This window comes from Orcinus orca, chromosome 6, assembly GCF_937001465.1.
Source record: "Orcinus orca chromosome 6, mOrcOrc1.1, whole genome shotgun sequence".
NCBI classification, from domain to species: Eukaryota; Metazoa; Chordata; class Mammalia; order Artiodactyla; family Delphinidae; genus Orcinus; species Orcinus orca.
The window spans coordinates 18,456,243-18,528,331 of record NC_064564.1 but is presented as its reverse complement, the minus strand read 5'-3'; the positions used below and the strand labels follow the sequence as shown (position 1 = coordinate 18,528,331).

At 36.7% G+C, this 72,089-nt stretch overlaps 1 pseudogene; it reads left to right on the top strand.

The window, feature by feature from the left end:
* The first annotated feature begins 52,126 nt into the window (after positions 1 to 52,126).
* On the top strand, positions 52,127 to 60,475 carry LOC101273270 (tyrosine--tRNA ligase, mitochondrial-like; annotated as a pseudogene).
* The last annotated feature ends 11,614 nt before the right edge of the window (positions 60,476 to 72,089 follow it).

Here is a 72,089-nt window from a genome sequence, read left to right as displayed (position 1 = left end):
AGGCTTCAGTGAGAAGAAAAAGGATATAAGTCAGAAACTTTGATGTACATAAAGAAATGAAGAACATCAGAGAAAGAATAGGTGAAAGTAAATTAAAACTTATAATATTTTTATTCTTAACTAATCTTAAATATAACTCTATTTAAATCAATAATAGCAAAAGTATTGGGTGATGACAGCACATGGATAAATTAAATGGATAAGAGCAATACCAAAAAATATGAGAGAAAGGCATTAGGAATACAGCTGGTGGTCCATATCTGTGAGTTCCATATGTATGGATTCAATGAACCACAGATTAAAATTTTTTTTAAAAAAGTTCTGGAAAGTTCAAAAATCAAAACTTGAATTTGCCACATGCTAGTAACTATTTACATATAATTTACATTGAATTTACAAGTATTTACATAGCATTTACATTGTATTAGGTATTATAAGTAATCTGGAGATGATTTGAAGTATATGGGAGGATATGCATAGGTTATATTCGAATACTATGTAATTTTATATAAGAACCTTGAGAATCCATGGATTTTCATATCTGTGGGGCATCCTGCAACCAAGCCTGCATGGATACTAAGAGATGACTGTACTGTTATAAAATACATGCATTTCAGATAAAATGCTATAGTGTTATTTGAAGGTGGACTTCAATTAGCTTAAAAATATTGCAAGCTCTAGGACAACTATTTTTTAAACGAGAGGAGATAAAATGAAACTATATTAAAGGCTCAATTAAAATTGGAGAAGCCAAAAAAGGAAAAAAATAAACAGAACAAACACATTGAATAAAAAATATTGCAAACATGGTGGTTAATCTAACTATTTCAATAATCACTTTAAATACGGTCAAAGTTAAACACATCAATCAAAATAGAGATTAACAGAATGGATTAAAAAGAAAAAAACAAAGTCTGACTACTTTGTCTACAGGAAATCCACCTTAAGTATAAAAATTCTGATAGGTTAAAAGTAAAGAAGTGGAAAAGATATATCTTGCTAACATTAATCAAAAGAAAACTGAAGTAGTTACAGTAATTTTAGACAAAGTAGAGTTTAGAGCAAGGAAAATTATCACTGATAAAAAGGACATTACATAATGGTAAAGGGGTCGATTTTTCAATAAAACAATTCTCCAAGAATCCTGAAGTTGTATGTATCTAACAATAGAGCACCAAAATACATGACTTAAAAACAGAAAGAAGAAATAGATAAATACACTGTTATAGATGGAGACTTTAACACCTGATTCCCATTAGTAATTAATAGATCAAGCAGGCAGAAAATCAGTAAGGCTATAATTGACCTGAACAGCACTATCAATCAACTTATCTAACAGCCAAACTGGCTGTTAGTTTTTGAATACTCCACTCAATAACTACAGAATAGACATTCTTTTCAAGCTCACATAGAACATTTACCAAGACAGAACACATGTTGGATCACAAAATACACTTTAACAAATGTAAAACAATATATATTATACAAATTATGTTTGCAGATAGTAATGGATTTAAAATAAAAATCAATAACAGAAAAATAGCTAGAAAATCCCCAGATGTTTGTAAAGTAAACAACATATTTCTACATAACACATAGGCTGAAAAGGAAGTCACAAGATAAATTTTAAAATGTTCTGAATTAAATGAAATGGAAATACATCTTATCAAACTTTGTGGGATGCAATAAAAGCTATAATTAGGGAAAGTGTAGAGCACTAAATGCATATATTCAAAAAGAAGAAATATTTAAAATCAATAATCTAGCTTCCACCTCAGGAAACTAGATGTTTAAAAAAACAATTTAAGTATAAGCAAGGAGAGGAAAAGAAGTTTAGGTAAGGGAAACAAAAACAAAAATAAACAAATGGGACTACAACAAACTAAAAAGCTTTTGCACAGCAAAGGAAACTTTCAACAAAATGGAAAGGCAGTGTACTGAATGAGAGAAGATATTTGCAAATGGTATATCCAATAAGGGTTTAATACCCAAAATATTCAGAGAACTCATACAACTCAACATCAATCAATCAATCAATCAATCAATCAATGGCAGAGGGACTACATAGATATTTTTTGAAAGAAGACATACGGGGGTCAACAGGCATATGAAAAGATGCTCAACACTGATCATCAGGGAAATTCAAATCAAAACCATGAGATCACTTCACACCTGTCAGAAGGGATATTATCAAAAAGAAAAGAAACAACAAGTGTTGATGAGGATATGGAGAAAAGGGGCCCTTATGCACTGTCAATGGAAATGTAAATTGTACAGCTGCTATGTAGAACAGTATAAAAGTTTTTCAAAAAATTAAAGATAGAACTACCATACAATCCAGCAATTTCATGTCTGGGTATTTTTCCAAAGAAAAAAACACTAACTCAAAAAGATATATGCACCCCCCTATATTCAATGCAGTATTTACAATAGCAAAGATGTGGAAGAACGCTGATAGATGAACAGATAAAGAATATGTGATATATATATATATATATATATATATACACACACACACATACACAGACACATGCATATACATGTGTCTGTACATATATATACAAATACACATTAAAATGCTACTCAGATATAAAAAATAATGAAATCTTGACATTTGCATCAATATGGATGGATCTAGAAGATATTATGCTAAATGAAATAAGTCATAGAGAGATACATATTGTATGATATGTATGTACATATTGTATGATTTTACTTATATGTACAATCTAAAAAACAAAACAAATGAACAAACACATCAAAATAGAAACAGAGTCATAGATACAGAGAACAAATTGGTGATTTCCAGAGAGGCGAGGAGTGGGAAGATGAGTTAACTAGGTAAGGAAAATTAAGAGGTACAAACTTCCATTAATAAAATAAATAAGCTACAGTGATATAATGTACAGCATATATAATATAGTCAATAATACTGTAATAACTTTGTTTATGATATATGGTAACTAGGTTTACAGTGGTGATTTTATAATGTGTACAAATATTGAATAACTGTATTGTACACATGAAATTGACATAATATTCTAAGTTACACATCAATAAATAAAGTAAATAAATAAATACAGTTAAGTGCATCCACAGGTAGTATTGATTTAAAGAGTCATTTTCTAAGTGAACCATGGATTTGTTCTCTCCAGACATTCCTTCTGGAAACATGCTAAAGGAAAAAGTGATGAGATGCCAAAAGTGATGATTTATACATTTTACATTATCAATTATATGTTTGGCATTAACTCTATCAGAAGAGAATACACTCAGGTTTGGTTTACTGCCTTCAATATTGATGGCCTATAAAATTATATTGAAAAATCAATGTGTTAAAGTGTGTAGGTGACTGTCAGGAAAATGGAGAAGCCACTATCATTTACAATTGCTTTTACATTCTAATTCTAAATCCATTGTCACAATATGTCTATGCTTATAGAAAGACTTTTTCTGTCAATCTTTGGATAAGACACCTCTCCGCACTCAGATATCTTTTTTTTTTTTTTAATGAAGAGCTAATTTTGACAGAGAAAAGTTATTAGATCTGGATCCATAAGAAAGTCATTTTCTTGATCTTTAGAAGTGCATAATCATTGAAGAAATTACTAGCGTTCAAGCTAAAATTTGTAGAAATGCTTCCTGGCCTTGAGTGAACAGAGTATAATATTGCTTGAGATTTTTGCTATTCCTCCTTGGAACAGAGCTTGATTCAGAAATATCTTGTGTTAAGAAGATTCTGGTTGCCTGATGAAGGCTGTAATCTAACTGAATCCTGTCTCTAAAACAGTGATTTTCTGAAGAGCCCATCCATGCACAGTACTGACGAGTTTCCTAAAAGACACAGAGATTACAGAACAGGTTGCAAGATTATTCTGTGCTATTTTCTAATGAGTCATTGACTTGTGAAAGAACTTGGTTTGAGGTTTACTTTCTTATAATTTAGTAGGGAGAATGTGACAGAAGAGACCTAAACTCTTTACCCAGCTCAACATTCCCCAAAATAGCATACATAACCATATTGGCTTAGGTCAGTTAGCAATCTACTCTAAATCAAGGTTAAAAAAAAAGAAAAATGATAGCCAGTGCTCTAGGGCAGCTCAAGTCTTCCCCAATCTCACTCCCACCTACTCCTGTTGGACAAGAAGACCACTGACATAGTGCAGCTTTCTGGATAAAAGTTGAACATGTAATAGAGATGAAGCATTTGTTATAGAATACTCTCACTTCCTTGAAGCACCACTTCTTGACTCTTGCATTTGTGCTCTTTTCTGGAGGCTGTGTCAGAATCTTTCTTTTTATTTGGATAATTTAAAGTTTCTGACTATGTGGTTGACATGGAAAGAGTGGCCATGACTTCTTTTGCTTTGTTGGGGAAGGTACTGTCCACTGTCTCTTAGAGTCAGGAATGGAGGGTGAAGCACGAAGAACCTACTGACACCAATTACTGATAACTTTCTTGGGCATGGGAGGGGTGGGGCATGGGGCAGTAAAAGACGGAGAAGGCTAGAGAATTAAGGTAGAGACAGAGAGAAAAGTTCCCTGTGTGTCATGCTAAGGATTCTGGACATGATGCTTTGGGAAATGAGGACAAAGTGGTGGGAGTCACAAGAGAGACCACTGCAAGTTTTAAGTCAGGAAGTGCAGAAACATATTTGCATTTAAGGAAGTACTCTGGAGGATGTAAAGACCCAGAGACAACTAAGGAGATCATTTCTTAGCCCAGGCAAGAGAATAAGAGGAATGAAAGTGTGGAGAAGGACACTAGCAGGGAGATGGAGGGGAAGATGGGCTATATTCAAGGCACTTTTAAGAAATAAAGGATTGGGTCCCATGTCTCCAATGTACTTTTTCACTTTCATATTTTAACACATATTCAAAGCATCTAAAAATAAAATATTTTTCCTAGAAAAATATTTTCCATTTGTGACTGGAGTCATCACTCATAGGAGCATCATCTGGTCACTCAGAGGAAAAAAAGAACTATAATCTTTTTTTCAGTTGAAGTATACTTGATTTACAATGCCATGTAATTTCTGCTTTACAGCAAAGTGACTCAGTTATACACATATATTCTTTTCCATTATGGTTTATCCCAGGAGACTGAATATAATTCCCTGTGCCATACAGTAGGATCTTGTTGCTTATCCATTCTATATGTAATCACTTGCATCAGCTAACCCCAAACTCCCAATCCATCCCTCTCCCTACCCCCCTACCCCTTGGCAATCACAAGTCTGTTCTCTATGTCTGTGAGTCTGTTTCTGTTTTGTAGATAGGTTCTTTTGGGCCATATTTTAGATTCCACAGATAAGTGATATCATATGGCATTTGTCTTTCTCCTGACTTACTTCACTTAGTATAATAATCTCTAGTTGTGTCCATGTTGCTGCAAATGTCATTATTTCATAAAAGAACTATAATCTGAGTCCACAGTGTCCTTTGTTCTTTCTCCTTTATTAGTTGCCCAGAAACTCAAATTCATATTTTCCTTGTTCTTTCCAAGAAGCATACCTTTTTGCCCAAGCCATCTTTAACCAGTGGAGTCAACTGAGACAACTTTTCAACTGGTTTTCTTGCCCCTTCTCACTTTTTTCTCTCCCTTTTTATTCTCTGCTTTCAAACTAATCTATGACACTACTTTTTTTCCCCTAAACCTCCATTGTTATCGACTTGCAATGGGTTCCAGTGACCAAGAGAATAAAGTTAAAATGCTTGCTATTCAAAAAACTTTACAGTTGGTTCCCACCTTATCAATCCTACTTCATCGTCCAAACTCTCTAACAGATATCCCACTTTTTATTCATTCAACAAACAATCTGAACACCTATGTCTCAAGCACTATTTAAGTTATAGGCAGCAGCCATGTTTAAAAAATGGTAAAAATAATTGAACTTTTTTCAAAGCATGGTGGGAAGCCATCAGCAGTTTGGGGGGGGTATTTTTAGTTTTTAAAATTTTATTTAATTGTATTTTAAAATAAAGACTGACACAACCTGCTTCTGCTTTGAATCTTTAAAGGGTCACTCTGGACACGGTATGGAAAATGGATTCTCAGGAAGCCACAGAGAGGCAGGGCGGCTATTATATTACGTGGGAGAAATTATTATGACTTGGACTAACATGATAGCAGTGGAGATTGAGAGAAGTCAGCAGATTCTGGCTATATTAAGAGTAGAATTTACAGGGCCTGGCTGGTGGGTGACAAAACAGGAAAAACAGAAAGATATTAATCAGTAAGGACTTCGGAGTCGGACATCATTATACGACCCTGTAAAAACTCTAACTTTTCTGAGACTAAAATTCTCTGTTTAATAAGGATAACAATATTTGTTTAGACCATACAAAATTGCCCATTTTGACCATTAGTTTAAAAAAAAAATTTATATAGTTCATATAAAAAACATTTATATCTAATAGCAAACACAGAATAACTGTAAGGACTAAATGGAATAATGTGTACAAAGACAGCAGCTTAACACTCTACCTTAGTAGATGCTAATTTCCATTTCCCCCTTTTTTTTTTCCTACCTTCTACTTCAGGATCCAAATAAAAAATCTTTTTACTGTAGTCTTCTTGGAATAACTGGTACACATTGATCTCCTTACTCTCAGAACTCTTATTTAAAAACCAGACTGCTCGACCTACTAGAGAATGGACTTGAGGATACGGGGAGGGGGAAGGGTAAGCTGGGACAAAGTGAGACAGTGGCATGGACATATATACACTACCAAACGTAAAATAGATAGCTAGTGGGAAGCAGCCGCATAGCACAGGGAGATCAGCTCGATGCTTTGTGACCACCTAGAGGGGTGGGATAGGGAGGGTGGGAGGCAGGGAGACGCAAGAGGGAAGAGATATGGGGACATATGTATAATTGATTCACTATGTTATAAAGCAGAAACTAACACACCATTATAAAGCAATTATACTCCAATAAAGATATTAAAAAAAAAAAAAAACACTAGACTGCTCTAGTTTAACAATCCTAAAATCTGCCTTGTTTACAAGAGTCCAGATAGGCCATTTTTACCACAAAGGCACTAATATGAACATTAGTCTACTTAGAGAAAAATGAAAGTTAGCAAGAATATGAAACTAGATGTAAATTAGATCACTATGATTATGCCATATTTCTTCCTGACTCACAAAAACAAGCAGAGAATATTTCATTATTTCAATGATACTGGGAGTGCTATTCATCACATATGTGGTACAGTTAACCAAGGCTAAGACGTTCCAAATATCTTGATTTAGGGGAAAACCAAGGCATCATCAATAGGAAGCCAGTTTTCTGAACTATCTAACATTTTATGAGATTTTACTGAATTGTTTTATGATAAGTGAGAATAGTCAAGTACGGTGGATAAAAATATTCAGCCTAGTTTCCCCCAAATCTTATAGTTTCCACAAGTACATATGAAATAAATATATGGAACATGGATTTTCAACATTATTTTTTAAAATATTAGGATGTTCCAAGATTAGGATGACCAGTCTACCAATTTGCCCAGGACTGAATGGGTTCGTGGAGTGTGGGACTTTTAGTTTTAAAACCAGGGGAAAAAAAAAAAAATATATATATATATATATATATATATATATATAAAGAAATTCATATTTCCTACTAATTATAGGATTCATTTTTTTCTTTTTTAACCATTTTTTTAAATTGAAGTATAGTTAGTTTACAATGTTGTGTTAGCTTCAGGTGTACAGAAAAGTGATAAATATACATATATATATATTTCAGATTCGTTTCCATTATAGGTTATTACAAGACATTGAATATAGTTCCTTGTGCTATACAGTAGGTCCTTGTTGTTTATCTATTTTATACATAGTAGTGTGTATATGTTAATCACAAACTCCTAATTTCCCACCCTATCCCCAATATTCCTTCTGGTGACCATAAGTTTGTTTTCTATGTCTGTGACTCTATTTCTATTTTGTATATACATTCATTTATATCATTTTTTTAGATTCCACATATAAGTGATACTGTATGATATTTGTCTTTCTCTGTCTGACTTACTTCACTTAATATGATAATCTCTAAGTCCATCCGTGTTGCTGAAAATGGCATTACTTCATTCTTTTTTAATGGCTGAGTAATATTCCATTGTGTAGATATACTGCATCTTCTTTATCCATTCATCAGTCAATGGACACTTAGGTTGTTTCCATGTCTTGGCTGTTGTAAATAGTGCTGCAGTGAACATCGGGGTGCATATATCTTTTCAAATTAGAGTTTTCTCTGGATATATGACCAGGAGTGGGATTGTAGGATCATATGGTAAATATATATAATTAATCTATATAGTGTATAGTGACTGCACCAATTTACATTCCCACCAACACTGTAGGAGGGTTATTTTTTCTCCACACCCTCTCCAGCATTTATTATTTGTAGACTATTTCATGATGGCCATTCTGACTAGTATGATGTGATACCTTATTGCAGATTTGATTTGCATTTCTCTAATAATTAGTGATACTGAGCATTTTTTCATATGTTGGCCATCTGTATGTCTTATTTGGAGAAATGTCTATTTAGGTCTTCTGCACTTTTTTTCTTTTTTTTTTTTTGTGGTACGCAGGCCTCTCACTGTTGTGGCCTCTCCGGTTGTGGAGCACAAGCTCCAGACACACAGGCTCAGCGGCCATGGCTCATGGGCCCAGCCACTCCGCGGCACGTGGGATCCTCCCGGACCAGAGCACGAACCCGTGTCCCCTGCATCGGCAGGCGGACTCTCAACCACTGAGCCACCAGGGAATCCCTTCTGCACATTTTTGATTGGGTTATTCACTTTTTTTATATTAAGCTATATGAGCTGTTTCTGTATTTTGGAAATTAATCCGTTGTTGGTAGCATCATTTGCAAATGTTTGCTCCCAGTCTGCAGGTTGTCTTTTCGTTTTGTTTATGGTTTCCTTTGCTGTGCAAAAGCTTTTAAGTTTAATTAGGTCCCATTTGTTTATTTTTGTTTTTATTTCCATTATTCTAGGAGACAGATCCAATAAAAATATCACTGCAATTTATGTCAAAAAGTGTTCTCCTATGTTTTCTTCTAGGAGTTTTATAGTATCCGATCTTCCATTTAGGTCTTTAATATATTTTGAGTTTATTTTTGTATATGGTGTTAGAGAATGTTCTAATTTCATTCTTTTACATGTAGCTAGCTGTCCAGTTTCCCCAGCACCACTTATTGAAGAGACTGTCTTTTCTCCATTTTATATTCTTGCCTCCTTTGTTGTAGAATACTTGACCATAAGTGTATGGGTAGAATTCACTCTTCAGTTGTAATCTATTTGTATCAGAATCAAGAATTTCAAAATCTCTCTACTGAACATGTTGGCAGAATCATCTTTCTAGATTGAAAAAAAAGACATACAACTAGAAACCTTGATTTGGAAAAGGTGCTTCAGTGCTAAGAACTGCTAAACATTTAAGTTTAGTAAGTTCAATACTTGCTTATTTCCAGCTTAAAAATATTCATTCTCTTGTGATGTATAAAACTCACAGTGGGGGAGTCATACTGCTGAATCCTGCCGATTTAGATGTACCAATGTTGGGATTATATCTCAAAATAGAAAGAGAAAACTGGGTATGGTACAATTTACATACCAATAGCAGTGATATTATTCCTACTCTCAACACCAAAGGTATAAAAGGTTTACATTGCATACAAATGTTTTGGCATTGGTTGTTTTTAAAACTCCTTTAACTGATATATTTGACAAAATAAATGTGTTATTATGTTTCTTAGATTATGACAGGACACCCAAAACTAAACTGTACTCTCTGATGAACTGAAGGCATGGAAAGACAGAAAGTTCTCTATTTCTTCTTTTAGCAGGCAGGGCAATCACATATACACAATAAAAAATTCTACAAGAGTAATTTAGTTTGTGTCTTTCTCACTTTCAGAGAACAAATGGTAGAATGGATTTACTTTAAACTATCACCACTGTGGTTTTAAAAAAGCATGTGGGGTTGGAAAAAATCAATGAATAAATAAATTAATAAACATAGTATAATCTTCTATTAGATTCAGACTTAGCTTCATTTAAGAAAATGGTACAGATGAACTGGTTTGCAGGGCAGAAATTGAGACACAGATATAGAGAACAAACCTATGGACACCAAGAGGGGACAGCGGTGGGGGGGGGGTGGGATGAACTGGGAGATTGGGATTGACATATATACAGTAATATGTATAAAATAGATAACTAATAAGAACCTGCTGTATAAAAAATAATAAAATTCAAAAAAAAGAAAATATTAACAATAATTATTTATACTTGCTGAATATGATCCTGTAGACAACATTCTTCTCTACAAGTCACTAATGGAAAAAAACTATCCACATAATGATTATCTGAAATATATTTAATAGCTCACCCAATTTAAGCATAATACATTTGTAGATGCTCTCTGAAAAGGATGATATAATGAACAGTACAGAGTTAGAATAATTTGTCATTAGTGACTTTGTTTTTTATTATTAAATATAGAGAAATGTATTGGTATGATAAATCAAGGCATAAGTTACAAAAATATTTTAAAGAAATGTAATTGTGCATATATTTTGAATAATACTCAAAGGTTATGTTTTACTGTTAGAATTATATAGCTTGAGAGACATAAAAAAATTCCTCAAAATAAATTTAAATATCTTGGCTTACAAATTACATTTAAATTTGACCCGGCAGTATGATAAACGTTTATACTTTTCCGAATATAGAATGGATTGGTGAACAGCTTTAGGTGACGTTTTATGAACATACGTATGTAATTCTATTAATTTAGTCACTCACTGGTTCTTGAATGCTTCTGCACATATCTGCTACTGCTGATCTTAAGAAGGTCCACCACAGTACATCCTTCCAGTATGCGCTTGCAAAAGTGCTTGCCTCAGTTGCCCGCTACTGTGCAAGCAGCTTCTGACTGCAAGCACTGCAGTGATGAGCTTTATAGCAAGCTCTGACCTTTGGCAGGTGTTAGCAGAGTGCTACAATAACTCATAAACTTTCCTGTAATTTTAAACAAGAGAGCAAACAACAACAAACCACAAAAAAACAGAAATCCTGTTTGGTTTTTTTTCCTGTTTCACTATAAAATATGCCCTCTTCACCCTACCTCTAACAAAGTACAGCACCCTGGCACTACTTACTATCTCACAATCCCTCAAGCATCGATGCCCAAACATATGGAAAAGTAGAAGTGCATGCCATGTTCAGGAAAGGGCAAGACATTCGTGAATTGTGTGATTAGAGTGAGGAATGTTCTTAGGAAAAGTTCTTAGCAAGTAAGTGGACACAAGGCAGTAAACACAAGCTGCAGCTAGAGTGTAAAGAATACAGTTGTGAATTTTTTTGTTCCAGTTCTGTGAAAAATGTCCATGGTAGTTTGACAGGGATTGCACTGAATCTGTAGATTGCTTTGGGTAGTAGAGTCATTTTCACAATGTTGATTCTTCCAATCAAAGAACATGGTATAGCTCTCCAGCTATTTGTATCACCTTTAATTTCTTTCATCAGTGTCTAACAATTTTCTGCATACAGGTCATTTGTCTCCTTAGGTAGGGTTATTCCTAGATATTTTATTATTTTTGTTGCAATTTTGTTGCAAATTCGTACGGAAACACAAAAGACCCCGAATAGCCAAAGCAATCTTGAGAACGAAAAATGGAGCTGGAGGAATCAGGCTCCCTGACTTCAGACTATACTACAAAGCTACAGTAATCAAGACAGTATGGTACTGGCACAAAAACAGAAAGATAGATCAATAGAACAGGATAGAAAGCCCAGAGATAAAGCCACGCACATATGGTCACCTTATCTTTGATAAAGGAGGCAGGAATGTACAGTGGAGAAAGGACAGCCTCTTCAGTAAGTGGTGCTGGGAAAACTGGACACGTACATGTAAAAGTATGAGATTAGATCACTCCCTAACACCATACACAAAAATAAGCTCAAAATGGATTAAAGACCTAAATGTAAGGCCAGAAACTATCAAACTCTTAGAGGAAAACATAGGCAGAACACTCTATGACATAAATCACAGCAAGATCCTTTTTGACCCACCTCCTAGAGAAATGGAAATAAAAACAAAAATAAACAAATGGGACCTAATGAAACTTCAAAACTTTTGCACAGCAAAGGAAACCATAAACAAGACCAAAAGACAACCCTCAGAATGGGAGAAAATATTTGCAAATGAAGCAACTGACAAAGGATTAATTTCCAAAATTTACAAGCAGCTCATGCAGCTCAATAACAAAAAAACAAACAACCCAATCCAAAAATGGGCAGAAGACCTAAATAGACATTTCTCCAAAGAAGATATACAGACTGCCAACAAACACATGAAAGAATGCTCAACATCATTAACCATTAGAGAAATGCAAATCAAAACTACAATGAGATATCATCTCACACCAGTCAGAATGGTCATCATCAAAAAATCTAGAAACAATAAATGCTGGAGAGGGTGTGGAGAAAAGGGAACACTCTTGCACTGCTGGTGGGAATGTGAATTGGTACAGCCACTATGGAGAACAGTATGGAGGTTCTTTAAAAAACTACAAATAGAACTACCATATGACCCAGCAAGCCCACTACTGGGCACATACCCTGAGAAAACCATAATTCAAAAAGAGTCATGTACCAAAATGTTCATTGCAGCTCTATTTACAATAGCTCGGAGATGGAAACAACCTAAGTGTCCATCATCGGATGAATGGATAAAGAAGATGTGGCACATATATACAATGGAATATTACTCAGCCATAAAAAGAAACGAAATTGAGCTATTTGTAATGAGGTGGATAGAGTCTGTCATACAGAGTGAAGTAAGTCAGAAAGAGAAAGACAAATACTGTATGCTAACACATATATACGGAATTTAAGAAAAAAAGATGTCATGAAGAACCTAGGGTTAAGACAGGAATAAAGACACAGACCTACTAGAGAATGGACTTGAGGATATGGGGAAGGGGAAGGGTAAGCTGTGACAAAGCGAGAGAGAGGCATGGACATATATACACTACCAAACGTAAGGTAGATAGCTAGTGGGAAGCAGCCGCATAGCACAGGGAGATCAGCTCGGTGCTTTGTGACCGCCAGGAGGGGTGGGATAGGGAGGGTGGGAGGGAGGGAGACGCAAGTGGGAAGAGATATGGGAACATATGTATATGTATAACTGATTCACTTTGTTATAAAGCAGAAACTAACACACCGTTGTAAAGCAATTATACTCCAACAAAGATGTTAAAAAAAAAAAGAATACAGTTGCTAGACTAATGCATTTGGACTTTATTTTATAATATATGCAGTAGATTGGGAGATTTTAAGCAGACAAGTAACTTGATCAGATTTGTATTTTGTATATTTATAAAGATCACTCTCATGGCAGAGTAATCTGTAGGTATATACACCTTTAGGACAATTTTTGCAATAATCAAGTGAAGGTTTATAAAGGTCTGTGCTAAAGCAATGGCCTTGGAAAAAATGGAGATGCGGATGAATCAGGAACTATTAAGGAGGTAGAAGTCAGAGGATTTGGTCATTGACTGGGATACTGGAAGAGGATGTGCTATAGAGTCAGGCAGACATGGGTGGAAATTCTGGTTCTACCACTAACTACCTGTGAGTAACTTGGACACTTAAATTCGGTGGCTCAGTTCCCTCATTTGTGAAATAGAGAAAATAACAATGATTTTCATAACGCTGTTATGACGACAAAATAAAATAACCCATTCAAAAACAAACTGCAGTGTCAAGTACAGAATTAAAAATCCATAAATTTAGCTTCATACGGCATGGGTAAAAACGTAAGGATGACTCTGAAGTTCCTGACTCAGCATTCCGTTAGGAATATCACAGAGGAGACTAACACCCTGGGCTTGATGAGAAACTATGATTCAATGAGTGGAAGAAAATATAATTCCTATGACACAGATAAAAAATAATTTACAGAGCACAGTTCTTACTGCCTTTAGGATCAGTTAACTGCAGCAGAATCTCCGGTTGCTGATCTCACTCCAGGCGACCTGTCCTGTTCCCTTTGATTAATTGATCCTTGCAGAATTCTAGGAGACAGCATTTGACTCTGCAGCTTTACGGGCAACCCCTTATTTTAGTACAGGCTGATCACTTTAGGCTCCATTTCCAGCCTCAGGTCATGCCCTTGTCAGAGCATCCCAGCTGCTTCAAAGCAGGAGGCGCTTGGCTCTCCATTAAATACATCATATGAAGCCCCAGTAACCACGGCAACAATCCTCGGAAGACACAGCCCCATCACCATGCTGACCTTTTGACCATCCATAGTGAAAACCATAATTCCTGTTTAAATGTTTTAAATTGGACACTCATATGGTCTGCTTTTAGTCAAGGGAAAATACCACGTGCCCATGTTGACAGCTGCCTAATATCAATCAAACCAAGATGCCAATGATAAAATGCTGGTCTAACATAATTTGGGGCAAAACATAATCAGTCCTTTATCTCTAATGGGCAGCCAACATTCTTCAATTTGTGTATTATTGTGAAGTTTGAGATGTCTGCTTACTATTTTAAAATATTTTCTGCATGAAGAAACCATTTTCTGTGTTTCTCTAGGAGTTTGGGAGCAAAGAAAATTTAAGAGTGTTATAATTAAAATGAAACCTAATGGATCTTCTAGTTCTCTGCCTAACTTTAAAAAGAATGAAACTGAAGCACAAAAATAAGATAAAATGGATTGTCCAAAAAGCAAGGCTTGAGGGGTCACTGAGACTTTAAATCTCTCTCTTGATTCCCCTAGAAGCTTTTTTCTACTGCATTCTGCTCCTTGCTGGGTAACAGAACAGTGGCAAAACTGATTATGCTGTCAGTTTTACAACTAGGCTTTGATATATTAAAGATCAACAGCAACAAAATAGCACCATTGTCATGGGAAGAACAGTGTTTAAAATCAGACAGACTTTAACTCAAATCCAGCTTCTGCCACTATCTTGGAGTCAGTATACAATCTTTTTACTTTTCAGTTTCCTCATATACAAAAGGCGACAATAGTTATCTGCTTACAGGGTTAATATGAGAATTAATTAAAGCCGTTTACCTAAAATATCTGGCATTAAGACAAATACACAATAAATGTTCATTTCTCTCTTTCTTAGATTCTATATTCAAATTATATAAATAAATGAACAGCATATTTCTAAAGTTAATATGGACAAATAGAGCACGAGGATGGGTTCACTTCAATATTTTTCTTCCCTTCAGAAAATAAAAAGGTGATATCATTATATATATATAGGTTGCATAAAGAAGCTAAAAGATTATTGAAACAGGCCTTTTAGTTCACTGAGTGAATAGCATTCATCATCCTTTGAGCATGAGATAATCAAAGCTCACTGAGAACCTTGACATGCAGGAAGCTGACCCAACAATGGCTATGAATGGACAAGTCAGATGGCTCACAGGGGAATCAATGAGGTGAATGAAAGTAGAAAATAATTTATTTTCCTTGGAAACAACTTTTTCCAACAAGAAAGTGCTTCTAAGGAACATATTTCTCACATGCAAAGGAGAACAACATTCACAACTCAAAATTGCAAGTTAAGGAAAAAAGACAAATATCAACAAGACCAAAAACCAAGATAAAGATACACCTTCATACCAGTGTCAAGATGAAATCCTAATTATTAATCAACAGGACAGGTCAAATCAGATTTAGAAAAAAATCCTACTTAGGGCTGATTTTAAACCAATATTTCTTCATAAAATAAAGACATAATGAAAAATAGTAATAAGTAAGAGGGCACCCGCTATCCTTCCCCCACTAACTGTCTCCATACTCAGGGCACCAACAAATGCAGGTTAACAAGGCATATTACCATGGCCATCACCTGCCCTTCCCTACAACCTTCATTCTTTCAGTCATTCCAACATCTCACCATTCTTATTAGAGGTATGTTCTATAAGAAGAAAGGAGACATGTAGAAGAGTCAACAGTATATTCTTTCATATATTTTTGGGGTTTCTACTGTGAGCAGTGGTATATTTGTAAATATTTAACCATCAACTCTCCAAAAATACAGTCTGGATATATGTGTACAAATATCGGTTTTTATATAAATGTAACTGATTCAAAGGTGCAAGGCGGCAATTTACAAATAAAAATAAAATATGCAATATTCTTTACTGTAGATTCTAAATTACCAATTAATTATCACAGAATACATTTCCTTGATTTTTGCTGAACTTTCATATCCATAGTCAACCTACAGTTGCAATTGGCAAATGGGTGTTGTGACATCAAGGTTGGGAATGGTTTGTCTGAGTTAACAAAGAAGAGAAAAATGACACAGTGAAGACATATGTCAGAACTTCATTCATTAATGACATGAGCAACATTTTTTGCTGAATCAGTTAATAATTTCCAAATATTAGAGGAATAGTTCCTCCGATTCTGGTCTTATTGACACTGAAGTGGCTACAGACAATAAGTTTAACATTTTCTGCATTCTTAACATTTTCTTCATCATTTTTCTAAGTCTAGACAATCAACAAAACAATAAATGGTAATAGTTTCTTCCCATGATGCGAATACTCCCACCATGACTGATTTTAAATGCACCTACGTATATCACTGAATGCAGAGTAGAGAAGAGATGCATGCTGGCACACCATTATATAGCATTTCAACCTTGCAGATACAATATTCATACATAATCTCAAGAGCAAAGGATATAGGAAACTGTAGTAAAATAATTAGGAAGTAATGGAAAGTGAGTTTTTACTGCCTCTGTTTTTTATTATAAGTTATTTAATTGAAAGTTTATATAATTTAATTTTAACAATAGTTCTATTTAACAACTGGCTCATAAAATTCCTGAAAATTTAATAACCTGCACTTGCAGACCAGAACGAGCTGGCTCTGGGACAGCACTGAATGTACAAAACACTGTGTTCCATGCTGGCATGGCCACTGTTTATCTGAAACAAACATTCTTGTAAGAAAGACAAATATTATAAGAATTATATTATTTATTATTTAATTATACCACATTCATTCATTCATGATAAATATTTATTGACCTTCTTATATACCAGACAGAAGTAAAAATATAAGGTACAATGGGAGTATGGCAATGTGTTCCTAAAGAAATAGCATTTTCTGAGAGATGAGTAGGGAGTTACACTGGAGAAAGTAGGATTTAGACAGGTTAGAAGGAGTGTGTTCTAAGAGAAAAAACAGCTGTACAAAATCTCTAAGATGAGAGAAAGTATGATATATTAGGGAATTTGAAAGAATGTTTCTGGTGCACAGTGAATGAAGAGGAATATAGCATAAAATATTGGTAAGAAACTACATCACATAGAACATTTTAGGAAGGGTATCCATACACCCTGGTTTGCCTCAGATTTTCCCATTTTACTCTTACTGCCCTAATTATTGGTATAATTATAAGTAGCACCCCTCTTTCACTTTCAAATGTGTACTACTTTAGGTAACAAATTATACAGCCATCCTATCTATAAACCATGTTAGGGACTTCAGTATTTATCATAAAAGATTTAAGCAAGGAAATCTAGAAGGATTTTAGCCACATCTGTATGTATTAAAGAGTGGCTACTGTGTGTAGAGAGCATTAGAAAGTGCAAGAATCAACAGGAAAATCCATTTTGGAGGCTTTTACAGTAACCCAGTGAGAGGCCACGGGAGCACAGATAGGGCTTGTGGCAAGGATTTGAGAGCACTTAATCTGAGACATAATGAATAGGCAAGATTTGGTGATTCATGGAGCAGAGAGGAAGAAAGAGAAGGAGATGTTAAAAGTATTCTTGAATTCTGGTCTATGCAGCTAATTGACTGGCTGCGCCATTCACTGAAATGGGGAATACCAGAGGAAGACCATGTCTAGAGCAACAACAGATGGGTTCTGTTCGTGTGTCAAATTCAAGATAATGATGAGACCAAGAAATGGATATGTTCATAGGTGACTGGATAAAGACCCTTAAATTCAGAGGAAATACCTGGGCTGGAGAGGAAAATTAGAAATAATCATTTCAATGAGAGGGTCATGACAGTCATGAAATTTCCTCAGAAAAGGGTAGGAAGGAAAAAAGAAGCTCTAGGGCAGAGTTTTGAAAAAACCTACCTAGCTCACGTGATACATCTCAGAATTAAATCAGCCTTATATCTAGAAAAGGAAGACCCTGGAACCCAATAAGTGGATCCTGCTATCCATGAAGATGATAAATAGAAGACACAGCTAGGAAAAGGAAACTTTCTTTATGATTTATTGGTGATCTATCCCTAAGTGCCATTTTGGAGCCTCTTAAATTCAATGACTTGAGATAGGAAAACTTTCCTGGTGCAGACAGCCTACACAGACATGCTTCTATGGCCCATATTGTTCCTACTTGGGAAGGGGGCTTCTACTGAGGAGGAGCTAACTACAGTGTAGGAGTAGCGAGAGGGGATGGGGTGGGAGGGCAGACAGAGAGAATGTTCCATAGACAGATCATAAAACTAAAGCCTCAAATAATAATTATAAAGAGTACAACTTACTGAGGACTGAAAACACCTAATTGAATCGTCACATAAATCTCATAAGGTAGATGTTCCCATCTGAAAGATGGAGGTCTGAGCCACAGGGAGGGTAAATATACAGTAAACCAGTTTTTTCTTTTTATTTTTTTAGGAATGAATTTTTTTTCACATCTTTATTGGAGTATAATTGCTTTACAATGTTGTGTTAGTTTCTGCTGTATAACAAAGTGAATCGGCTATATGTATACATATATCCCCATATCCCCTCCCTCTTACGCCTGCCTCCCACCCTCCCTATCCCACCCCTCTAGGTGCTCACAAAGCACTGAGCTGATCTCCCTGTGCTATGCGGCTGCTTCCCACTAGTTATGTTTTACATTTGGTAGTGTATATATGTCCATGCCACTCTCTCACTTCATCCCAGCTTACCCTTCCCTCTCCCTGTGTCCTCCAGTCCATTCTCTACATCTGTGTCTTTATTCTTGTCCTGCCCCTAGGTTCATCAGAACCATTTCTTTTTAGATTCCATATATATGTGTTAGCATACGTTATTTGTTTTTCTCTTTCTGACTTACTTCACTCTGTATAACTCTAGGTCTATCCACCTCATTACAAATAACTCAATTTCATTTCCTTTTATAGCTGAGTAATATTCCATTGTATATATGTGCAAAATCGTCTTTATCCATTCATCTGTCGATGGTCACTTAGGTTGCTTCCATGTTCTGGCTATTGTAAATAGTGTTGCAATGAATATTGTGGTACATGTCTCTTTTTGAATTATGGTTTTCTCAGGGTATATGCCCAGTAGTGGGAAAGCTGGGTCATATGGTAGTTCTATTTTTAGTTTTTTAAGGAACCTCCATACTGTTCTCCATAGTGTCTGTATCAATTTACATTCCTACCAACAGTGTAAGAGGGTACCCTTTTCTCCACACTGTCTCCAGTGTTTATTGTTTGTAGATTTTTTTTGATGATGGACATCTGCCCACTGTGAGGTGATACCTCATTGTGGCTTTGATTTGCATTTCTCTAATGATTAGTGATGTTGAGCATCCTTTCATGTGTTTGTTGGCAATCTGTAAATCTTCTTGGAAGAATTTCTATTTACGTCTTCCACCCGTTTTTGGATTGGGTTGTTTGTTTTTTTGATATTGAGATGCATGAGCTGTTTATATATTTTGGAGATTAAGCAGTTGCCTGGTGATTCGTTTGCAAATATTTTCTCCCATTCTGAGGGCTGTCGTTTCATCTTGTTTATAGTTTCCTTTGCTGTGCAAAAGCTTTTAAGTTTCTTTAGGTCTCATTTGTTTATTTTTCTTTTTATTTCCATTACTCTAGGAGATGGGTCAAAAGAGATCTTGCTGTGATTTAGGTCAAAGAGTGTTCTTCCTATGTTTTCCTCTAAGAGTTTTATAGTGTTTGGGCTTAAATTTAGGTCTTTAATCTGTTTAGAGCTTATTTTTGTGTATGGTGTTAGGAAGTGTTCTAATTTCATTCTTTACATGTAGCTGTCCATTTTTCCCAGCACCACTTACTGAAGAGGCTGGCTTTTCTCCATTGTATATTCTTGCCTCCTTTATCAAAGATAAGGTGACGATATGTGCATGGGTTTATCTCTGAGCTTTCTATCCTCTTTCATCGGTCTATATTTCTGTTTTTGTGCCAATACCATACTGTCTTGATTACTGTACCTCTGTAATATAGTCTGAAGTCAGGGAGCCTGATTCCTCCGGCTCTGTTTCTCTTTCTCAAGATTGCTTTGGCTATTTGGGGTCTTTTGTGTTTCCATACAAATTGTGAAATTTTTTGTTCTAGTTCTGTGAAAAATGCCCATTGGTTGTTCGATAGGGATTGCATTGAATCTGTAGACTGCTTTGGGTGGTATAGTCATTTTCACAATGTTGATTCTTCCTGTCCAAAAACATGGTATATCTTTCCATCTGTTTGTATCGTCTTTAATTTCTTTCATCAGTGTCTTACAGTTTTCTGCATACAGGTTTTTTGTCACCTTAGGTAGGTTTATTCCTAGGTATTTTATTTTTGTTGCAATGGTAAATGGGAGTGTTTCTTTAATTTCTCTTTCAGATTTTTCGTCATTACTGTATAGGAATGCAAGAGATGTCTGTGCATTAATTTTGTATCCTGCTACTTTACCAAATTCATTGATTAGTTCTAGTAGTTTTCTAGTAGCATCTTTAGTATTCTCTATGTACAGTATCATTTCATCTGCAAACACTGACAGTTTTACGTCTTCTTCCCCGATTTGGATTCATTTTATTTGCTTTACTTCTCTGATTGTCATGGCTAAAACTTCCAAAACTATGTTGAATAACAGTGGTTAGAGTAGGCAACCTTGTCCTGTTCTCAATCTTAGAGGAAATGCTTTCAGTTTTTCACCATTGAGAACAATGTTGGCTGTGGGTTTGTCATATATGGCCTTTATTATGTTGAGGTAGGTTCCCTCTATGCCCACTTCTGGAGCGTTTTTATCATAAATGTGAGTTGAATTTTGTCAGAAGTTTTTTCTGCATCTATTGAGATTATAATATGGCTTTTAACCTTCAATTTGTTAATATGGTGTATCACATTGATTGATTTGCCTATATTGAAGACTCCTTGCATTCCTGGGATAAACCCCACTTGATCATGGTGTATGATCCTATTAATGTATTGTTGGATTCTGTTTGCTAGTATTTTGTTGAGGATTTTTGCATCTATGTTCATCAGTGAAATTGGCCTGTAGTTTTCTTTTTTTGTGACATCTTTGTCTGGTTTTGGTATCAGGATGATGGTGACCTCATAGAACGAGTTTGGGAGTTTTCCCCCCTCTGCTGTATTGTGGAAGAGTTTGAGAAGGACAGGCACTGCTCTTCTGTAAATGTTTGATAAAATTCACCTGTGAAGCCATCTGGTGCTGGGATTTTTGTTTGCTGAAGGTTTTTAATCACAGTTTCAATTTCAGTGCTTGTGATTGGTCTGTTCATATTTTTCTATTTCTTCCTAGTTCAGTCTCAGAAGGTTGTGCTTTTCTAAGAATTTGTCCATTTCTTCCAGGTTGTCCATTTTATTGGCATATAGTTGCTTGCAGTAATCTCTCATGATCCTTTGTATTTCTGCAGTGTCAGTTGTTACTTTTCCTTTTTCATTTCTAATTCTATCGATTTGAGTCTTCTCCCTTTTTTTCTTGAGGAGTCTGACTAATGGTTTATGAATTTTGTTTGTCTTCTCAAAGAACCAGCTTTTAGTTTTATTGATCTTTGCTACTGCTTCCTTCATTTCTTTTTCATTTATTTCTGATCTGATCTTTATGATTTCTTTCCTTCTGCTAACTTTGGGGATTTTTTTGTTCTTCTTTCTCTAATTGCTTTAGGTCTAAGGTTAGTTTGTTCAAGATGTTTCTTATTTCTTGAGGTAAGATTGTATTGTTATAAACTTCCCTCTTAGAACTACTTTTGCTGCATTCCATAGGTTTTGGGTCATTGTGTTTTCATTGTCATTTGTTTCTAGGTATTTTTTGATTTCCTCTTTGGTTTCCTCAGTAATCTCTTGGTTATTTAGTCACATATTATTTAGCCTCCATGTGTTTGTACTTTTCACAGTTTTCTTCCTTCTATTGATATCTAGTCTCATAGCATTGTGGTTGGAAAAATACTTGATACGATTTCAATTTTCTTAAATTTACTGAGGCTTGATTTGTGACCCAAGATATGATCTACTCTGGAGAATGAGCACTTGAGAAGAAAGTGTATTCTGTTGCTTTTGGATGTAATGTCCTATAAATATCAATTAAGTCCATCTTGTTTAATGTATCAGTTAAAGCTTGTGTTTCCTTATTTATTTTCTGTTTGGATGATCTGTCCATTGGCGAAAGTGGGGTGTTAAAATCTGCTACTATTATTGTGTTACTGTTGATTTCCACTCTTATGGCTGTTAGTATTTACCTTATGTATTGAGGTGCTCCTATGCTGGGCCCATAAATATTTACAATTGTTCTATCTTCTTTCTTGGATTGATCCCTTAATCATTATGTAGTGTCCTTCTTTGTCTCTTGTAATAGTCTTTATTTTAAAGTCTATTTTGTCTGATATGAGAATTGCTACTCCAGCTTTCTTTTGATTTCCGTTTGTATGGAATATCTTTTTCCATCCCTTCACTTTCAGTCTTTATGTGTCCCTAGGTATGAAGTGGGTCTCTTGTAGACAGCATATATATGGGTCTTGTTGTTGTATCCATTCAGCCTGTCTGTTTCTTTTGGTTGGAGCATTTAATCCATTTATGTTTAAGGTAATTATATATATTCGTATTACCATTTCCTTAATTGTTTTGGGTTTGTTTTTTTAGGTCTTTTCCTTATCTTGTGTCTCCTGCCAGGAGAAGTTCCTTTAGCATTTGTTGAAAAGCTGGTTTGGTGGTGCTGAATTCTCTTAGCTTTTGCTTGTCTGTAATGGTTTTAATTCCTCTGCCAAATCTGAATGAGATCCTTGCTGGGTAGAGTAATCTTGGTTGTAGGTTTTTCCCTTTCATCACTTGAAATATGTCCTGCCACTCCCTTCTGGCTTGCAGAGTTTCTGCAGGGTTCATCAAGTTGATGGTGGGGATTTAATCCACTGCTCCTGAGGCTGCATGGAGAAATTTTTCTTTCTCTTCTTTGTTCGCACAGTTCCTGGGGTTCAGCTTTAGTTTTGGACCCGCCTCTGCGTGTAGGCCATCCTCAGGAGTCTGTTCCCCACCCAGACAGGAGGGGGTTAAAGCAGCAGCTGATTAGGGCTCTCTTGCTCACTTAGGCCGAGGAGAGGGAGTGGTCTGACAGTCATTACTGGAATGTGGTGCGAGCCTGTGGTGGCAGAGACCAGCATGACACTGCAACAGCCTGAGGCATGTCATGTGTTCTTCCAGGGAAGTTGTCTCTGGATCTCAGTACCCTGGCAGTGGCATGCTGCACAGGCTCCTTGGGGGTGTGGGTAGTATCCTGTGTTTGCACACAGGATTCTTGGTGGGAGCAGCGGCAGTGTTAGCATTTCATGCCTGTCTCTGGGGTCTTAGCTGATAGTCATGGCTCGCACCTGTCTCTGGAGGTTGCTTAGGTGGTGCGCTGCCTTTTGTGGGCACATGGGTAAGGAATCCCCTCTCTTTGAGCACCCCAAAACAATGATCTCTTGCTTCTTTGGCAGGTCCAGAGTTCTTCCTTGACTCCCTCCCAGCTAGTTGTGGTGCACTAGCCTCCTTCAGGCTGTCTTCACGCAGCCTACCCCAGTCCTCTCCCTGGGGTCTGACCTCCGAAGCCTGAGCCCTGGCTCCCAGCCCCCACCCGCCCTGGCAGGTGAGCAGACAAGTATCTCAGGTTGGTGAGTGCTGGTCAGCACCAATCCTCTGTGTGGAAATCTCTCTTCTTTCCCCTCTGCACCCCTGTTGCTGCACTCTCTCCTGTAGCTTCGAAGCTTCCGCCCCACCCACCCCCAGACCCCACCAGTGAAGGGGCTCCACAGTGTGTGGAAACTTTTCCTCCTTCACAGCTCCCTCCCAGAGATGCAGGTCCTGTCCCTATTCTTTTGTCTCTGTTTTTGTCTTTTCTCTTTTGCCCTACCCAGGTATGTGGGGGGTGGGGGGAGGTTTCTTGCCTTTGGGGAAGTCGGAGGTCTTCTGCCAGCATTCAGTAGGTTCTGCAGAAGTTGTTCCAAATGTAGATGTATTTTTAATTTATCTGTGGGTAGGAAGGTGATCTCCATGTCTTACTCCTCCACCATCTTGAAGGTCTCCCGGGTAAACCAGTTTTTAAGTAGTAGAAACAAGACTTGATCCCAGGTTTACCTGACTCCAAGGTCTATGTTTGCAATTACTGGTCCTAAAGAAAACTCTAATTGATTCTTCATTACAAAACGTCTTCTCTTGAGCAGTGTGGCCCTATTCTTTTTAAAAACTGCTAGTTGAGTGAGGGAGAATAAACACAAGTTCACCCAGAGGAAGACAGTGTGCAACTCACAGCACAGTGATGCAATGGAAGACCATGCACACGAAACAATTGATGGATTAGAGAATCAGTTAATCACACAGGGAATGGCTTTCCATACGGTATTGTCTATGCTCCTCTAAAGGGGATGCCTGTCCCCTTACATGTAAGATGATGTTTGACCCATATGATAAATATAGCTTATCTCCACAGACTGTCAATTTTATTAAATATATCTGAGGGACAATTCTTTAAAACTAACATGCATTTGATATGGATTGCAATGCAAAATTCACATGAAAGAGAAAAACACAGAATTCAAAGAAAGTGTCTATTTTTCGTGGACCTGGTTAGGCTTCTATATCAAGACACTCAAAGTTAGTTATCTCCTCTTGTTTACTATTAGGAACAAAAATTTAGAAGAAAAATCTCTATGTCACGAGAAAAAAAATCATGCAATAGAGTATATACAATATAATCTCTGACTCCATAAAAAAATACAAAATTTTACATAACACATACAGGGAGATATAGATATATTTTTAAAAAAACCCTGATTGGGGAAAAAATACATGATGGCAGTACACCAAAATGTTAACAGTAGTTGTCTTTTGTATGATTACAAGTGTTTACTTTCTTCTTTATGCTTTTTTTATATTTATATAATTTTTCTTAAGTACAGATATGTGGCTTTTTAAAATTATTTTTAGATAATCTGTTATTTTTGAATGAAGAAAATCCATAGGAACCCATTTCTGTTATATTAATGACCATAGAAAGACTAATTTCAAATTTAATAAAGTAATAGCATGGCTATATTAAATAATAAAACAATTAACATTAGAATATATGAGGTTTCTTGGATTATTAACAGTCTTCCTCTGGAATGAATTGTTTAACTTTCATGAAATGATTGAAGTTTGGGGAATGGAAGTTTATTATTCTCTTTTTTAATTGTATGGATATATTAAATTCTGCTAGTGGAAGCTACATCTTCCCCCATGTGGCAAATACATGAGAAATAATGCTCCAGTATCTCTGTATCCAGAGAGGTGCCAAATGTTCCACAGCTTTATTCATTATTAACTATAAAAGTCTTTTAACATGTGCTTTGCACTCCTTCTTTTGAGAAGCAACTTTAGTTTTATTTTCACCAGTCATACTCATAAATGTTAAACAAGAAAGAATATTTTAATAAATACCAAATTACCATATCATCGGTCTCCACTGTGCTATCAGAGTGCTTTAGTGCACTACAGAAACTAGGGCTAGCTCTTTTGAGCCTCTGCTTCTGAATCTTTGGTCCAGCGAGATTGTGGATTGCTTAAATTGTCTTATGTGAACTGCATGTTGCATCTGGAGATGAATGATCTGGTTGTGTACATAGTCCAGGAGACAATCAGTGTTAGAAGTGGACTGTAATTCAGGCTTGTGAAGTATCGGAATGGTCTTTTCACAAAACCTCTCTCAACCAGCCTAAAAATTGAAGGCACTCTTTTAATGCTATGTGTTCAAATATAAAACTTACATGTCATCTGTATAAAATGTCTTAAAATATTTTTGAGTGTAATAGAAATAAAACAATTTAAGGCTAAGAATCAAGAGTTCTGGATCCTGAGCCTAATTCCATCATCTTATATGACTTTTAAGAAAGTCATTGACCTTTGGGCATCTCATTTTCATTGTCAACAAAATGAGATTAATAACACTGCTTTTTGCTATCTCACAAGACTGTTGAAAGACTCAAGGGACTGGAAATATACTTTGAAAAGTATAAGAGAAAAATGCAAATACAAGATAATGTGATTTTTAAAACTTCAAAGGTCAATTATTTATAGACCATTTTTCTCATGTTTGGAAAAAGAAAGTGCCCTTTAAAAAAAAAATGTGATCTGAGGCATTGCATCTCTTAAGGAAAAACAAAACAATAGAATAATTCTCTTATCTTGCCAGTGGACACTATTATATTTTGACTTTCAGACCCAGCTGAGTCTAATGAGGTATACCAATTCTACGATAATCTTCAAAATAGAAGTTAAATATTTGCTACATTTTTTTCTGTATTAAGATAGGGCTGAAAGGTGACCCCCCCTCCCAATCTATGGAGCCATCTATCCTCAGATCCCAGGGAGAACAACACCCTTGACGACTCCTGAGTTCGCTTTGGCACCATGAGGTTGGCCACTTTTACACTGAGACCTTCCTCAGCATTTCCTCCTGTGTCTGGCCTCCCCCCTCCCCAAAACTGTAGATTCCCTGGGAGCAGAGAATGTGTCTTACTCATCGTTTTATCCCTCCCTGTTTTACAATATAGAGCTGTGTGAATTACAGCCACAAATGATAGTTGTTAAATAAATAATTACCATTTCTATGCTTGTAGCTGTACTGAGAACTAGCATTTATTGAGCACTTATTATGTTCTTGGTCACCAAGCTAAATGTTTTGCAAACAAGTCTCCCTTAATCTCTTAAGGGGATGTTACAAGTAGCCCTTAGAACACAGCCCTTAGTCAGTGTTAACTGTGATTGAGATAATGACAATTCTTATTATTCTCTTTCAACAGGTGAAGAAACTGAGTTTCAGAAATGTGAAGGTAACCAAGGTAACATGGTGAGTAAATGGTGAAACAAGGACTTAAACTCACACCTATCTGATATCCTACCTCCTAGTCAGATATTTTACTCTGCTGCTTCTCCAAAGATGTGGATATGATTACTGAGATGTTTCCCCAGACAGAAGGGCCATCTTTGTCTATTATTGCAAAATTGCTTATCCCTCTGTATGGTCTGATAGACCTTTAAAGAGTCTGTGAATAGTCTGGACTATTTATTGTGTGTCTCCTTAATCAGATTCAGTTTCAGACTCTTATCTTCTTGTTCTGCCCCTCTCACACACTGGGCTTCATAATATGTGCCTCAGGATTTCTCACTGAAAGCAGGCTGAACTTCTGTGTAAGCAATTTATGATTCTTACCGATTTATGTGCTACAATATTCCTTTGTTTGGTTGAAGAGAGTCTCAGTCTTTTTGTTATTTTTGAACTATTACTGTTTAACTTTATTCTTTATAAAAGGAGTACGATGTTTATTATAGAGTACTTAGTAATACACAGGAGCAACAAAGAGAAAAGAAGACTCATCCATAATCACACTATTTACTGCTGTCCACAATTTTCTAGATGTCGTTTTCTATGTATGATATGTATGTGTGTGTATATAAATATTGTATGAGTATCGTGCATATACATAACCATACATACAGCAGTGTCATACCACACAAACCATATGTACTAGGTGATTCTGTTTTTTAACGTAGTAATATATCTTGAGCCTCTTTCTATTACAAAAAATATTCTTTTAAATTATCATGTAAGTGGTTACATAATAATATTTTGTATAAATACATCATGCTATTTAAGCAATCTTTTATTATTAAATACTTTATTTTCAATTGTAAACACAATGGTGCAAGGATTATCATTGTAGTTGAGTATTTATCTGCATTTTCAACTATTTCCTTAAAATTACTTCTGAATTTTTGTCTTCTTCAAATTTACAGCTTTACAAAGGGAAAGTGTTTTGGTCTGTAGTTAAGTGAATATACAAAGGTTTTATATATGTGTGTGTATATATATATATCTCTCCAATGCACAAAGTGGTTTGGATTCTAACCTCCAATATGTATAACTTAAAAGTTCCTGCATTTTCCACTGTACCATATGGTCTCCTATGATAGCATACCAGTCAGAAAACTATGTCCAATCCACGTGCCCAAAATGCATAAGGGAATTTTTAAAATGAAAAATAGTAATGCTTATCCTAGGGAAATTGTAATTTTGATGGTGTGGTCATATTTGGGAATCATCTTTGTATTTAAATTTTTAATTTGCAAAATGCTAGAGGGAGCTTGAAACACAGTCTAAGAGGTCTAACCATGAAGTATATTGGTCTTTCTAATGAGCTCAGCAATTTTAAGGGGAAGAAAAATGCATTTATTGATTTGGCTCAGCTGTCTCGATTTGGGAGCTGTCCCAGTAATCTCATTACTATGGTATGTATGCTTTTATTCCCTCAGCATCAGAATTAAGTCTATATATAGAGCCAGCAGCTGCATTCTCAGCAAGACCTCAAGGTATCAAATGTACCCAGGAGCTCTCAACTACCCATTTTCATTAACACAAGGCACTGATGACAAATATCTTTTTTATTTTTTTTGACCAGCATGTTATTTCCAGTCCACAGACTTTTTTTCTCCTTTATATATCTTTGTCTAAACTAACACATAGCTTTTATCATTTCTGGATTCAGGCCTTAAATGCTTAGATTTGGGCCAAGGTTTAAATATATTCAAGCAAAACTTTCTTTTTATCTGACTCATGAAATCACCAGATTAGGCCTCAGAATATCTCATTAATCTAATACAAAGAAAACTATAATAACTAAAGAATGATACTGTATATCTTGATTATTGTTCTTTTCATCACAACAATTAATTCTAAAATCAGTATGTATCCTTTTCTTGCCAAGAGAAACTCTTTTCAGTGCTATTCGTTTACATTTTTCTCTCTCCTGCACAAGGAAAAAGATGCTTATGTACAGAAAGTCTGGCTTGCCAGAGTCTCTAATTTACCCTCACTTGCCATATGCAATGCATAAATTTATAATGTGTTAAGCTTCAAGAACAGCTGACGACAAATTTCAGCTTTCCGACCTAGGTTTGTTCCATTTAGACTCTCTGTCCCCTTATATCAGCTCTGTGTGTTGTGAAATGCTTTATGACTAATCAAATATCTTCTGCTGCAAAGATTTTAAGGGCTCTTAGGGAAAATGAAAACCTGTATTAATAAGAACTTGAGAAGTGCTAATGAAATGTGTTTGTCTCAATGCCATTTTTTTTCTCCCTTACCCTTGAAAGGTCATGGGCTTTCAGAACAGAGTTTCTCCTATGGCCAAATTCTATGACATTCAAGTGAAATGTTGGGTTATAAGGGTATCTTCTTAAATAGTAAGATTAGTTCTTGCATTATTATCATTTGCTTTCTAATATCCCAAGTAGAAACTATGTTCAACTTCTATTCATTTACTTGAGGCAAGAACTAGCCATTTAATCTCTTGCTACTGAAAATTAGGCAGTTCTAAAGGAGGAAGGGATTATCTGTTTCAACAACCTTTGTTTTTTATAGAAGAAAAAAAAAAGTTAATGCCACACAACGAATAAAGACAGGGCTGTGGCTTAAGCACAGTTCTCCCAAGTACCTTCCAAAATAACACACGGATATACATTTGATGATGTTCCTTAAATGCTGAAGTGTAAGTAGAAAACCTATTTGCCTATTTAAATTATCTTGGTGTCTTAAAAAAAATAAGTAGATTGAGTGGAGCACGATCAGTAGCCCAACAGAGAAAGTGTTTTGCTTATTTGATTAAAAGTCTCTCACTAATGTGTCAAGTCAAATCAAAACTGGGTACCTACTAATCTAAATAAAGCTGACAGGAATCAGCAGGCTATGAAGTAAATTATGACATAAAAATGATTCTAAACAATAGATTATTGTGAATTTGAGAGTTTGAAGTAAATGATGCAGATGGTGACTTGTTCATTAAGTTATCTAAAAAGAAATTTTTCAGAAAGAGAGATTAGAGCATTTCCTAGAATGATGGCATCTTGAATAAAAACATCTAAGCCAGTTTCTTTCTTAAAGTATAGCATAAGACCAAAGGAATACAAAATTGGGAGGAAATATGTATCAGCACTGGAAACTAGAAAGTAACGCTATGCACATCTTATAAAACATGAAGTCACATTCTGCTAAATACTGAACAAATAGGAATATACTGAGTAGAAACACAGCAAGAACCAACTCATAATCACTCTCTCTGGAACGCAATAATTTCAAGTGTACTAACAAAAGATATACAAGCAGAACACTGCTAACAAGTCCCAATTTGCAAGGGCAGAGGAAAGATATTGATGCATAGCAAAGCATTCTGAACCAACTGTGCTAGAAAAACCCTGGAGTGAGTTTTGCTACAGCAAACTGTGAAAATGAAGCCTCTGTCCCAGCTCCACTATTTCCTCTCCATGCGACCTCAGGTTAGTTAATTACTCTTTCTGTGACTATCCGTTCTCTAAAATGTCAAATAGTAATAACAGTGGTACTTACCTCAAGGGTTTGTGGAAAGGAAGAGATGAAAGAATATGTGCAAAGCTTTAATCATGGCGACTAGCGTAAAATAAGCACGCAATATGTGGCAACCACCATTGGCATTATAATCATTAGCGTTATCATCACTATCATCATCATGACCTTCACCTCTTGAAGACATATGGACCTTCCTTTTTTATAGTAATGCAAGGAAAAGAGCTGGACAAGCTCTCTTATGTGAAGACAAAACAGAACAGAAAATTAATTCCAGAAAGCTTATTCCTGGTGGTAGATTTATGCAGAAAAGTAGCATGGAAACTAAATTCCTTATACTACAACTGCACTTCAGGGTGCTCACCATTTGCTCAGAATGTTGGGATCAAAGAGTTGGCAATATAATGCATATCAACCAGTTCTTCAACTTAAGATCTGAAAAAGGATTTTAAAAGCACTCAAGTAAGGAGTCTATTTTAGGACATAATACCAGATTAGAATTCTCATCCTATCTAAGTATCAAAGAACAAAATCACAAAACCAATATGGAGCCTGTGGTAGGTTGAATGATGCCTTCCCCCCACAAAATGTTCACATCTTAATCCTCAGAATCTTTGATTATCTACATGATGAAAGGGAATTTGCGGGTGTGATTAAATTAAGGATTTTTAGATGAGGAAATTATTCTGGATGAGCCCAATGTAATCACAAAGGTCCTTTTAAGAGGGAGGCAAGACCTTCAGATTTAGGTCAGAGTAGAAGATGTGACAATGGAAGCAATGGGTTGGAATAATTCACAGAAAGGGTCACTAGCCAAGGAATGCAGGTGGCCTCTAGAAGCTGGAAAAGGCAAGGAAGTGGATTTTCCCCTTCCAGAAGAAACCAGCCCTGCCAACAACTTAATTTTAGGCCAATGAGACTAATTTTGGACTTCTAAAATCCAGAACTGTAAGATAATAAATTTGTGTTGCTTTAAGCTACTAATTTCATGGTAACTTGTCACAATGAGAATAGGAAATTAACACAAGCCCTTTGAACTTATTCTTTATGAAGAAGGAAGGTTATGATGCAGCACTCAAAAAACTATATATCAGAAGAACATTCTTGCAAAAAAGATAAATGCAAAAAAAGATACAAATAAAGAGAATCTTCTCTGTGGTATAAGCAAAATACAATAATACCAGGACATCATGAAAAAGATGCAGAAATGAACATGAAACTGTAAGGAAAAGTGAAGGAAGGGATCCAGAAAAAAAAAAGGTAATTGCTATGGTCTGAATGTTTGTGTCCCCCTGCCTCAAACTTGTATGTTGAAATCCTAACCCTCAAAGGTGACATTATTAAAAGATGGGGCCTTTGAGAGGTCCTTAAGTGTCCACCCTTTTGAATGAGATTAATGCCTTATAAAAGAAGCTCCAGAGAGGTCTCCAGCCCCTTCAGCTATGTAACGATACAGTGAGAAACCTGCAACCTAGAACAGGGCCCTCACCTGACCATGCTGATACCCTGATCTTGGACTTCCAGCCTCCAGTTCTGCTTGTTGTTCATAAGCCACCCAGTCTATGATATTTTGTTATAGCATGACGAACAGACTAAGAATATTGATAATTTTAAAGCAGAATTTAAAATGGCATTAGGAATAATCAAGGGCAGAGGGGACATGCAGAAAAGAGACCCATTATACATAAGATAAACACAGGCAATGTTCTCAGGATGCAAAATAAAAAGATAAACAGATGAAAATGAAAATGCTAGATCAAGAAATATAACAGAGATCTAAAACACATGTTATCCTTCCTAAATAAAATGACATATCAAAAATAAGCAATAAGAAAAACCACAATAAAAAATGTTCTTGAGCAAAATTTTGGTTGCTTTAGACTAAGATAATATGATTAAAGAATCTTAGACAAAAATACTTGTTTTAAAAGATTATCACTATAATTAAGCAATCCAACTTATCATCATTGTGTGACAGCATGAAATTATGTGCTTCTTGATGAGATGCAATATAAAGAACATAATACCACCTAAGAACAATTTACAAAAAATATTAAACTTGAATCTAATCAAGACTTTGGACTTAACTTCCAGTTTACCTGGGACTATTGGGGAAAGAGAAACAAGATAAATGACACCACAATCAGATAAATAAATGCAGAATGTAGCTTATTCTACAATACAACTGGTCTTATCACTTCAAAAGTATGTATCATTAAATTAAGATAGAGAGAACTGTTCTAAGGTAACAAACTAGAAAAAGCAACTATAATATATAAATCTTAATTGGATTTGGTTGGAGAAATACAACTACAGAAGTTATTTGTGGGACAATTGGAGAACTTTGAAGATGGATTAAAATGTATTACATTTTGTAATACATTTTACGGATGTCCACTGCACTACTCTTCAACAATTTCATATACACAAGAATTAGTGAGAAGCACTGGAAAGGGTAAATGTAAAGAAATATCAAATTTACAAAAATAAGAATATTGCATTTTGAGTATAAAATATGTCTAATTGAAATGTACGGCATTATTAACAGATGAGTAAATACTTCTATGTGTCATAGCATTATCATAGAAGTGTTAAAAGTAAGAATTTGCATTGGATAATAATGCCATGACTCATGTTGTCATTTTTAGGGTAGCCATTGAAAGAATGAACAAATAATTACAGGTTAATAGAAGAAAATGTAATACAAAAAGAGTTGACTAACCTAAAAAAAGGCAAGAAATTAGAAAAACAGTAACATAAAACATAAAAGTAACATAAAACAGATGCATAAAATTGGAAATAAAAAATGGATGGAGGGATTTTCCTAGTGGCACAGTGGTTAAGAATCCACCTGCCAATGCAGGGGACACAGGTTCGAGCTGTGGTCCAGGAAGATCCCACATGCCGCGGAGCAACTAAGCCTGTGCACCACAACTACTGAGCCTGTGCTCTAGAGCCCGCTTGCTGCAACTACTGAAGCTGGTGCGCCTAGAGCCCATGCTCCGCAACAAGAGAAGCCACCGCAATGAGAAGCCCACGTACTGCAACGAAGAGTAGCTCCTGCTCGCCGCAACTAGAGAAAGCCCACGTGCAGCAACAAAGACCCAACGTAGCCAAAAATAAATGTATTAAAAAAATTATTTTAAAAAAATGGATGGAAAATAAAATAAAATGGATGGAAAATAAAACCCAACTATATCAGTAATTACACTAAGTGTAAATGGACTAAATACTCCAAGCGGATGAATAGGATTAACACAATGGATCAAACAAAAAAAAAAACTACAAAAGCAACACAAGCAATTATATTCTCATTAAAAGATAACATTTCTTAACTTTAAAGTCAAAGACAAGTGAAAATAAATGGACATATATTTACATATATATACCTGTACTATATATTATATGTAAACATATAGAGAACTTATAGAGAGAATTATGTTCTACATAAGTTACAAATATTAAATTCTATATGTATATGTAATTTCTATATATAAGTTTATATATAATATATAATACAGGATGATATATATGTTGCTATATATATTACAATGCATAATATATATATTTACAAAGATTTATATGTGTGTGTGTAAATGAAAAGAGAGTTGTTGTACCTACACAAATATCAGACAATATAGACTTTAAGGAAAGAAGATTAATTCAATTAAAGAATATATTGTAATGATAAATGGATTAAACTACCAGAAGATATTACAATCTAAACTGCGTACCACATAACTTGGCTTTAAAATGCATAAAACAAAAATTGACTGATAAATGAGAAAAGAGACAAATCCACAACCATATTAGCACAACTCTCTTAAAAACAGATAGAACAAATAGACAAAAACCAGTAAGAAGAAAATGTATTGAAGAGCCAAACAACAAAATTTAAAACTTGACCTAACTGAAATACATGAAAGACTGTTCCAAATAATTACAGATTTTATATTCTTTTCAAAAACAAAAGTTACTAAAATTGAATAAAGCTTGGCCATTAAAAACGTTAGCCAAGAACCACTTTTAAAAGTAAAAAGCAGTCATCATGGCACAACTGACTAATGCACCAAGTAGCCAAAAGGAGCAGCATATTGAATTATCCTACCATCACCCAGACCAGAAAGAGTTCATTATCCCTAGCTTCTCCAATCCAAGCTCACTTGTTACATCAGTGAATTTCTGTACACTCTTTGACAGGAAGATGTTAGTTACATCAGAGCTGGAAAGTGTAAAGACAAAGTATTATCATTGATGGCCTTTCATATTTATTTATATATTGAGGCAAGAACTCTCATTACTGCATATTCCTTTTACACCCTAGTAGACAAGACCATGGCAGAAGATAAAAGCATAATTCACATGCTTATTATGCTGCTGTTGATAACAATACTTCAGTAAAAATGAAAAAAATTCAGAATAAACAGGAAACCAGATGAGATATTTGGACAGCAGTGGTAAACTGGGACTTTCCCAGACAAACCAGAATATGTGGTCACACTAATCTTGTCTCAATCTAAAAAACAGTGGGATTTTTTTTTTCAGCTTGCTTATTTACCAATAGACAGGATGGGATGGGATGTATTGATTGCCTTTATCCCTGTTCTTTCCCCACATGCTTAGTGGAAAATTTTCTTTTCAGTTTAATAGCTGAAGGGCAAGATGACAGGCACAACTCTCAGCTGATTTCCTCTTCTGATTCTTGCTTCTTGATTCTCATTATTTTAAGCTGGGGTAGTACACACATGTAAAGTAAAATCCCTAAATATATCATTAGTAAAGTGCATTAGTGATTTATTTGTGGGAACTACATCTCCTAAGGTGCTATTAGACTTTATTACCATCCTAAATGCAGGTTGTTTTCCAGCAACCTGTTTTCTAGGTACCCCAAATAAATATATTCACTTAATGAGGAAGGAACAAAAATAACCTGGATGCTCAAAAAGTAGCAGCCATACTGCAAAGGAGCCATTTTCTAGCAGGAAGGAACAGACTTTGAGTGTTTATGTGTGGCTGGCAGGGGGAGAGCAGCAGTGCAGAGATCAGGAAGTATTTTTATAAATAGTTTTAATGCTTTTTCTTTTGCATAAATATTTGCATTTCCTTGGTTCACTTTCTTCCTAGTTAACTTTTTACATATTCTGATAGTTATCTGTCAGTCCTAATTTTATATTCTTCTGGGGTGTCATATATTTCTGCCTTCACAGGTATTTAGTGGGAAGTTGGAGAAGATTCATCATAGGCTTGTAGCCAGATTCCATTTTAAATTGGAAGTCTCTGAATCAATGATTTTTAATCAGGGGACATGAGCAATGTGCAGTAGAGCTGATTAAAACTCATTAAAATATAATTTCCTTAAATATGGTATTTCCGTTTTACTCTGTATCTGTCATTGTATTATCACAGGCTATCAGATATGCTAGGAGATAATTCTTATTTCCAGAATTAAAACTGACACCACTTAACAACTCTCCAATACAGAGATTTACAAATTATTTTGGCACTCCCATTTATGGTTCCCCTACCACCCCCAAGAAAGAAAATCTTATAGTTCTCAGTTTATTTGATTAATTGCAAAAATTAGAGTTTTTAAATTGCTGTTTTTATCAAAGGCACTGGGAAATATAATTCATAGTTTTATTGTTGTTCCCAGATGTAAAACAGAGGTAGAGTTAGTTCTATTTTTTTCTTTATTTGTACATTTCTTCTGAGAATTTTCCTACATCACATGAGCTCTATCAATATTGAACAGGCCCCATTTTAACCATGTGGAATACACAGATTCGTGTATAGTATATTGAGTCTGTTTAGTAAAACTTACACCAACTTAAGAAAAATGGAGACATTTTTGACACTCTGTATCAACCAATTCTGTTATGACTCCATCAATGTACAGAATTACTTAAATCTGCTTCATCTGTGTTGTAAAAGGTGAATCATAAACTATCCCTCTGATACTGAATATTTTACTAGACACATGACATTTTCTGTTCTCATGTATGCTAGAATATTAAAAAAATCCCATATTCTAGGTGAGGAATTAGCTGACAGTTATCTTTTCTCCTTTATTCACCATTTCAATTTTCTACAAGTATTTTTGAAGATACACTCAATTCATTTCAATACGTCTTTAGAAGGGTAATTTCAGGGGCCTTGATCTGATAAAAGGGAAGATGCAAAAGCAGTAAGAGAGAGTTACATTTTAATTCTATTGCCCTTTCCCCAAAAATCATGCAAAGAGATTCTTACTTAGACCAAATTTTTACCAAACAAATACATTTTGTAAGTGATATCACTGGACTCATCACAAACCTAGTAAATTTGTATTTCATATATGTTTGTCTAAAGTGGAGGAAAATTTTTGACGTTGTTTTTATGCACATTTCATTATTTGACCCACATTTGTTCTGTACTTAATATGTGTTAGCAAAGTGTGCTGTAAACCTACATTATGTTGTCTCACAATCTCTGTACAAAGGAGAAATTTTACTTCTCCATTTAACAGAAAGAAATTAAGACTTGGAGAGCCTCAATAAGTTGCAAAGGGTCATTTAGCTATTGAATGACAGAGATAGATTCTGTTTTTCCAAAGAAGGCTTGATGCTATTAATGTCAGAAATTCATGAATTCTCAACTGATTAAAGAATAAAGATACCTACAGATAACGTCATACCTTTTGGTGAGAGCTAGAAGTCTTACCACTAAGATGGGGAACAAGTCCTAGATGAAACTGACCAATTCCTTGAAAGATATGACATGCCAAAACTCACACTAGAAGAAACAGAAAACTTGAGTAGGCCTATATCTATAAAAATATTGAACCAATAGTTAATAATCCACCAAAACAGAAAGCACCAGGCCTAGATGGGTTCATTGGTGAACTCTATCAAATATTTACAAAGAAAGTATATTGATTCTCTACAATCTCTTTTAATATCTAACAGCAGAAGGAATACTTCCTAACTCATTGTATGAGGTCAACATTACCATAATACCAACAGCAGACAAAGATATTGCAAAAAATCTACAGACCAATAACTCTCATGAACATAGATGCAAAAATCATCGACAAAATATTAGCAAATATAATGCAACAGTGTATAAAAATAATTACACATCACGACCAAGTGGGATTTATCTCAGGCATGCAAGGCTAGCTCTACATTTAAAAATCATTTAGGGGGTGGAGTCAAGATGGCAGTGTGGGAAGACGCTGAGTTAGCGTCTCCCCACAACTAGGTCACCTGCTGGCCACTGGTGGGGGACTCTGACGCCCAAGGAAATGGGAGGAACCCCCAAGTGAACCGGTAGGATGTGGGGGTACTGAAGGGGAAGGAGGAGTGGAGGCCAGACAGCACTGGCGCCCCTGAGGCTGGGGAGATCAGGAGAGGCAGGTGGGAGGGGCCCTCTAGGAGGAGCAGGAGAGGAGCGGAGGGCAATTGCCCCACCCACTCAGGCCCGGGGAACCTGCTGAGCTCCCAGGCTGGTCCCCTGCCCTCCAGGGCCAACCCCTCCCCCCAGCCTCATTGTTCCTGGGGGCATAGTAGGGAGGCCGGGGAGATCAGGAGAGGGAGGTGGGAGGGGCCCTCCAGGAGGAGCGGAGGGCAATTGCCCCACCAACTCGAGCCCAAGGAGCCTGCTGGGCTCGCAGGTGAGGTTCCCCCCCAATACCAGGGGTGGGGGGCATGCCTGGATGTCTACTGTTCCGTTGAGCCTAAGACTCAACCCCCACAGCCCCCAGGGCCTTTTCCAGCCCTTTGGGTCCTAAGCATAGGTCCCATCCACCGCCCAAACCATGCCCTTGCTTAGGCCCCGCCATCCAAAGCCAAGGCCTTCACCCCCCTTTTTTTTCCCCCTCTTCCTCTTTTTTACTATTATGGTACTGTTGTACTTTCTGGTTGTTGATTCATCTATATTTTTATTTTTATATTCTTTCTAACATATCTGTTAGTTTCCTTGTCTAACTATATTTCTAACTTTTTTTATCATTCTCTTTCTTTTTTTTATTATTTTTTTTCTTTTTTTTGCCACCCACGTGGCTTGTGGGATCTTGGTTCACGACCCGGAGGTTGAGCCGAAGCTCCGGCGGTGAGAGCTCTGAGTCCGAACCACTGGACTAACAGAGAATCTCAGACCCCAGGGAATATTCATTGGAGTGATGTCTCACAGAGGTTCTCATCTCAGCACCAAGAACCAGCTCTACCCAACAGCCTACAAACTCCAGTGTTGGAAGCTTCAGGCCAAACAACCAGTAAGACAGGAACACAATCTCACTCATAAAAAAAAAAAAAAAGTGAGATGGCAAAAAAATAGGTCACAGATGAAGGAGCAAGGTAAAAACCTACAAGACCAATAAAATGAAGAGGAAATAGGCAATCTATCTGAAAAAGAACTCAGAGTAATGATAGTAAAGATAATCGAGAATCTCAGAAATAGAATGGAGGCACATATTGAGAAAATACAAGAAATATTTAACAAAGATCTAGAAGAACTAAAGAACAAACAAACAGAGATGAACAACACAGTAACTGAAATGAAAAATACACTAGAAGCAATCAATAACAGAATAACTGAGGGAGAAGAACAAATAAGTGAGTTGGAAGACAAAATGATAGAAATAACTGCTGGGGAGCAGAATAAATGAAAAAGAAAGAAAAGAATTGAAGACAATCTGAGAGACCTCTGGGAGAACACTAAACGCACCAACATTTGAATTATAGGGGTCCCAGAAGAATAACTGGAAAAGAAAGGGCCTGAGAAAATATTTGAAGAGATTATAGTCGAAAAATTCCCTAACATGGGAAAGGAAAGAGTCACCTAAATCCAGGAAGCACAGAGAATCCCATACAGGATAAACCCTAGGAAAAACACACCAAGACACATATTAATCAAACCAACAAAAATTAAATTCAAAGAAAAAATATTAAAAGCAGCAAGGGAAAAATGAAAAAATAACATACAAAGGAATTCCTATGAGGTTATCAGCTGATTGTTCAGCAGAACTCTGTAGGCCAGAAGGAAATGGCAGGATATACTTAAAGTGATGAAACAGAAAAACCTACAACCAAGATTACTCTAGCCAGCAAGGATCTCATTCAGATTCGATGGAGAAATCAAAAGCTTTTCAGACAAGCAAAAGCTAAGAGACTTCAGCACCACCAAACCAGCTTTACAACAAATGCTAAAGAAACTTCTCTAGGCAGGAAACACAAGAGAAGAAAAAGACAATGAAAACAAACCCAAAACAATTAAGAAAATTGTAATAGGAACATACATATCGATAATAACCTTGAATGTAAATGGATTAAATGCTCCAACCAAAAGACACAGACTGACTGAATGGATACAAAAACAAGACCCATATATATGCTGTCTACAAGAGACCCACTTCATACCTAGGGACACATACAGACTGAAAGTGAGGGGATGGAAAAAGATATTCCATGCAAATGAAAATCAAAAGAAAGCTTGGGTAGCAATACTCGTATCAGAAAGAACAGACTTTAAAATAAAGACAGTTACAAGAGACAAGGAGGGACATTACTTAATGATCAAAGGAACAATCCAAGAGGAAGATATAACAATTGTAAATATTTATGCACCCAATATAGGAGCACCTCAATACATAAGGCAAATGCTACCAACCATGAAAGGAGAAATCAACAGTAACACAATAATAGCAGGGGACTTTAACACCCCACTTACACCAATGAACACATCATGCAAACAGAAAATAAATAAGGAAAAACAAGCTTTAAATGACACAACAGACCAGATAAATTTGATATCTATAAAACATTCCACCCAAAAGTGGCAGAATAGGCTTTCTTCTCAAGTGCACATGGAACATTCTCCAGGATAGATCACATCTTGGGTCACAAATCAAGCCTCAGTAAATTTAAGAAAACTGAAATCATATCAAGCATCTTTTCTGACCACAGTGCTATGAGATTGGAAATCAATTACAGAAAAAAAAACTGTAAAAAACACAAATACATGGAGGCTAAACAGTGCACTACTAAATAATCAAGACATAGCTGAAGAAGTCAAAGAAGAAATTTAAAAATATATAGAAAAAAATGACAACAAAAACACGATGACCCAAACCTATGGGATGCAGAAAAAGCAGTTCTAAGAGGAAAGTTTATAGCAATTCAATCTCACATCAAAAAACAAGAAAAATCTCAAATAAACAATCTAACCCCACACTTAAAACAACTAGAGAAAGAACAAAGCAAACCCAAAGTCAGTAGGAAGAAATCATAAAGATCAGAGCAGAAATAAGTGAAATAGAAATGAAGAAAACAATAGCAAAGATCAATAAAACTAAAAGCTGGTTCATTGAGAAGATAAACAAAACTGATAAACCCTTAGCCAGACTCATCAAGAAAAAAAGGGAGAGGATGTAAATCAATAAAATTAGAAATGAAAAACGAGAAATCACAACTTCCACCACAGAAATACAAAGGATTATAAGAGACTACTACAAACAACTATATGCCAATAAAATGGACAACCACGAAGAAATGGACAAATTCTTAGAAAGGTACAAGCTTCCAAAACTGAAACAGGAAGAATTAGAAAATAAAAACAGACCTATCACAAGTAATGAAATTGAAACCATAATTTAAAATTTTTCAACAAACGGAAGTCCAGGATGAGATGGCTTCACAGGCGAATTCTATCAAACATTTAGAGAAGAGCTAACACTGATCCTTCTCCAACTCTTCCAAAAAACTGCAGAGGGAGAAACACTCCCAAGTTTATTCTACAAAGCCATCATCACTCTGATACCAAAACCAGAAAAAGATATCACAAAAAAAGAAAATTACAGACCAATATCACTGATGAACATAGATGCAAAAATCCTCAACAAAATACTAGCAAACAGAATCCAACAACACATTAGAAGGATCATACACCATGATCAAGTGGGAGCTATCCCAGGGATGCAAGGATTCTTCAATACATGCGAATCAATCAATGTGATACACCACATTAACCAATTAAGGAAAAAAAACCATATGATCATCTCAATAGATGCAGAAAAAGCTTTTGACAACATTCAACACCCATATATGATAAAAACTCTCCAGAAAATGGGCATAGAGGGAACCTACCTCAACAGAATAAATGCCATATATGACAAACCCACAGCAAGCATCATACTCAATGGTGAAAAACTGAAAGCATTTCCACTTGGATCTTGTTCCAAGATCAGGAACAAGACAAGGATGTCCTCTCTCGCCAGTATTATTCAATATAGTTTTGGAAATCCTAGCCATGGCAATCAGAGAAGAAAAATAAATAAAAGGAATACAAATTGGAAAAGAAGTAAAACTGTCACTGTTTGCAGATGACATGATACTACGTATAGAGAATCCTAAAGATGTTGCTAGAAAACTACTAGAACTAATCAATGAATTTGGGAAAGTAGCAGGATACAAAATTAATGCACAGAAATCTCTTGCATTCCTACACACTAATGACAAAACATGTGAAAGAGAATTTAAGGAAACACTCCCATTTACCATTGCAACAACAAAAAATAAAATACCTAGGAATAAACCTGCCTAAGGAGGTGAAAGACTTCTACTCAGAAACCTATAAAACACTGATGAATGAAATCAAAGGTGACATAAATAGATGGAGAAATATACCATGTTCTTGGATTGGAAGACTCAATATTGTGAAAATGACTATACTACCCAAAACAATCTACAGATTCAATGCAACCCCTATCAAACTACCAATGGCATTCTTCACAGAATTAGAACAAAAAAATCTTACAATTCATATGGAAGCACAAAAGACCCCAGATAACCAAAGCAATCTAGAGAAAGAAAAATGGAGTTGGAGGAATCAGGCTCCCTGACCTCAAACTATACCACAAAGCTACAGTAATCAAGACAGTATGACACTGGCACCAAAACAGAAATAAAGATCAATGGTACAGGATAGAATGCCCAGAGATAAACCCACGCACATATGGTCACCTAATTTATGACAAAGGAGGCAAGAACATACAATGGAGAAAAGACAGCTACATGTAAAAGAATGAAAATAAAACACTACATAACACCATACACAAAAATAAACTCCAAATGGCTTAAAGACCTAAATGTAAGACCAGACACTATAAAACTTAGAGGAAAACATAGGAAGAACTCTCTTTGACATAAACCACAGCAAGATCTTTTTGTACCCACCTCCTAGAGTAAGAGAAATAAAAAAAAAAAGAGACTTAATTAAACTTAAAAGCTTTTGCATAGCAAACGAAACCATAAACAAGACAAAAAGACATCCCTCAGAATGGGAGAAAATATTTGCAAATGAAATAACAGACAAAGAATTAATCTCCAAAATATACAAACAGCTCATGGAGCTCAATATCAAAAGAACAATCCAATTAAAAAATGGGCGGAAGACCTAAATAGACATTTTACCAAGGAAGACATACAGAGGGCCAAGAGGAACATGAAAAGATGCTCAACGTCACTAATTATTAGAGTAATGCAAATCCAAAGTACAATGAGGTATCTCCTCACGCCAGTCAGAATGGCCATTATCAAAAAATCTAGAAACAGTAAATGCTGCAAAGGGTGTTGTGAAAAGGGAACCCTCTTGCCCTGTTGGTGGGAATGTAAATTGATATAACCACTATGGAAAACAATATGGAGGTTCCTTAAAAAAACTAAAAATAGAACTACCATATACCCCAGCAATCCCACTACTGGGCATATACCCTGAGAAAACAATAATTCAAAAAGAGTCATGTACCAAAATGTTCATTGCCGCTCTATTTACAATAGCCAGGACATGGAAGCAATCTGTGTCCATCGACAGATGAATGGATAAAGAAGATGTGGCACATATACACAATGGAATATTACTCAGCCATAAAAAGAAACGAAATTGAGTTATTTGTAGTGAGGTGGATGGACCTAGAGTATGTCATACAGAGTGAAGTAAGTCAGAAAGAGACAAACAAATACTGTATGCTAACGCCTACATGTGGAAACTAAAAAACAAATGGTACTGATGAACCTAGTTGCAGGGCAGTTATAAAGATGTAGACATAAAGAATGGACTTGAGGACACAGGGTGGGAGAGGGATGTTGGGGCGAAGTGAGAGTAGCATTGACATATATACACTACCAAATGTAAAACAGTTAGCTAGTGGGAAGCAGCAGCATAGCACAGGGAGATCAACTCGGTGCTTTGCAATGACCTAGAGGGGTGGCATAGGGAGGATGGGAGGGAGGCTCAAGAGGGAGGGGATATGAGGATATATGCATACATATGGCTGATTCACTTTGGTGTACAACAGAAAGTAACACAGTATTGTAAAGCAATTATACTCCAATAAAGATCTATTTTAAAAAATCAATTAACATACTCCATCACATCAACTGACTAATAAAGGAAAACCACATGATCATATCTATAGATGCAGAAAAAGCATTTGACAAAATTCAATACCGATTCATGGTAAAAACTATCAGTAAACTAGGAGTAGAGGCAAACTTCCTCAATTTGATAGATAATATCTACAAAAAACCTACACCTAACATCATACTAATGGTGAGAAAGTTGAAGCTTTCTTACTAAAATCAAGTACAAGGCAAGAATATCCCCTCTCATCACTCCTTTTCAACTTCATACTGGAAGTTACAGCTAATGAAATAAGACAAGAAAAGGAAATAAAAGGTATAAAGATTGGTTAGGAAGAATTAAAACTGTCTTTGTTTGCAAATGACATTAGAAAAACGTATGTAGAAAATCCAAAAGAATCAACAGTAACAAAAAAAAAAGCACCTGGAACTAATATACAATTATAACAAGATTGCAGAATATGTATTTAATATACAAAATTCATTTGATTTCCTATATACAAGCAATGAACAAGTGGAACTTGAAATCAGAAACACAGTGCCATTTATATTAGCACCACAAAACTAAATACTTAGGTGTAAATCTAACAAATTACGTTTAAGATCTATATGAGAAAAACTGCAAAACTATGATGAATGAAATCAAAGGAAGACTAAATAAGTGGAGAACCATTCCATATTCATGAAGAGGAAGACATAATATCGTCAAGATGCCGGTTCTTCCCAACTTGATTTGTAGATTCAATGCAATCCCAATCAAAATTCCAGCAAGTTATTTTGAGGATACTGACAAACTGATTCTAACATTTATATGGACAGGCAAAAGACCCAGAATACCAACACAATATTGAGGAAAAAGAACAAAGCTGGAGGACTGATGCTACTCTATTTAAGACTTACTATAAAGCTACAGTAATCAAGATGGTGTGGTATTGAAGAAAGAATAGACAAATAGATCAATGCAACAGAATAGACCTGCATAAATATACTCAACATATCTTTGACAAAGGAGCAAAGGCAATACAATGGAGCAATAATAATCTTTTCAACAAATGGTGCTGGAACAATTGGACATCCACAAGCAAAAAAAATTTAGATATAGCTCTTACACCCTTCACAAAAATTAACTCAAAATGGATCATAGAGTTAAATGTAAAACATAAAACTATAAAACTCCTAGAAAATAGCACAAGAGCAAATCTAGATAACCTTGGGTATGGCAATGACTTTTTAAATAAAACACCAAAGGCAAATCCATGAAAGAAATAATGATAAGCTGAACTTCACTAAAATTAAAAATTTATGCTCTGTGAAAGACAATGTCAAAAGAATGAGAAAATAAGCCACAGACAGGAAGGATATTTGCAAAAGACACATCTGATAAAGGACTGTCTTCTAAAAACACACAAAGGATGCTTAAAACTCAACAATAAGGAAACCAACAATCCAATTAAAAAATGAGGTAAGGACCTTAACAGAAACCTCACCAAAGAAGATATGCAGACAGAAAGTAAGCATATAAAGAGATGTTTCATATCATATTTCATCAGGGAAATGCAAATTATTTTTTTAATTTATTTTTAAAAAATTTTATTTTATATTGGAGTATAGTTGATTAACAATGTTGTGTTAGTTTCAGGTGTACAGCAAAGTGATTCAGTCATGCATATACATATATCTATTCTTTTTCAAGTTCTTTTCCCATTTAGCTTATATCTGCACAAAAACCTGTATGTGGATATTTATAGCAGCTTTATTTATAATTGGAAACAACCAAGATGTCCTTCAGTAGGTGAATGGATAAGTAAACTTGTCCATCCAGACAACAGAATATTTTCAGTTCCAAGAAGCAATGACTATTAAGCATAAAAAGACATAGAGGAAACTTAAATGCATATTACTATGTGAAAGAAGCCAATCTGAAAAGGCTATATACTGTATGATTCTAACTATATGACATTCCGGAAAAGGCAAAACTATGGAGACGATAAAAAGATCAATAGTTTCCAAGGGCTTGGAGGGAGGGACGAACAGGTGGAGCACAGTACAGACTTGGCTGATTACGATATGTCAGTATGGGCAACTCTGTGCATGTGTGGAAGCAGAGGTATGTGGGAAATCTCTATACCTTCCACTCAATTTTCCTATGAACCTAAAACTGCTCTAAAATAAAAGTGAAGCCAATCTATCAAGCTACATAGGGTGAAAATGTGATAAAAAAAAAAGATTTTTAAATGGACAAACTGAAAATAATTTTTACAAGATTGAATTTATTAAATGTTAGAGTGAAATATATTAAAATTACCATTAAATATCAAAAATATAAAGATTAAGTCTTCTATGACTCCTACAGCCCATACCTGAATCCAGATAATGTGTTTCTTCAACTGAAAATTTTATAATTATAGGTTTTGTCATACATTATGTTTTCTACCTTAATAACTCTACTGATATTGTTTTATTTTTTGTCTTCAGCATTTTCACAGATCCATGCAAGTGACTGGAATTCAGGAGTCATGAATTTTCAAATGGCTGTTTTCTCCAGTGTTCCTTTTGTTTTTAAACCTTGCTGACAATCTTTGCAAATATGCCTTTATAAAGATATAGTCTCTGGCCAGCGTGAAACAGGATTTTATAGACCTTTCCAACTTTGAGAGAGAAAATCTCACAGCTGGCAAACTCACATCCATTACTTAGAAGCCATTTACTCTTTAATAGCTTTCTGTCTCCTGTTATAAAAGAATCCCCTGCATGCTCCTTGGTTAAAGTGTTGGCAACTGCATGCATCATATCCATTTTCATGTGACATTTCTTTATTCAACATGTCTATTATATCAGTGACTAATCAAAGCAATAGGGAAATATTAGTAAACAAACAGAGAAACCTTCTTGCCTTCCAGGAGCTTACCTTTCCGATGGGGAAACAGACAATAAAAGTGGTAACTCACTTAATTATAAGGGATAAGTACCAAGTGATACCTGAAAGCAATAAGGGCTAAGAATATTTGAAAAGAAAAAAGGGCATCCAGAGACGGTGAATGTTTAGAGAGGATAGCTGGGGAAGATCTAACTTAGGTGACTTAAGATCTGGAAGAAGGAAGGTATTTGAGATTCGACACAGGTTTGAGCAGATTTAGTTACATGTCAGCACCCATCTGACGACCAGCACCCAGCAGCCATTGGTTGAAAATGGAGCAATGTGAACCTAAGTGCCCCAATGGGGATCAAACCCACAACCTTGGCCTCACCTATTCCCTGTGTTAATAGAGCTCACTGCCAATTATGTCCAAGGGACTGGCCCCACAGTAGCCTCATCAGTATGTTAAGGGTATTTTACCTGTGACTCGGGTAGGACCAATGAGGGCATATGTAAGGAAGCACAAAAGCTTATTTTAGTATTATCTATTCAACTGTTCATCAACTGCCCCCAACGTATGCAATTCCCCCTTAAATGTTATAACTAAACGTATAATGGCTCCAATAATCGTGTCAGTTAGTTCACTTTATACACATTATCTTACACAGTCCTTACAACTAGTCTCTGAGGTTGACGTTATTTTCTTTTTACTCATGAGGATGCTAAGGCTCAGACACATCAAGGAATTTTCCTAAGTTAACATGGCAAGAAAGTGGTCAAACTAGATTTCATACACAGATCTAGCTGGATCCTAGAGCCTATACTCTTAAGTCTCATGCTTTGTTCAATAAAGTTGATTGCATCAGACACAGAAGAAACTTTAGTATTAATCCTGTCTACACTGAAGCCCAGAGAGATGGAGATATTTTCCAGTGACTCAAAGAAAGTCAAGGGCAGAGTTTGGAATAGAAGTCAGATGTACTCATCCTAGCCTGGAAATCTTTCTACTACAACATGTGAGGGTTATTCATTGCTATAATATAAAGCTCCAGGAGGAATAAACACCTGTCCCAGGACCTATTATTCCTTGGTGGGAATGACCATGACCTTCTGGTGAATGTTCCATTCTTTCTTTAAAATCTAATGAGATGTTATTTTCTTTGGAAAGCCATCCTTGATACTTCAGTATACTGTCACTCTCTTCTTCCTTTATACACTTATTCTTGTCTTACCATGTCATCTAAATCATATCATAACATATAAATCACATGCCTTTATCTCCTTTAAGATTGAGCTTCTTGAGAGCAATCACCACATCATTCATCTTGGTACCCTTCGTGTACAAAAACAGGTATATAGCAAGCAATAAATATTTCTGCAATTAATTTTTTTAAATTTCCATTTCCTCAAGAAAACCATGATTAATACAGTCTTCTAAGTTTCATCCAAATAGAACCAAAGAGAACTTTAAAGAAATCATTATGTCCCTTGTCTTTTAGCCAAGTATTTATTGAATAGGTAACTTTCCATGTTTATTTGAGCCATAAAAACCTAAATACAGAATTACTCTCAATGAAATGCAATTTTTCCTTTTATTTTTATAGGAGCCACCAGTATTCCAAATTTCTTAGCAAGAGATACCTTTTTGCAGTCTTAGTACTAGCCCTATTGGTGCATACACCATTGGGAATATGCTTCTAGACAAAAGATTCTCACCCAACTCCATGTACAGAGGTTCTCCTACATTACTGTCTGTTCACATAGGTTTCTATTCCCCTGATGCATTGTTAAATATTGGAAAAAGAAAAAAATCTATAGTCAAAAACTTTGTTTCATGTTCCAAATCTTCCATTTACTTCCTAAGTGAATGTGTGTAAATCTCTCCAGCATTTTGAGCCCAGCAAAAGGGGATTAATAGTATGGGCAATAGTATACTTCTTGGCAAAGCAGTGCAAATCAACTGAGTAGTACTTGTAAAAGTGCTTAGTCCTATCTGTTAAGGGTAGTCCTAGTTGTTATTGTATGTTCAGATTTTGCTCACACGCATGGCATTCTACTATCCTAATATCTGTCATTTTGCCACTCCAAAGGATAATAAAATGTAAATATAAGTGAAATATCATTTTATCTCAAACTTCAGACAAAATTCCCAAATGATTTACCTGTTACAGAATTTTATCCAGATTAATGAGTAATTGTTCTTCATGGAAAGACACTGAATGAAAAAATAAGCTTTCTAATTGTTTAGTTATAATTAAAAATAAGTAGTTTGAGTTGGTAGGGTCCTTCTCCAGGGTCCTAGGACTGTGTCTATTTTATGTTATTTTGGTGAGTGCTATTGGAGTTTACTATTTTCTGATGAGGGTGTTAGGGTACTTCGTTTGGAGAAAGTTAATGAGCATATATGTGAAAGTGTTCCTTGACGCTTGCACAAGAAAACTGTGGGGACCAGAAACACTACTGGTGTTCCCCTGCTCATCCCTTTCCTACTTATAACACCATCAACATAAAGGTCCTTCGACAGACACCTGACAAAAACTAGTAAGGACAGAACGAGCAACTCTACACCATTGTTCCTTGAAGAAAGGTAGTCTCCAGATCAATGAATCACTGTTTCTATAAGCAATCACAAGCACAGAAAATGTTATCTTGTAGTATCAAAGACATCCTTAAAATTATATTAAACGAGATGCAATCTCTGCACATTTAGCTACAATACTAATATTGAAATAGAGAAGATTTGGATGTTTACTGTAGATTTTTGCTATGACATTTTAAGCACAGAGACTTTTTAAAAATATTTAATATTCCAAATTGCACCCTGCATTTATGAAATCCCTCCAGGTTGTGAAGACTGAATTTTAGACCTCCCATTAGAATACAGGGTACCCAAAACAAAAAAAAATCAAGACAGCACATAAGAGTTTCATATATTTTTTCCTGAATATCAACAGAATGGGAACTGCATAGAAAATTCTCCACCTACAATTCCTCAGTCATGGACTTGAAAATATACTGACAAAGTTCATCTTTACTGTGACATCTTAATGTACCTTACCCATACTCAGATAGCCGGAGCAACCAGAAAATTAACTCTGTATTTCCATATCACACTCACCCTCACTTTCTCTTCTTACCTCCTGCTTGAGAACTGTCTCTTTCCCCAAGTATCTTAAACAAGTCTTTGATTTTGTTTTTATAAAGAAAAAGGTATTGAGAATAGGATTCATCTTACATAAGGAGTTAATATAAGATTCAGGATTTCTTCAACCATTGATTAGTAATGGGATCTTATAAAATGTCAAAGGGCATTTATTCTATGAAAATAAGGGTAACAGTAAGAAACAGTACAATTTGATGAAAGCATGTACACTCATTATAATTAAAATTTTTCATTTGATAAAAGGCCTTGATAGAGGTGACAACATTCTCATGAACACCAATGTCTAGAAGCATTTGACATGCAATAATGAATCACTGTGGTCAGCGAGATAAAGAGATACTTACCCCGAAAAACAAGATTAGAGGAAATGGAATCAAATTTTACTTGCACATTTGAGGCTAATTGAGGGATATCAACAAGAACAGAGTTGGAGCTCAGAAGAGAAGGTCGATGTCTTGATAAAGATTGAACTATCCAAATGTCACTTCTAGAAACCCAGTGACAGAGTTACCTGGTCAATTTAGTGCTATTATACTTAAACCCATAGATAGATAAACAATAGATAGATAGGTAGATGATAGGTAGATAGATAGGTAGTTAGAGATATTGATATATAAATGATGTAAAAACAGCACTCAACTATAAAGCATCGTATAGTGTGTTAGTTCCATTTTAGGTCAATGACTATGAATGACTGCACAGTGGATAATAAAATTTATTTCCTGGTGGGGTGAATTTTGTGAAATTGTTATGGTTACTGATGGTTGCATGCCTCTCCTTTCATCTTGCTACCTTCAAGGACAGCCAACCTTATCAAGGAGGATTAGTAAAAATGGAAATTTACTTTTATTACTATCAACTAATATTTACTGAGAGCCTACTAGTACATGCTATCTTGTGCATTGTTTCATTCATCTTCACAATGCCCTTGTGAGGCAGGGACTATTATCTCTTTCCTCTGCCTTATGAATGAGTAAACAGCTCGGACATGGTAAATAATTCACTCCAAAGAAAGCATTAGAACTTCAATATGAACTAAAACCTAACTACTAAACCTTATGTGTCTTTTCAGCAGCCCTTTTTTATTCACTTAACTGGCATTTATTAAATTAGGTATTGTAGAGAAAGTGACATAGTCCTAGTTAATTACAGAGACTTTAGAGTCAGAGAAGGCTAAAATTCCAGCTCTGTCATTTACAAGCTGTTTAGCCTTGAGGAAGTTACTTATCTTCTCTAAGCATTAACTACCTCATCTATAAAATGAGGATTAAAAGGATGCATAATTCAGAGGACTGTTTTGATAATTAAAGAAAATACTGCAGACAAAATACTTAGTTCAGTGCCCAGGTCATAGTAAATATTCAGGAAATGGCAACTTCTCTAATTGTGATAAATATGCCATGGCCTCTGCCCTCGAGGACCATAGATTTAAAGAGGGAAGGTTAGATGTATATCAAATGACTGTAATAAATAACTGAAAAAGGCATTGTGAGAGTTGAGAGTAAAGAGTCATAAATTCAGTCTAGTGAGATCATGGGTATCATTGTGAAGGAGGACACATTTTATTAGGGCCTTGAGGAATTGGCTTCTGTAGATTCAGTGACAGGGCACCCCAAGGAGAAGCATGAGCAAAGCTGGAGGCAGGAAAATACTAAGCTTGGTGGATAAACAAAGAGAACTGAGATTGACTCAAACATAAGCTCTATGCAGGAATGCAGTGGAGACCAGACTATATGTTAGAGACTTGAATGTACACCTAAGGAATCGTTTCTTTACTTAGAGGATAATATAGAACCTTTGAAGATTTTTAAGAGAGGAGTCATAGGAATGAGACTGAACTATTATGATGTAAATGTAAAGTGTTGGGAAAAAGGAAAAGGAAAAGTACAACAATTCTGTGGGCCAATTAAAGAGAATGTATGGAAGTCAAATTGAGCAATAAGGGTGCTTGAGCAAAGCAGAGCAGTGGGAGGGTAATGCAGAGAAAGGGACTATCTCTGAGGGTGATAGACACATAAACTAGACAGGAGTTGGCAAATATTAGGCAAAAGAGACAAGGAAGAAGAAAGAATAAAAGATGACTGAAATTTCAAGTCTGAGTTGTGAGGACAGCAGAGGAATTTTCAAAAGACAGCAATCAGAAAAAAAGACCAGCTTTGCAGAGCACATGATGAGCTCTCTTGACATACTGCATTTGAAACCAGACGGCTATGTAGAGGTGCTAAAAGAACAATCAGAACCGTGTGACTGCAACTTAGGAAAGACTAAATCATGGGGTAACTGATTTGAATCATCACAAGGCAGAGAAGTGAAGTATCCTTTGCTGAATGAAAACGCTGAGGTAGAAAGAGAGAAGAACCAGGAACAAAATTGCTTGCAGGAAGGGGAAAAGAGTCACAGAAAAGACAGGGAAAGAAACCAGAATGTTAAAGCATCACAAACCCAAATAAGAAGTTACAAGGAAAATGGAAGGTCATCACAGCAAAATGGTACAGAGCAATCAATGATAAAAATTAGTAAGACCAATATTAACACTAAAAATAAGAATTCATTGGTGCATTCACTTTGCAAATACTTTCCCAGTTTCTCATGATATCAAACACAGAGATACTATATGAACCAGCAATTCTACCCCTAGGTATCTACCCAGAGAGAAATGAAGAGATATGTCCACACAGACTTGCACACAAATGTTCATAGTAGCATTATTCATGATAGGCAAAAATGGAACAACCCAAATGTCCATCAACTTATTAATGGATAAACAAAATACCGTTTATCCATACAATGCAATATTATTTGGCAATAAAAAGGAATAAAACACAGGACTAGCTAAAATAGGGATGAACCTTGAAAACAGTACGCTAAATGAAAGAAGTTAGTCATGAAAGACTACATACTGCATTATTCCATTTATATGAAATGTCCAGTATAGGCAAATCCACAGAAATAGAAAGTAGATTAATATTTGCCTAGGGATAGTGGAGATTGAACAGAATGGGGAGGGACTGCTAATGGGTATAAGGTTTTTTCCCAGGGTTATAAAAATATTCTAAGGTTATAACTTGATGACTGGACAACTATGTAGCTATACTTAAACCACTGAATTGTACACTTACGTTGGCTGAATTTTATAGTGTATAAATCAAATCCCAATAAGTCTAAAAAATCCTAATAAGTTTAAAAATAAAAATCCCAATAAGTCTAAAAAATCCTAATAAGTTTAAAAAAATCAATTTCTGCAAATTGATAGAATTCAAAGGCATAAAAGCTTCCGATATGAATCACATTTAAGAAGTTTATCAGTGAGGTATGACCGTAAGGTAAATCAAATGAAATCTTAAATATGACTCTAAGATGATTCTGAGTGTCTCTGCAAATGAAATTCTGGCAATCCATTAATGTTCTCCCTGGAGGAGAGTAAAAAAGAAAGGTGCGGGTGTGACTGCAATTGCTGAGACCTGATTTCAACTTATTTACACGACTTCAAGATAATAACCCATAGATTTTTGGGAAAAGGCTAAGACTTAGTTATGACAACTCAAGTCACTGAGAACACCTTTCATCCCCAACAGACCCTTCATCAGACATCAACGGGTCCACAGTAAAGCCACTGAGAGGACACCTGGCACAGTCTTACTGTGGTGGTAACATCAAGGGCATCAACCAAAGGTTGTATGTGTGGGATGCTGGAATATTATCGGATGTTATACAACTGATCAGCACCCTGGGGCATTTGGTTGGGTCTCGTGGTCTCAGCACTAAAAGTATTCAGTTATCACAAGACAGAAATGAATATGCCTGAGTACAAAAGGAATATTAATACTAATTGAATAACCTATGTATTATATTAATGACTCAAAATTTTCAGGAAAAGAATATTAAGATTAAACAAAATGTGACATTGTAATAAATGTATATACTCGAAGCAATAAAAATCCTAAATATTAACAAAATACCTCAAAGAAATAGTATAGGCTCTACTAGAGAAATAATTTCTCTTTCAAATACCATGTTTTCAGTTCTTAAAATATGGATGAATGAATAAAAGGAGTAAATGATAAGTATTCTTATGTGTGAATAAATTAATAGATAACGCATTCTTATTAAATTCCCTGACTCCAAACCACCTGGACTTATTAAAGAAACAAGTGGTTTAGGCTATTGTTTGCTTCAACACTGAATAGTGACCCAACTGATTAATGCTTGTGGAAAACCTACCCTTAAGCAGCTTTTATAAAATGAATTAGTGCTTCTGAAATTATAGAACATATACTTCAGCACCTCAGAAAACTTCTGATGGCTAATCAATGGTTAAATACCATTCTATTTCCAATCTTCTGAGCTATCTCATTAATATAATGAAACTGAGACACCACAGCTTCAGGGCCTACATCCCCTGTGATTCTAAGATTAATGTGTAGAGCACAGCCCTTCAGAACAAGGAGCGTAGAGCAGGAACATACTGCAATTTATCAGCTCAATGGATTGATAATGAATTCAATTCAACAATTTTTTGAATGCCTACTATGTGCCAGACACAGGATTGTTCTAAAGGATACAGAGAAATGTAAATCATAAATACTCTATTCAATATAGTGAGTGGGTTAGATTTAAAAGATAAATTTAACTTTGAGTAATATAAATACTAAAAGAGGACTAAAATACAATGTACTTTCAAATTTTAAAGTAAGAAACACGTTTGAAAAATCAGGAAAGCTTTCAATCAGAAAATTATCTTTGACAGAAGATTAGAATAATACCATCTTTTAAGAATTTGTGTGACAAGGATATCACATCTATTTTCTCATTTAATCCTAGAAATAACACTCTGAGGTAGGTATGAAAATCTCCATTTTACAAATGAGAAAACCAAAGTTCCAAGACATTACTGAATTTCTCAAGTTCACGCGTGGTCAATAAATAGAATCTGAGTTCAAACCCAAATCTATCTAGTTCCCAAGGTTTAACCAGGTCAGTATAATGGCTTTAAAAACACAGAAAGTTGAAACAAGCAGAACTGGTGTCAAATTTCCTCAGCTGTGGAGAATTAAAGTGCAAAGGTATATGAACCAAAGACGATGTCAGTAATCCACACAAGCACAGTAGGAGAGAATATTTGAGTGCGCAAGGACGAAAGAGGGCTTTGAATGCCACTTTGGACCTTTTTGGTGAAAAATGCAAAACCACTGAAGACTTTTAAAAAGGGAGTAAAATCACCAGAACTCTTATTCTAAAAGACTGTCCAGATAACAGTCTATAGAAAAGATTATACGTTGAACAATAATATCCATAAAGAACACCCACTCCCCAATTAAAATTATTAGTGGTAATTAGAAGCAAATTGTTTATTGAAAATGTTGACTATGGGTAAAAAGAGGAAGTTTGGAAAGGGTTTGATGTGAATGAGCATTTTATCGAGTGAAACTCTGAGAGATAAGAAGGTGTTAAGAAATATTTATAAAATTCTGCCAGACTCACTGTTTTGTGGTGATTATCCATCCTGGACTCTGAAGAGCCAATAATTTCTCTGTCCACATCAAGATATTTTTCTCTCCAAGTGATGCTGTTGTGTTGAAGGACACATTTTCTTTGAATAGTTTCAATGGACACTTTATAATATATTCATTGCAGATTTTAGATCTATTAAGCATATTTTTCTCATTTCATCTTCAGATCATTGTTCATAATCCATTATTTGTTGAAAACTTTCCACACTAGGGATTGTGTTGAGTCCTGGGGACAGGAAGAAAAATAACAAAGGTTATACAGCATACCAAGGGACATAGACATGTAAACAAAGCATGACAATATGTTGTATTATGAGTGTATAATAGACACATAGAAAAATCTCTATATATATCCATCAGGATCTCACTATAACCATTTCAAATATTTATAACAGAGAAAATTAAGTAGCTGGCTACTCAGAAGAGGCAGGATCTGAGCAGCTAAAGAGTGAACAATAAGATAACCTAGAGATTTTCTAAAGCAGACAGCCTCTACCAATCATAGATGGGAGAAACAAGGAGAGGAAGTGATTGTAGTGGGTTGAATGGTAGACCTCCCCCAAAATATGTCCACAACCTAATACCTGGAGCCAGTGAATATTATCTTACTTGGAAAAAAGGTCTTTGCAGATGTAATTAAAGATCCTGAGATGAGAGTATCTTGAACTAATCAGGTGGACCCTAAATCCAAAAAAATTTTCTTCCAAGAGACAAGAGTAGAAGATGCAGAAAGAGAAGAGAAGAAGACCATGTAAAGACAGAGGCACAGATTGGAGTAATGCTGCCATAAGCCAAGGAGCACCTGGAACCACCAGAAGCTGGAAGAGACAAGGGAGAATTCTCTTCAAGAACTGTTGGAAGGAGCTTATCCCTACTGAAACCTTAATTTCAGACTTTTGGCCACCAGAACTGGGAGAGAATACATTTCTATTGTTGGGAATCACCAAATTTGTAGTAATTTGTTACAGCAGCCCCAGGAAACTCATACCATGTTGTTACCAAAGCTACGGTTCCCCACTTGGAACTGGAGCAGAAGCAAGCATGTCCAGAGGGAGGAATCTCTGAAGGAACATACTCACTACTAGAAAAGTCACTCAATGAAGGGAGGGAAGGGAAGAGCCCATCCCCCATCTCCTGCCAGTGATGCCAGCCACAAGCTTCAGCTGCTATACAGGAGCTTGGAGAATGCAGCCTGGAAAAGCCAGTCCCCCACCACGCAGAGAAGAACCAGCAAGGACAAAGAATATTTCTAAGAGCCACAGTGTCAGCACCAGTATGCTATGGGAACACAATGGATAAGTAAAGCTTGCTATATCAAGGCATTTTCAGAGAAGGTGAAATTTAAGCTTAATCAAGATGAATGATTAGAAATTCATCAGGCAGTGGAGGAAAGGTATTGAATGGGAAGAAAAAACATGTGCAAAATGAAGTTCAGAACCCTATGCAGTCTTCCTGTCCTCCACTTTTGTCCTGGTCCTCCATGTGGAAAACAAATATGGACTGAGTCTAATTGTTAGGGGCAGGCCATGTAATTAGTCTGGGGTCTAATCTGAAGACTTAGCCATTTTAGTTTCAGGACAGAGAGAGAACAGGAAATCCCACTGGGGAATCCAAGCTCGAGTCATACACTCCAAATCAGTTTTAACAGAGAGGGCTGGGTTAAGTCCTGTGGCAAGGCTGTGTTAGGTAATAGCTGATCCACAGTAGAAGAGTATTTTGATTCCTATTTGGTTTTCCACCTTGTGTATATATCTTATACATCGTGCATAGGGAACCCCAGTGGAGATGAAGTGAGGAGTAAGATTTTCAATCCTCTGCCCTATTCCCCAAAAGAGAGGTTAGTTCTTAGTTCGTTTGATCCATTTATATGTAAATGTTCATTACTCAGTTGACGTACGTTTCTAAAATTTAAAATAAGTATGGGCATGAGACAGAGGTTTGGAAATATTCAGATAGGAATTTAAAACAAGGCATTGGATGATACCATCTAGGTAGAAGGTAGATGAGGACTTAGACAGGGCTCTAGGGAACCTCCCAGTGAGAGACATATTGCTGTTGCTCTTGAGATATTCTACCACTATTCATTGGACACCTGCAACTATGTGGGCCCTCTCCCTTTACCTTAGGCCTGAGCCAAAGTTATTAATAGAAGCTTAACTTTAAACCATTAGATAACCCTTTACTGCAGTATCTATTCTACAGGGTACTGGAAGAGATTGGTCAGAAAATGACACTGCAAAGCCATTGCAGCTCGGTAACCTTTTTTTTAGTCACCAATTCTACCTGGATTTCAACAAGAGATGAAGAAAAAAGGTGCAATTATCTCCCTTGATTTACACTTCCTGAAAATATAACTCAATCTTTAAAGCCTGCACTCTTTTATTTCTTGCTTATTTGATCCTTTAAATCCTGTTCAAACGAAAATATAGTGATATTTTCTTATTTTAGCTCTCTTCTGAAGCGACCTTGAAAGGCTAAAGAAGACCTTACAGTACTTTCTTTTCTTGGGGTCTTGGTAAAAGAGGATGAAAATGCTGACTTGTCAGCTAAACAGCATCGGATGGTTACAAATGAATGCAGCCCTTCTCAGGGGACAAGACTGTATCCAGGCAGAGGCTGGCAGCCCTACAGCACTGCACATAAATGAGTGATGCACTGCAGATAAAATGGGAATCAACCTGTTTTCTGGGCAGCAAGCCCGTTCAAGGAAGAAATTGTGCTCTTTCCTGGAAGCGCGCCATCCTCCTTGTCTGCATTCCCCAAATGCCTTTCATTTCTTTAAGAAAATATCAAATAAAGGACTGGCCTCAACGAAGAAGCCACTGTCCTACAGCAGGGTACTTTGACCTCTCCAAGCAGTTATCAAACTGCATTTTCTGAAGACAGAATCAGCTCCAACGATTTAGACATATTGGGAATGTTTGTTTCTTTACTGATTCATTTCAAAAGATGTTTATAAAACATCCCAAGTAAATCTGACTGAGAACATTTATGTCTATTTTCTAGCATTTGGAATGTTGATGGTAGCTTTAAAATCTGTGATTCTGTAATAACGAAGATCTTAAAGACAAAAAAGGTTTTAGAGCACTTTGAGTCTAGTGACGTAATCTATCCCTACCAGGAAATTTCCTTTACAGCATTCCAGGAGGTATTTTCCTTTGCAGCGTTCCTGGAAAATTCTGCTTTGTCCAGGGACAGGAAGCCTACCCACTATAAGACAGCTCATCTCTTTGATTCAAAGTTCTAACTAACAGAGTTCCTCCTGATAGGAAGCCAACATGTACATTACCTATCTACCCCCATCCTGCCACTCTGTTGAATCCTACCTGCTCTTCTACAGGAGAGTGTTCACATATTCCAAGGCTGCTTCTGATTGGCTGCCACCAAAACGGTGGCGCCCATGTTGCGGTCCTTTTCCTCAGGCAGGTGGTCTGGAGCCCCAGGCCCTTCAGGAGTCTTGCGCCTGGGGCTGCGTGAGGCTCACTCCGGCGCTCAGGGGTGGCCGGCGGTGCAGGAGTCCGGGGGTCTGTTCAAGAAGTTCTCCCCCGGGCTTCCCTGGTGGCGCAGTGGTTGAGAGTCCGCCTGCCAATGCAGGGGCCACGGGTTCCTGCCCCGGTCCGGGAAGCTCCCACATGCCGCGGAGCGGCTGGGCCCGTGAGCCATGGCCGCCGAGCCTGCGCGTCCGGAGCCTGTGCTCCGCAACGGGAGACGCCACAACAGTGAGAGGCCCGCGTACCGCAAAAAAAAAAAAGAAGTTCTCCCCCAAAAGGGGTATGAAGATAGAATTGCCAGAGCTCTTCCACTGTGGCAAGGCGGGAAGCTTTCTACAGACCATCTACTGTTGCCCCATCCCACAGGCGACTTGTTGCCTCTTGTGGGCCGTCTGCTGGCGCAGCTGCGCCCCTTTACCTACAAAGCGATTGCGCAGGTGGGAGGGGCCATCGCGCCTGCGCAGAGGGCTCCAGCAGCTGATCAGCATTTCTTTGCTGATGAGCCGACCGGCAGCTTCACAGCGCAGTACTCCATGCCCTTCCGAGCAGCTGTGGGCGGACGCTTGCGCATGAGCATCCAGACTCGTCGGCACTAGAGCCCTGAGATCATGAGGTCGAAAGAGTTCTTCTTATACTGAATGCTCCAGGCCTATGAACGAGTTCTTCTTATACTGAATGCTCCAGGCCTATAACTTCTACTACCTGTTCCAGCGTTATGGCTGTTGATCTGGCTGGGTGGATCTGATGAGCTAAGCAATCTCATGTCCGGGTATGATTTCATCCACAAGATGACTGGAGAAGACGTAGTTGGAATCACTGTTCCCCTAATTACAAGTGGATCAAAACCATGAAAGTCATCTGACAGTGCTGTTTGGCTACACAGAGTTAAGATACCTCCCTTTGAATTGTATCAGTTGTCAGGCAGCAAGATGATTCAATAGAAAGGTACCAAAAGCTCTTCACTTTTCCACCCCTTCCAGAGATTAATGACATAATGCAGCAGCATGTCACAGAGCCAGAAAATCGGCGTCCTCAGAAACGACTTGCTGCAGAAGTAACAAAGTTTGTTCGTGGACCAGAAGGGCTGGATTCTGTGAAAAAGTATACACAAGCCCTTTGCCATAGTAGGATAAATGCACTGGAGGTTACGTCTGATCAAGAGTTAAAAGAGTTGTTTAAAGAAGCTTCATTTTCTGAAGTAGTTCTTAACCTTGCAACAAGTGTCCTAAATATAAGCTGCAAAACAAATGCCATTCCGCATGGTCCACGAGGGTACCGGCTAACAGGAGGTGGAGTTGGTATTAATCAGAGACAAGCAACAAATCCTGAGAGTGCTAGTTGTTGTACCACATATACTTGAGAATGGACTTTCATTCTTAATAATGGAAAAGGAATTTCTACACTATAAAACGGCTTCAGCTATGAGGAGAAACCCTGGTGGTTCAAACATCCATCATTCATTCTCAAGATATAAGAAGGAACTTATGTTTGCTTATGCTAATCAGAACAACAAAGAATGGAGTATACTCTAGGCTTCACACTGTAAGTAATTTCATTTTTTTATAAGGGCATTTTTAAAAATTTATTTATTTATTTTTGGCTGTGTTGGGTCTTCATTTCTGTGCGAGGGCTTTCTCTAGCTGCGGCGAGCGGGTGCCACTCTTCATCACGGCGCGTGGGCCTCTCACTATCGCGGCCTCTCTTGTTGTGGAGCACAAGCTCCAGACGCGCAGGCTCAGTAGTTGTGGCTCACAGGCCCAGTTGCTCCGCGGCATGTGGGATCCTCCCAGACCAGGGCTCGAACCCGTGTCCCCTGCATTGGCAGGCAGACTCTCAACCACTGCTCCACCAGGGAAGCCCAGTAATTTCATTTTTTATGTAAGCTGGTTTATACACAAGGTGTTTGTGTGATGATGAAATATTTTATTTCCTGATCTGCAAACACCAACGACCATGATTTCCTGGGTTAATCTTTTTTTAAAATTATACTTTATGAAAAAATTAAATTATGTCTTTTTTATCCTAAAAAAACCCCAATGCTTCTCATTTTACAGAAGCACAGCATCCATACTTACACATGTATTATGAAGGATGTGCCTGCAGTGAAACTGACCAGTACAGCACCCTCCCTACAGTACTGCACTTGTGCAATAAATGTTAGCGTCTCTTTGATAATAACCTCTGAAATTTGAGTAGCACTTGATAATTTCAAGGGACTTTTTGACATACTCTCTTAATTAAATAACTCCACAAAGTGAGGAGGAGGGTGTTACGATCTTCATTTCTCAGTTGAGGATATCTGTTCATTCCACAAATATGTATTACATGTATGACACGTGCCATACACTGTTCTAAGCATTCAGATTGACACTGAGAAAGCAAGACATCCGTTCAAGCTCATGCAGATTCTAAGGGGGAGATTCAGGACCCTACATGCAGATCTTCATATCAAATCTCATTGTCTTTCTATCACATAAGTTATCATGTTTCTCCAGAGGTGGAAGAAGACAGGGCTCCATGGTCCTGGGCAGTGAGGGTTTAGTGAGAGACAAACAACTCTATTTATTGGTACAAAAGCATCCAGTCGGCTTTTTAGTAGCCCACTCTTAAATAAGAATTTACAGTCAACAACTATCACATATTTGAGGGAAATTGTATTATAAAAGACAGAAATCACATAAAGTAACAGGAAGGACACAGAGATAGTGCAGGGGAAAAAAAGTTTTTAAACTATATTAATACCTTCCAAGAGATAAAAGATATTACATCCATGAAGCAAAACCAGGATGCTTCAAAAAAAATATTAAAAGAGCCAGAAAGAGATGTTAAGAATTAAAAATGAGGAAAAAAACCCCGTAAATTTGAAGAAATCTCCCAGAATGTAGGACCAAAATATAAAGAGTTAGAAAATGGAGAGAAAAGATAAGAAAATTGGACTTTTCCAGAATGTCCATCATACACACAAAGTAGTCACAGAAAAAGTGGACAGAGAAAATAGAAGGTAAGAAATTATCCACGAGATAACTGGAGAAAGTTTCTCAGACTTGTAGGATGTGAGTTTCCAGATTGGAAGAGCCCATTTCGTGCTCAGCACAATAGATGAAAATAGACCTACACTAGAACCCCTGAAAAATTTCAAAAGACTGGATATTAAGAAAAGATTCTAAAACTCCCAGAAAGAAAACTGGTTTCTTGCAAAGGATCAAGAAATCAGGTAATGTCAGATTACCCAGTAGCAACAATGGAAGTCAGAGGACCATGGAACAATGCTTTCAAAAAGAAATTACTTTCAACCTAGAATTTTAGTCAACCAACTTTCAATGGAATAAAAGGGGAGAAAAAAAGACATTCTCAGATACTTTTTTAAAAAGCTACAAAATCTGGAAAGTAGGGTGTTCAACACAGCAGCTGTGTGTGTCAATCCACGTTGGAACATGTCAAAAAAAATCCTGGGATATTTATTGTTTAAAAAGATATTTAAAAATACCTAATGAATCTGAACATATTGGGAGATTTACATCACTGAGAGAGAATTTGGGTATAACTTAATGATAGGTGCATACAAACTAAATCAAATGGTGAAAAGACAATTATTAACTCTAGGGAGAACAAAAATATATCGATGAGAAACAGAAAGCAACTATGGTATATATACAGGGCTCAGCTATAACGTATGTTTTACAATGTGAAGATAAAATGTTTATGTCACCCAGTGGTTCCCAGAGTGTGGTCCCTCGGCCAGTCCAACAACATCATGACATCACCTAGAAATTTGTTTGGAATGCACATTCTCTGGATCCTCCCTTACTGAATCAGAGGGGAGTAGGACCCACAAATCTGTATTTACACAAGCTATCAAAGTGATTCTAAGGCATTCTAAAGTTTGAGAATCATTGATCTGACCAAAGTTATAAAATCTAAACTAGAGGGCTTCCCTGGTGGCACAGTGGTTGAGAATCTGCCTGCCAATGCAGGGGACATGGGTTCGAGCCCTGGTCTGGGAAGATCCCACATGCCGCCGAGCAACTGGGCCCGTGTGCCACAACTACTGAGCCTGCACATCTGGAGCTTGTGCTCCACAACAAGAAAGGCCGTGACAGTGAGAGGCCCCCGCTTGACGCAACTAGAGAAAGCCCACGCACAGAAACGAAGACCCAACACAGTCTAAATAAATAAATAAATAAATTTAAAAAAAAAAATCTAAACTAGAGAGAGTGACAGGCTTTTGACATGTATGTGATGAGGATGGGCAGAGGAGAAATTCAGTAACTAATGCTTAAACCAAGCATTAAGAAAAACCAAGAAATGCAATCTAAGCATGGTATTTAGAAGTAGAAAGGGCAAGAGAGCACCCTTATTTTAGTCGATAAAATAAAAACAAAATTATATAAGAAGCACTGACCTGCTCAGTCCAACTGACCTGATGTTCTCGGGCTCACCAAAATTAAGGATGTTTTCTCTTTGTAAATTATAAAGAGTTCCTAATCCACGAAAGAAAACTTGCTTATAGGTAGTAAAGATGTATGTTATTTTTATACATCTTACTTTAAAAAATCACTCAGACGTCATAAACCACGGATCTTATATTGCAAAATATTCAGTTACAAATTGGTATTACTTTGTTATCCTGTAGATGAGGTTTTTCATTGAACACCAACATATGGGGAAAAGCATGGCACCATGACTTTCATTACTGAGCATGGTATGATGTGGCATGTTACATATATGTGGGATTAAATGAAATTAAAGAAGTTATATATATATTTATAATATATGTGTGTGTTATATATACATATTTATTTATTTATTTAACCTTTATAACAATTTTAGGAAAAATGTGGTCATCTCTGATTTAGAGATGAGGAAATCCCGGCATCAAGAATCATTGAAAATGTTTAGCATCACACAAGTGGTGGATGTGCCTTCCATGACCCCCTGTTAAAATAGATTTAGTTTGTAATTATTTGTACTGCAACTAGTCAGATGGGGCAGCATCTGCAGACAACTACAAGACGCAGAGGACCCCATCTTTCTGTTTTGATACAAGGAGCTCAATAAGTTAAAACGAGCAAGTGGCTCTGCAATTTTCTATGTAATCTTTAACAAAGTAATTTATTAATCACCAAAATGTCACAGGCAGTTTACTAGCCAGTGAAGATATCTTCTTTTTCTAAAACATCAGACATAACTCTAGACATATGGAGTGAATGGGGGAAAATCTGATTCTTTAACCTTATTTGCCTTAGAATTCTCCTTCAGGTTCCTACTGGCTGTGTGAACACGGACCTCCCAGACTCTGTATTAAAGCCTTCCAGGGCCCACCTTATTTCCTGTCCTGTTTAGCATACAGTCTCGACTCTAAATCATGCACCACGGTCAGGAATCAGCCTTGGTTATAAGAATTGACTGACCAGGGAAGACGAGGAGATTGTGTAGACACTCAAGCTGACTGCTGTATTTTTCTTTTTTTTCTTTTTTTTCCGGCGGTACGCGGGCTCCTCACTGTTGTGGCCTCTCCCGTTGAGGAGCACAGGCTCCGGACGCGCAGGCTCAGTGGCCATGGCTCAAGGGCTCAGCCACTCCGCGGCATGTGGGATCCTCCCGGACCGGGGCACGAACACGTGTCCCCTGCATCGGCAGGCGGACTCACAACCACTGCGCCACCAGGGAAGCCCTGTATTTTTCTTTTTAAAATAAGTATCACTTGCATCCTTTACATCCTCCTCACATTCAAGCCTCGTTCTGGATCTTACAAATGTCATGTCAAAGACGAGCAGCCCAGGCCCTGACTTTTGAGATAATCTTACATCCTTAGCAGATACAGGCTCGCAGCCTCTGCCCTGCAGCCCCTGTGACTGCTTCCACTCAAGCTGCTTCCGTCTGGATGCTGGGTTTCTTTTGTTCAGAACACTCCACCCTCAAGCTGACTTAGTTCAACTGCACGTCCACCCTGAAACCATTTCACTCAGGGAACCGGGGGGCAGACACACCTAATTTCACAGATGAGCAGGCCCCTGAAAAAAGCTCAGCAACCATGCAAAATGATTACTAACGATGATGTAACAGATTCCGAAGTGAGACTGACTTGATGTTTGGGGGTCTGCTGAAAATAAGGATGTTTTCTCTTTAGGGTCTGAGTATAGTTTGGTTCTTTCTATTGAGGTGAGAAAGAAATTGCAGAATCCCCAAAGATAAACTCACTAAAATGATCCATAAAAGCAGTGTCCAAAACTATCCAAATCATTTCCAGCTTATCTCCCATCTTCTGCATGAAGGAAAGACGCAGGCATTTCCCCAGAGGCCCAGGCCCCATCACTGGCTCAGATGGCTAGTGACCAGGCAGACAGACAGCAGACCCTGCTGGCCTGCCCTGGCATCCGTTCCAATAGGGGACAAGTCACACCATGAGAATGGGAATCAAGTGTTCTAACCCCTTCTATTACTTCTCTCATCAAAGAAATGTGTCTTCTCAATAAGACAAGTTTCTATTCTTTTTTGAAACCTTTCTTATTGTGAAATGTAAAAATATAGCACACTTACAGAAAAATGCATAAAATATAAATGTGCAGTTTAATGAATTATTGTAAAGTAAACATCTCTAAAACCACCTCTGAGGACAAAAAAGGAATATCCTTGCATTCCAAAAGCACTCAACATATTGTTCCTAATTAAAACTCCCTCCTATATCCTGGAATAACCCTGACCTGACTTTATGGTGATCATTTCCTTGCTTTTTATTATACTTTTAACACTTATGTATGAACTTCCAAATAATGTGGTTTAGTTTCGCTTATTTTTAGCTTTATATAAATGGAATTGTACAGTATGTATTTTTAGTTTGGCTTCTTTTACACATTATTATACATATTTTTTCATTATTATATTTTTGAGATCTCTTTACACACTTGACTAATGAATGCATAGCAGACATTTATTCATTTTAATTGATGTATAGTGCTTCTGTTGATAAGCATGTGTTTTTTTCTCATTTGGGCCATTATGAATAACACTGTTGAGAATATTTTTATACATATCCCAGTTCACTCTGAAAGTCATTAATAGACATAAAAAATGAACAAGTCTGAATTCAAAGCCAAAAGAGACTTTTAAAAGGGAATTTTCAGATCCTAATCCATTTTTTCTCTTTTGTTGCAAATGTATGTTAATCCTGAAGAGGAATGCACAGACCCTATTACCTTACTATTCTGTTTGTCCCGCCTGCTTTCTGTGAGCTAGAAAAAATACTTTCATGACACTGTTAGGAGAATTGGGGGTCCTAAAAGCCTTTTTTCCAAGGGACTCTCATAACACCTGAGTTCTAGAACAGCTAGGCCACTATCTGCCAGTGATATAAGACCTAGGGAAAGTGACTTGACATCACTGAGTTTCGATTTTTCTTTTATGTCAAATTCAAAGGGGAATCAATTATTATTATGCATAAATTACGTTATGTCGAAGGCATTTTGCCATCTGTGTAGCTAACTAGCTTATTAAAGTACTTCAAAAACTTTGTGAAATAGCTATTACTATCCACATTTTCTACTTTACTATTTCTATCATCTCCCAGAGTTGTTTTAGAGAATAAATAAAAGAATATATGTTAAGTGCTTAGCACAGAGTTGAAATTCAGCACACATTCATTACAATTGATTTTGTCTCATCACAGTTTGTGCATTTTTTTTTATGTTTCCAGACACTAAATGCATTGTACACATATCTGGCCAAATCTGGTTTGTCATCGTCTTTACTTATGTCTGATCCTTTTATTTTGATTTGTTTCAGCCTAGAGTTAAGTGTGGGAACAAGAAAACAAGAGAAAGCACAATTAACATAGAATCTAAACTGAGTTTTCACCCAAACTTATTAACTTTCTTTAAAATATCTTCTGTAAAATTAACTTTCACTGATTAAAACACAGTGAAAAACTGGAATCCAGGTTTTAAAAGTAGCTGTTATTTAAATAGGCCCCATGTCCCTGGAAAGTACTGCTTAGGACTACGTATCCATTCAGGTTACTAAGAAAAATAAAGAGAAAACTGTGAGTATATTTATGGCTACATTTAACATCTATTTTTTCTTCCATGCTTCAGGTTTGGAGCTTTAGCACATTATTTCACTGTGATAGGAAAGTAAAGCAATTTCTGTGACCCTAGTATACAAGGCTCATCTTGACACAGGATTAGGGAGGGAGGCACTCAGTCACTTTGAATCCATGTCTTAGAACAGGAGGACGCTGTCAAAGAAGAGAAATGAAATAATTACAGATCAGGTTTTCTTTCCCCCATCCATCCCTGCTGGTTTCCAGCTGTTCCTCTGCTCTAATCTTTTGATGGCCAACGAGATAATGCACCTTGCTAACAAGATGAAGACTCCTTGGGTATCATGGCTGCCGATTCAAACTCAGAGGGAAAAGAAGTGTATGAGAGCCGTTATGCAGGAAAAATATTTATTGAGAACAAGCTGTGTGTAATGCGCCGTGTGAAACAATATCAGCGAGCATGGTTCAACTGTCAAATCATGGAGTTATTGAATAGATTTTACCTCTACCACTCAGTATTCTAGATAATGCGTAATTATTGGTTTAAAAAAAAGAATAGAAATAACATCTATCCTCCAGGTGCCCGTCCACCCTCTGGTATGGCAGTCTCTTGAAACTGATTGATTTTGCTGCTTTTTTTTTTTTCAGTACAAATTTAGTATCTTGATGCCAGTCCCGTGGGCAGTTATGTCAGAATCTTTAGCTCATGTCTGTCTGAAAGACTGATCCCTGAGTGTTCTTTAACATCATGTGAGAGCCTGCAGTAGAGACAAGAACCAAGAGGAGCAGTGGGGATGCTGTTCCAGGATCTGAGCGAAAAGAGCACATCAGCAGAATCAAACACTAAGCTTCCACCATTTGCACCTGGCTATGTACCAAGCCAGTCCTCGCATCATCAATGCAACTTCAGTTCCCAACCCTGGAATTAGATACGATACAATATAGTCCCTAATAAAGGACTTGTCTGTGGCAGCAGTGAATATAAAATAATGGGGTTGAACGGACGATATGGCGTACGTAGTCTCTCTTCTTTGTTTCCGGCTGCATTGTGACTAAGTCATCCACAGTACAGTTTAAGATTGGCTAAAGAATTTTACTAAATTCTCAACAGTTCACTAAGAAAATGCTGTGGGAGTTTCAAGAGGAAGTTAACTATGACACCAATGAAACTTTGATTACAAATTGGAAGGTTCAAAATAACGTTCATGGCAACAAGCTAGCTTTGGATTATCAATATACATATATCTCTTTTGAAATTCCTAATGGACTCAGAAACCAAAATACACCTTCTTCGAGGGGGAAAAACAATAAACAAGAGAAAATAACCCCTGGAAACTAGCTGAGCAATTTTAGGAGAACTCGGTCTTTTGTATAATCAGACACCAAGCAATTTCAATACTGCAGCTCTGAGTCCAGAGGCCAAAATATATTACTGTCTTCTAAGGAACGCGACTTTCATGTGTTTTAACCTAGCTGAGGGTAAGAAATAATCTCCGTAGCAACAGCTGCAATTATTTAAGTACTTCCTTCTTGCCAAGCACTGTACCAGGGGATTCACATGCCTAACAGCCAAGCTTCTCCACAACTTTGGAGTAAAATACTACCTTGTCCATTTCATGTCCTCCAAACTGAGGTCCAGAGAGGTCGAATAATTTACTGAGATTGCACAGTTGGTAAGTGACAGAATGGCATTAAAAAATCAAATTCTGCAGCAGCCGCATGGCACAGGGATATTGGCTCGGTGCTTTGTGACAGCCTGGGGGGGGGGATAGGGAGGGTGGGAGGGAGGGAGACGCAAGAGGGAAGACATATGGGAACATATGTATATGTATAACTGATTCACTTTGTTGTAAAGCAGAAACTAACACACCATTGTAAAGCAATTATACCCCAATAAAGATGTTAAAAAAAAAAATCAAATTCTGCCTCATTCCAAATCCTATTTTATTTATGTTCGTTATGCTACTTCAACTTCTCTTTCTCTGGAGGAGAATTCATTCATTCCTTCCTCCATGCAGAAATTGGTCGCTGCCTAATATGTATCAGACACTGCTCTAAATGCTAGAATCACAGTAGTGAGTGAAGCAAAGTCCTTTCTCACATTTTAGTAATCAATCTATAAAGAAATATAAAATAGGGTATGGGGTGATACTAATGGAATACTACTATAAATAAAATAGTCAGGAAAGGCCTCTCCAAAGACATTGCATTGAGCTGATACGAATAAGGAGAGGAACAAGGTAAGTAACTATCAGGGGGAAGAGCTCTCCAGGCAAAGGAGAAAGGAAGTGCAAATGTCCTGAGAGAGAAGTATGCTTCCTATAGTGAAGGAATGGCAAGGCTGGAATTGCTGGAGCCAAGTAAGCAAGGAAAGAGTGGTAGAAAATGAGAACAAAGGGAGCAGTAAGGACCAACCCTGCAGGTTCTCATTGGCTCAGTGAGGACTGTGGATTTTATTCTAATTGTGAGGAGAAGCCATTGGAGGGTTGAAAGTACAGGAATGACATGATCTTATTTTCCTTTAAAAATGCTTATCTTGGCTGCTGTGAGAAGAATCAGCTTTAGGGGTATAGGTTAAGAATGAAAGCAAGGAGAAGAGTTAGATGGCTGTCTTAGGACAGTCAGGAAAGACATTTGTATTCATGAATTTTAAGAATTAACATTGTGAAGATGTTAATAATACCTAAAATGATCTACAGATTCAGTGCAATCTCTCTTAAAGTTCCTATGACCTTTTTTGCAGAATTGGAAAAGTTGATGGTTGTATTTATACAGAATTGCCAAGGGCCCTGAATGTTGAAAAAGAATAACAAAGGTCCGATTTCAAAAACTGGTGCAAACATACAGTAATTAAAACAATGTAGTACTGGCTTAAGGATAGCCATGCAGACCAACAGAATAAAACTGAGAATTCAAAAATAACTTGTACATTTACTGCCAATTAATTTGCAGTAAGGGTGCCAAGGCCATTCAATGAGGAGAGAATAGTCTCTTCAAAAAATGGTGCTGGGACAACTGGATATCCACACGCAAAAGAATGAATCTGAACATTACTTAACACTACATACAAAAATTAATTCAGAATGGAACAACCTAACTATAAGAGCTAAAGCCATAAAACTCTTAGAAAAAAACATAGGGTAAATCTTCATGACCTTGAATTTGGCAATGAATTCTTAGGTATGGCCCCAAAAGCACAAGGAACAAAAGAGAAAGTAGATATATTAGACTTCATCAACATTAAAAACTTTTCAAATCAAAGGACTTTATCAAGAAAGTGAAATAACTCACAGAATGGAAAAAAAAATGTTAGCAAATCACATATCTGATAAAGATCTTGTACCCAGAATATATAAAGAATTTTTACAACTCCACAAGAAAAAAATACAATTTTTAAGATGGGCAAAAAACTGGAATGGACATTTCTCCAAATGGCTAACAAACACATGAAAAGATGCTCAGCATAAATAGTCATTAGGAAAATGCAAATCAAAACCACTATGAGGGGCTTCCCTGGTGGCGCAGTAGTTGAGAGTCCGCCTGCCGATTCAGGGGACGCGGGTTCGTGCCCCGGTCCAGGAAGATCCCACGTGCCGCGGAGCGGCTGGGCCCGTGAGCCATGGCCGCTGAGCCTGCGCGTTCGAAGCCTGTGCTCCTCAACGGGAGAGACCACAACAGTGAGAGGCCCGCGTACCGCAAAACAAAAACAAAACAAAAAACCACTATGAGGTACCACTTCTCATCCACTAGGATGGCGACCCTCAAGAAAGTGAAAAATAGCAAGTCTTGGTGAGGATGTGGAGAAATTGAAACCGTTACATATCACCAGTGGGAAGGCAATGGTTTAGCCACTGTGGAAAACAGTTTGGTGGCGCCTCAAAGAGTTAAACATAGAATTATTAAGTGACCCTACAATTCTGCTTTTGGGTAGGTACCCAAAATAATTGAAAATAGCTGCTCAAACAATAACACATATTATCTTTTATATAATATTATATACTATCTTTTCTATCATCAGAATCCTTGCACAGCTAAAATCTAAAAAAAGACATAATGCTGTGAAAGATCTTTGTAAACTATAACATTGCCTTCCAGAACAAAGTTAAATAATATCATGAATTTTCTAATGCCTGACTCCAGAACAAACTTAACATGATAAAAATTCTCAGAGGAGACACTTACATTTTTCTCCACATGGAGAATCTCCCTTCCATACTCTTTGGTTGCAGCTAAGCCAGCTCCTTCGTAGTCTCAAGCATGCTGGACAGCCTTAGAAATGGCCCTACCAGGTAGAGCTCACTCTCAAACACATACACATCTATGATAGAAAAATGATTCATGAAGGAAATTGTCTCTGGATTCCTCTCTAGTGCTCACTGGTGCTTTCTGCACCAGTGTCTGTTTCTCTCTCTCTCTCTCTCTCTCTCTCCCTTCCTCCCTCTCTCATACATGTGCACACACACACACACACACACACACACAAAATCTCCTTCTAGTCTTCCTCCCTCCTTTAAAGATCATTCTTGGGAACTCTACTCAGTACTCTGTAATGACCTATATGGGAAAAAAATCTAAAAATGAGTGGATATATGTATAACTGATTCACTTTGCTGTACACCTGAAACTAACACAATATTGTAAATCAACTATACTCCAATAAATTTTTTTTAAAAATTAAGCATAATTCAAAGAAAGATCATTCTTTTAAGAGGAAAAAAAATGACCTAATAAAAAAGCAAAAAAAAAAGGAAGCAAAAGAGAATATTTTTTCTAAAAGCCCATCCTGTTGGCCTCTGCTTCAGATCCTGCCCATGTGTTAAGTCACATTTATTCCTCTAATTTCCTTGAAGCCTTTCTTGATTGTCCCAACCTTGTTGGCCTCTCCCTTCCTTTAACCCTAACAGCAGTTACAGTCCATATTCTGCATTTCCACAAATAGTGGGATTTCCTTCTCAATAACACTCCCACCCGTGTTCTTTTGTGCATTATTGTTCCGTCTCT